Genomic DNA, 56,539 nt, shown 5'->3' with positions numbered 1-56,539 from the left:
AGTATCCACCACAGATAGAGCACTGCTAGACAGAGGCCACAAGGACCCTACTGTTTTACTGTTTGACTGTCTGCTGTGGTGTGTGTGTGTGTGTGTGTGTGTGTGTGTGTGTGTGTGTGTGTGTGTGTGTGTGTGTGTGTGTGTGTGTGTGTGTGTGTGTGTGTGTGTGTGTGTGTGTGTGTGTGTGTGTGTGTGTGTGTGTGTGTGTGTGTGTGTGTGTGTGTGTGTGTGTGTGTGTGTGTGTGTGTGTGCGCGCGCAAGTGCCTGTAAATGAGTGACTGATTGATTACATGCGAAACTCAGCCCTTTCACACAACATACCAAACCCATCTCGTCACCTCCGTTGTTTGAGATGATTGCACTTTCATTTCTGTCCCACCTGCTTTAATACTTTAAGATATCAAAATAAAAAATGACCATTTTGAACCCTCGATACTCAAAAGTAACCAGACCTCATGCGACTTGCTGGGCACCGACATCAAAGACCAATATCACTTGACAGCTGTGTGGATTGCTCTAAATCGAATAACCTCTCAGTTAACTCTGTGAAAAGTAGCAGGTGCAACGGTTACATCTAAGGATTATAGACAGGCAGAAGACACAGATGTGCCAGTGAGCGACAGACAGCCAACAGCAGAGAGCAGCAAGCAGAGAGAAAGCCGTTTTGGGTGGGGGTGCTTTGCTACAGCACAAATGAGTGTGTCAAAACCCTTGAAATAGCATTTGCCAGGTGAAGAAAAGAGACACTGAAACCAAAGAATATTCTCCTCATGAGAAAGCATTTGTCTGATGTTTATCCAGACTTTTTCTTCAATGTGATATTTATGACGTGAGTTTTTTGGGGGGGTCTGAAGCAATCACAGTTGCATGCATTTCATCAACAGTCTAATTTGACATGAAATTCTGTGAAAGCTATCCTTCCTGAAAACTTTTGCAAATCTTATACTAAATTATCTGATATTTACATACAAAGCAAGCAATTTGTTGATGATGCTGTGAACTTCGTCTCACACATTTTGCTGAAACACCAGAAATTCTACAGAGCTATTCCTGGGTTTAGATGACATTTATGGAAGCGGTTGTGGGATTTATTGGGAAACTAGCAGAGGACACCGTCCCCAAAAAAACCATCAGCGAGTTTCCCAACAAAAGCCGTGGATGAATAAAGGCATCTGCGATGCTCTGAAGTCCTGCAACCGTCCGCCTACAACACAGGACTCGTCACCGGAGGCATGGGACCTGGCACCAGTGTTCACAGAAATATTCAACCTGTCCCTGTCTCAGTACATCAACTCCAGGTGCTTTAAACTGTCTGCCATTATTCTTGTCCCCAAGAAATCCAAGTCCATCTGCCTTAATAACTACCAGCCCATTGCTCTTACCTCTGGTGATGAGATGTTTTGAAAGGCTAGTTGAAAAATTCATCACCTCTTCCCTACCTGCCTCCCTGGACCCCCTGCAGTTCACATATTGGCCAAACAGGAGCAAAGACGACACCATCAAAAACCTGCTACACTCAGCCCTGGCCCACCTGGACACTAGTAAGGTGAATTATGTGCAAATGGTGTCCGTGGATTTTAGTTCAACATTCAACACCGTAATCCCCTCTGGACTGGTCACTAGGCTGCAGGACATCAGACTCACTCCCTCCCTGTGCAGGTGGTTCTACAGCTTTCTGACCTGCAGACAACAGGTGATCCCAACACAGCAGTGGTGGGTTTGGTCTCCAATAACTGTGGAGTACCTGATGGAGGTCACCCACCTGTAGGACTGGTGCAGAGACAACTGCCTCCTCCTGAATGTCAGCAAGACCAAGGAGCTGGTTGTGGATGAAATCAAGAAGCAGCAGAGGGCAAACCACCCACTATGGATTAGCAGGATTGAGGTTTTACAGAGTGGAGAATTTCTGAGAGGTTCTGCTATATCAACACCTTATTGAAGAAGCCCAACAATGTATCTACCATCTCAGATACCTGAGGGACTTTAAACTCCCTCTCAAGGTCCTCAGGAAACTTTTACACCTGCACCATTGAGAGGGTTTTGGCTCAGAGTATCATCATCTGGATGGTCAGCAGCGCCCTACAGGACTTCCTGACCCTGAGCAAGGTGGTCTACTTGGTGGCGTGTACCATCAGAACCACCCTCCCCTACCCGCAGGACATTTTCGATAAATGATGCAGGTTAACTGAGAAAAATAGACCTGGCAAATTGCCTTGTATATACTGATTATTTGCATCCAACACTGGTCTACTTATATTTATCTATTTATGTTTTGTTTTTTAATTCTTTTATTAATTGTTATTAATGTCATATAGTGTGATATTTTGTGTGCTATTTTCATTATGTGTTTTCTAGATTTTATTTTGTTTTTCTTCCATCCCATAAAAACGGTTGTTTTGGTGCAGAACATGTACTTAAAACGTTTCACTACACATTATAGCTACTATGTATAATTGTTGTTTGTGACAAATAAAGGACTTGCATTGACTTGGCATTGGTTCCTAACAAATAGCCCCAGCAAGTTTGACTTTACAGATATCAAGATTCTTGGGTTTGAAACCAAAAATATTAGTCCTAAAGTTAAACAACATGGTTGCCTCGCTTATGTACCTTCCTCAGTGTCTGCTCCACTAACTATGCTGCCTCAGAGCAAGTGGTGAAGGTTCTGTGATTTGTAGATGACACCATCTTGGTCGGTCTTAAAGAGAAACATTGAGAATTCTTGCAGTCATAGATCATATCAGGTTGGGAAATACAGTGAAAAAAGTAGCAGGCTTCAGACACAACCCAGCAAACAGATGAAAATCCTTTCAAGACCAGTTGCTCTGTGGTATCAACAGTAACAGAGGCTCCAGGTCACCATGACATCCAGAAATGCAAAGGACGTGGTATTTTCTTATTAAGTTACAGCAGAGGACATTTCATCAGCTTCAGTCCCTGATAATTGAGTACAAAATGATCACTGTGCATAACAATACAGTATCAATAATCGTCTGCGTTGAAAACTCCCATGGCAAGTAAGTAAGGCCATCTCAAGCACTCTTTAAACAGCAGAGCTTTGTAGGTTGCCAGCGCTTCAGGACATTTGCAACAGCAGGGTCACAAAGCACACTGGTGAGATTAGAGTTGAACCTTTTCATGCTAGAAATCACCTCCTGCAACTGCTCTCATCTGGTAGGAGACTTACATTCTATCAAGGCCAGCATAATAAGACAAGTCAAACATGTATGTCTTGTAACTTTAAAGGACAATGCATGTATGCATGCATTGTCCTTTAAAGTCTCTGTAAGAGTACTTGACTCACTCTTTCTCCATTCATAAATAATTTGAAGAAGCAAGAAAATGCTTTTCAAGACCAAGACGGTTCATTTCATATTTCGAGGGAAGTCTCGGTTTAGTAATAGAGTTCTTATTATCCCTATTTTAGGCATTCAGAAAATGTATTGAAGAAAATACAACCACAAGGCTCTTTCTACACCTAAAAAAATATTTAAATCAAGGCATAAGAAAACCCCAAACTGAAATGAGCTGCAGTGACACCAGCCCAGATATTAGTCAGCAACAGCATTAAATCCTAAATGGCTGCCCTCAGGCAACAAAGAACCCAGGCTGTTCTTTTAAGAACAGATACGAGGGAGTTCATTAGTCGAAAACAAAGAGGTTCAGTCAGAAAGAGTGAGAGACTGACGGACTGACTGGCTCAGATGAAGTGAAATGTACTGTGCCCCTTTCCCTTGTTCTTTTCCACCCCCCCCCCCCCACCGCCGCCCCGACGATTTCTCCCGCTGGTAAGGCAGCTCTTCTCACCGCAAAACCCACCGCCTCTCCTCCCAGATGGGGCTCCTATCAGGCCAATGAAACCTGATCCAAGGCCGCTAATGGAGCCGGTGAAGTACCACCGGTTTAAAGATCCATGTGTGATCAATATCCTTGGCTCCCCAGTCTCTTTCCAGACCATCCCATTTAGCCATACATGCGCACAATATATGCACGAGTATCATATTGATGTGCATCATAGATTGTGGCACTCTTACTGCTGATGATGAGGTATTGAAAATGGGTGACAAATATCACCATTTATGTTTTGTTTTTTTCCATTTGTATCCAAGGAATGTAAAAGCATTTGCATTTACTTGATGCCACACTGTGCTTTCAATTTGTATGCATTTTTTTGAAGAAAGAGTAGCATTAAAACCTGTTATTTGTGTTTCTGTTGCCATGGGAGATGGTCACTAATGGTAATGGTTTGCATGGAGTGGAGTCTTTCTCAGGACTAAAAGGCCCAATTTTCTCTTTTCCTTGTTCTTTTTCATGCAGCAGAAAAAAAAATTCTTGATCTGATTTCCAGCAAGGCATGGTCATTGTCCCTGATTATTGTAGATAAGAAAGCACAAAACTCTCCACCACTAACTGAGAGTTAGAAAAGGGAGTTTGCCTCATTCAAGCTGGATTTCCATCGCAATTTTAACAACTCTGGTTTTACTAAATCTTGCTCTAATTATACAAATATTTTTCATATCTGACATGATGCAACTATTTTTCAAAAATGTTGATTGTTGGTTAAAGTAAATGCAGCAATGTGGCAAATATAAACATGGCTCTTTTTAATGGATCACTACAAGATTGGCAGGAAATACTCTGAGGTGTTTATGAGGGTAACTTCCAAGTTATGAGGGAGCCTGGACCTGTTGAATACAGGACAGAGACTATCTAGACTGTCCCTTTTGCTCACTAGTGTGTACATATACTAACAACATTGCTGGGATTAACTTTAGTAATAATTAAAATTTTTACTGATCCAACGTCTCGGGATCTCTGAGCGATGGAATGATTCCTTGTTGATCAGTGAAGTCAGAGGTCATCTTGGACAGGTCCAGTCCATCACAGGACAAGCCTGGAAAGACTCACATTCACACAAATGAGCAAACTTTGGGCATTCATTTACACAACAGTGCTCGGAACCACTAAAAACACAACTTTTTGAAAATGTTTCTGACTCTGTCTCCGTGTAAACAGAGGAAAACACAACATTTTTGAAACACTGTTGTACTTTGGTCTTCTGCGCACGTGCGAGTACATTGACAATAAGAGTGTAAATGGTTTCCGTGTAAATGGACATTGTTTTTAAAAGGTTCCAGTGTAAATGCAAAAATTATGGATTTTCACGTGAAACACTGTCATGTAAAGATTTAGATTCGTCAAGTAGCCTCTAATGTGTGTTTTTGAAAAGTGGGAGGAAACCCATTCACGCACAAGAAGAACATCCAAACGCCCAAGCCGAACCTGGACATGAACCAAGGACGTTTCTTGCTGCTAACACCACTTCTTCTCATTGGGACCCTTCACATTCTATTATTTTTTTACATTCAGAAAATAACTCACTAAATGACATATCAGTGTTCAGACAGTACAGAAAAACATGTGACCGACCTTCTTTTTAATAGTATACCATTAAAATATTGTTAAACGTTAATGGGAGGCTACTCAGCAGGTCTCCCGTCTCCAGAGAGTTTTCTCATCCCTGTAAAAATCCCGTCATTTGCGGGAACATGTGATGACGTGAGGTAGTGTTGGTTCAAGAGAAACAGGGTGGGGGGGGGGGGGGGGGGGGGGGGGGGGGGGGGTAGACCTATTGTGTGAGGAGACTGTCTGTGTGCGTGCACTGTGTGTGTGCGTGTGTGTTGTGGGTGGTGTGTGTGTGTGTGGGGGGGGGGCGCACTGTAATTGAATTGTGAATCAACTGTCAGGTCAGCCTCTAAACTCCGCCCCGTTCGGCTGTCGACGCGCTCCTGCTGCTCGCAGTGCAACGCCCATAAGATAGAGAGGAAGAAGTGAGTGAGTGTGTGAGTGAGTGAGAAAGAACGAGGAAAAGAGGGAGTGTGTCGGAGAGGGAGAGGGAGAGAGAGAGAGAAAGAGAGACACACACACACACAAGTTAGAAGTAAAAGAAGCTCAGTCTCTTTTTTTTTAAAAATATATATATACTATAGATATATTTATAGTTGTGTGAGAGGGAGGAGATCAATACAAGAAGCCGGAGCAGTAGTAGTTGTAGTAGTAACCTGGGGCGCTGAAGAGAAGATATTTTTCCTTATTTTTTTTGGGGGGGGGGAGCTGTTCAAATTTAAAAAAAAAAAAGAGGGACGCGGCGTGTTGAAGTCACACTGATCCGATGATCATGACGGCAGCTGTCGATATGAAACCGACGTTAACCATCATAAAGGCTGAAAAGATGGACGGTGAGTAACACAACTCCTTGTCTGAGGGTTTGACAGTTAACGTTACTCCTCGGCGTTTCCTTGTCACGCGGAACCGGCGAATTTACACCGACGGTAACCACGGCGTTAATTCCCGGTGATTAGGTGCGCTCCGAGGGACAGCGCGTCCTGAACGCGTCAAGACGCGGCGGGTTGCTCAATATCGGACAACATGCAACACTTGAGAAAATGCGGTGACGCCGGAGGCTTCACACTCATGCAATAGGCTGCTACAGAGTGTGTGGTGCGTGTGTGCGTGTGCGCGTATGTCTGTGTGTGCGTCTTACTATTTGATGAATCAGGCTCTGACCCTTTGTACTTTAAATTGTTTTGTGTGCGTAAAAGTTAGTACACCCTACAGTTATGACAAAACAGATAGGATTGTCAAGCTACTTAATTGTTATTAAAAAAAAAAAGAAATATGTTTCGTTCATAAATCAATTCTGATACTCGGTTTTTTTTTATGTTTTCCCATGCATTGCTTCTTTTGTGGTAATTGTTTCAGTTTTCCTTATTTTCTAACAAGTTGTTTTTATTCAGTTTTTCACATGTTGCATTTGTAAATTGACCTGACCACACATATACTCTGGTATACACTGGTAACACAAATGGCAGCACTCCTTCTTTAATCTCGCTCCAGCTCTTCTTCTCACCCACCCCTGACCTGTGTACTCCGCAGCATGTTAAGGAGAGCCAAAGCTCTTTGCCCAGCCGGCGTGTGAGACAGGCAGTGGTGCCTAATCACTCCACCGATCCCACTGTCTCCTCTCTCCTTCTCTTATCCACCCTCCTCCTCCTCCTCCTTAGTGGCTGGAACTGACTTTCCAAAGGGAAGGAGAGGCAGGCTGAGGTGATGAATCTGCACTGCTGAGGCTTGCCTCTGCACACTCTGCCTGGAACACTTGGCTTGCTCCAGGGGTAGTCCGTGACACTGACAGGGAAGGCCGCAAACCCTGAGCCGTATTTATGTCGGGGTTTAAACCTCAGTTTACTTTCACTTCTCATTTTCTCAAATGGAGACAGTATGATGACATGCCAAGATGATTTGCATGTTGCAGTTTTTCATATTCACTTATCCCCTGTGCTTTTGCACCTCAGGTGGCATTGAACTCATTAGATCAACAATGCAAGCACCATTAATGCATCATGGAAATTTGATACTAATAGCTAGTGTTGACCCACTAAGACTGGGCTTGTGCGTCACCATATTAACCACCTTCTCCCTGCTGTCAGTACTTGCAGAGCATACATGCACATCTCACAAACTCGTACAATGTGCTGACAGCTGCACTCATGTTGCTAAAGCATAGAACTTTTTTGCAAAACCATTACACAATACTAGCTCCTACTTACACTGACTTGGGCGCTGTGAGGTCAAGCTGAAGTTGCCAAGCAGCAGTTCACAAGTTCACACAGACACATTTTGTCTCGGCCTTTCTCCTACTTACAAACACACAAACTTCTGAGTACTCTTTGGTATTGCCGTGTTTACACGACACAGTAAATGTATCACCCATGCACAAGGTTGATCCTCAACCAAATAAGACAAAACAGAGTTTCTGGCATGGGAAGCACTCTGCTGGGATTTTTGTTTTCCAACTTAGTGGAAGAGCGCTTCAACTTAGTGGAAGAGCGCTCCATTCAAAACCAGTTGCTGGACTGGGATTAGCAGGATGGCTACTATGAGAAGGAGCGCTTCACATGGATGTGGGTGCTGAGCTTTGCACAAGCAAGGAAAGAGCTGTGGCACTGTGGGAAGGACAGCTGCTTTTTCTTTCTTTCTCCAAACACCTGCAACCACATACTGTACATGCGTGCATACCCCCCCCCCCCCCTCCCCAACAGGCTTAAGTGGTTTCCAGTCTACCATCACTATATTGTTTGTTATTTTTTTGCGACGGAAGTGCAGCTAGTGTCAGCTTACCCAAGGTCTGTCCTCACTCTCCAGCAGAGGTAATTCCTTTAAAAGCGCTCACACTTCGCCAGGGTCAGAGGTGCACCCAAACAAAGCTTCTAATGTTCCGCCAAGCTGCTATTCCTCTGTTGGATGTTACAGTAGTCTGTCCCTGGCACAGCACACTTACTTCATTGTAGCCCAGACTGGTAGCTTATTATTGCAAGCAATATGTAGCCATAACAAAACTTGGCTCAACAGAGCGAGCCACCATTTCAAAGATAGGAACGAAGAACACCATTATAGATTTAATACTCAACAGAGCTGTCAATTATTCACAGATGCAAGGCTGTGTTAGACTTGAGGGAGATGTCCCTCTTTTGCTTTCCTTCTCTGTTTCGTCAGGTCTGGTGGTCGGGGTTCAGTGACTGACAGGAATGTTTGTGAGCATGCCCTGCTGGGTGGCAGGCATGGAAGCAGAGAAAGAGCTGGAGGGGAGGGCAACTTTTATCTGATCAAAACACTGCAGTTTGTTGTAACTGGCAGCTCAGATGCTTCTGCTGAGAGGCCTTATATGGCATCTTGTTCCACTGCTGCCACATACAGACCATGCCACATGAATGACTCCTAAGAGCACTTTACTTACTTTCCCCGTGTTGGTACGGTATGTAGACGGGCAACTTGTGTCAGAACAGGGAGAGGGTTACATACCGGTAAGCTTCAGGTTTTTGCTTTGGTGTGTTCATGTCAGCACTACTTCAGTAGCGCTGTGTAATATATGCCAATGTTTGAGTGTGCGTGGCTGCCTGGCAGCTGAGCAAACACTGTTCGGGTGATCCAGGCTTCTCTTGATGTGGTCTATCAATGGATTGGGCCAAACGGAGCAAACAGGTCAGTTTTTAAACTGATGTGCTCTGTGTCAATCCAAGGCCAATTGGGTGTTTGAGACTTGATTCTCCAGTGTATAGCGCATTAACCATATAACATTAGGCAGCGTTTAGCTATGTCTGTGCCTAGAAGGCAACAGATTCAAGCTTCATCAATAGGCCTCCCTGTGCTGGTTGGACTTGTCAACAGTCTGGGTGTGTACCAATGAAGTGGATGTCTGTGTGTTTTCCACAGTGAGCTTGTCTTTTATCTTTTCTTCCCGCGCAGCTTAGTGATGTCACAGAGTTGCATCAAATGGGTTATCCCCCCCATTCAGTTTCATTCATTACTCCATCATTCAGTTTATCATTTACTATGTTTGCCCATATAAACATGGATGATAAACTGCGTGGGTCCTTTCCCGACACTTCCCTGGTGACTACACGCCTTAATCTGTGCTTATAAAGCTTAGTCATAAAGCAAGGCGTGTATGCGCCAGATACAGCCGTCTGCTAAATAATAAGCACATGGTTACAGAGAGAGTGGTTGGGGGAGGTTATGGACATCCGCAAGGTGTGGTCAATATGATGGCAGTACCATGTTGAAAAAATTACATACAAAATGATTAGAGTGCCTCCCTTATCAACAGGTCTTGTACGATCTATTATTTCACTCACGTTCCACAAAACATTTTACAACCAGACCATGGGAAAACGCATTACTTAGCTTAAAAAAAGGAAAAATAAATGGTACCAAACATTTTATGTAACAAAAGACTTTTCAAATTATTCACTCAACCACTCACACAATTTCTCCTCTGATGCTGCCCCCCCCCCCCCCCCCCCCCCCCCTTCTTTCCATGTCTTTCTGTTGGCCATATGGGTTTCTTTTTAGCACCTTGATGTGGGATATAGTGAGTTTCTGGTGAGTGCACTTTGTCCTGCTGCTACTCATTCCTTGCCTGTAATCCCTGAGTCATGATATTAGACGCCTGTTAAACCACATGTCGTAGGCTTTCCGACTGTCCGTCTGTTTGACTGGCCCACTGGTTTCTACATTACCTGCCCGGCTGTTAAACCCTAACTAACTTGACATTGCCCTGACTTAGCTCTTCAACTGCCCACGCATCTCAAGACAGCATTGCCTCAAGTGCACGGTGACTTTTTTTGGAATCTTGCTCGGTTGCTATTTCTGTTTTTATAGTTACACATTTGTTTCCAGTCAAAAAAAAAAAAAAAGAAGCAACTTAAGCAAAAGGCCTGCTTTGACTATCAGTCCACAGTCCTCTGAGGCCTAAGTTTGTTTCACTATGGATGTTCAGCTGTCTGCAGCCATGCCACTCATTTTGTTCAGTGTATGGTCCAGATTTTCTTCCCCTATTTTCGTTTTGTCTCTGTTTGCTGCACGCCACCTGTTTTTGGAGTCAGCATGCATCGCGTGCTGCTTTTGTAATCAGGTGAACAAATGGGGCACAGCCGCAGACCGTATGTGTATCCGACCTACAGCATCGGAGATATATTGATTGACGGGCCTGTCAAAGCAAAGAATGATAAGGAAGGATGTGTTTGTGTGGGTGGCTTGCTCAGCTAAGCATGTGCAATTTTTGGTGGTGCTCGGGTTTAGCGTGAAATGGGAGGTACATGTGCCAAAGACTGAGTAGTTGAGCTGTTCTAAGTTTCGAGGCCATCACCGGAGCTGCAGAATTCAAAAATTACTCACTAACGTCTGCATTGTTTTTATGTATAGAAATGAGTTGCTTTATTTAATTACTTCTAGTGAACGTTCTCATGGGGAGAAAATGGTGAAAGATTTACTTTGAATCAATACAAATGTGTTAATGGAACATTATTAATTAATTCACACATTTAATCCACGAAAGCATGCACTTTTTTTTTTTGAAATGGTTACTGTGAACTCCTTTGGAGTCATTGCATAGGAGTTTTACAAGATAGGGTCATAGCTTTCATTGTGACCAGTCATATTGTCAAGTGAAGCATCATGATGTCCTTTGAAGTCCAGTCATTCATTGATGGGATGAGTCATGTGTGCGTTTATGCATGCGTACAACTCCAAACTTTTTTCCTCTTCTGGTAATCACTTCCATCTCTTATTACAAACCTCTCACTTGTAACTTTCCAGTTATCCACTCTTCATTTACATCTCAGTATTGAAAGACACACATCTAAATCAGTTAAAAGAACAGAGATCTTGCCAGATGTTTGGTGTTTTATACTCTCATTAACCATGAGCCTCTTTTGAGCCTAAAATAGTATTGCAATTCATCATTTAGAGTTGAAACCCAGTTTGCCACTTAGACCACAAGTCATTTTTGGTCATATTGGAGGAAAACAAGAAAGCTGTGAGAAGTGCATTAGTGATTGTAAAACAGGGGTGGAATGTGAGGCACGCAACATGAAAACACTGCGGTCTAGAGAGAATTTATTTATCAAGCATCCATCTGTCGGCCATAGCTTGCCTTCAAACAAGCAACAATCTCCCATCTACGTATGATGTGTAATTAAACCCAGCGAGTACATGACTTACATGATAGTGTGGCCAACAGTTCCATCAGTTTGTATGAATGTCTAGGTCTTTTGAGTACCATATAATTCACACTTATATCAGGAACCTGTTTGTGGAATGTATCAGTTTGGACTAAAAATGGAGTAGACACCATGTTTTGTGGAAAAAATGCAACACAGAGAGTAAACTGTTTGTCAGATACGGCATGTGTTTGGTTTAACTCCTAAACAGTTCCCCCAGAGCATCCCATGTCTGTTTATAACATGAATGGAGCCTGGGAGGCCAGCTAGCTTCAATGTAGCTCGGCTAACGCCACCTGCACTCTCCAGCACTGCGTTTGTCTTTCAGCTCCTCTTTAGCTCGCGCTGTAAGATGAAACTGAAATGATCAAACTCAAATACTACTGAAATATTACTGAAGGGATGAAATTAAAAAAAAATTATTACTGGAGAGCCAGACAATCTTCAAAAGTTGTGAGATTTGTCAGAAATCTAGTTTTGTTTTTGATTTCTTAGTATTGAACTTTTCCAAATATTTTTTGGAAGCCTCCTCAAATGATTCATGATTTAAAGGTTGTGCAATGAGCTGCTGGAAGAAATACATTGCTGTTGCTCAATCTTTAGTACTTTAGTACTTGCAGACCAAAAACGCCCCCAAACCTGGCCTTTTCATTCTGCAAAGATCACAGAGCAACAAAGTTTGTAAGCAGTTCAAGCAAAAGGGATCAATGTGATTTATTTGTGTTTCTCACATTCATCTGGAAGGTGAATGGTTTCCATCTAGCTTTTAGCAAAAAAAAACAACCAATAAAACAAAACGTATATATGTTTAGCATCTGTTATTGACGATCATTTCAAACTCGATGTCATATGAAGTGCTGAGACTTTGGCATAAACAGTAGAGTTAATGCACTTTCACATCTCACGCTAATATGATTTTCGAGATGGAGAGAGTGGAAGAAAAGAAAGACAGAAGGGGAGCGATGTGCTATTAGTCTGACTTATTGTCTACTTCAGTAGCCAGTGAGTCTGTGGTTGTGATGATCCTGAGTAACTCTACTTTCATGGCTGAAGACAGATGTCAGCAGAAGTCGCTTTGTACCATATAGTCGTCTCACACCACCGCAGGCTTTTGTTTGAGGAGGGCAGCCAGAAGCCAGTGGTAAACATCTAAGAATAAAAGTAATGTTTCAGCACTGTTGCCTCTGATGGTGGCATTATCCCGGTGAGTGAGTTGGATCCCTTTATATCCACTCGCTTTCGACCAGGCTTTGGTCTTGGTCAGGTCTGGCTTCATCACCTTGCCTACAGTTCTCGTCTACCTCCTTGGCGCTAAGATGGAAAGGAAAACAGTGTGGCCGACTGAACAAGCAACCCTCTTAAAAATCCAGACTGCCACCCCGTCCTCCTCCTCTCGCTCTGTTGCAACTCTCAGTCACCACTTTATCACCCCGTAGGGCTGAATGGAACCCCTTCATACTGGGTTTATGACCTTGTGTTCCCAGACCAGTGGTCCAGATATGGATCTCCATCAAAGGCTCCCTCAGATACCACTGTCACCCCCGTACTACTGCGTGTAGGCCGGTCTGTCTTTAAGAGCTGATTAGAAGCGCATTAATACATACCTGTGCAAATGTAGGGTTATTCATGATGAGAATAGAGCCACAGTTGTGGATATGACATTTTTAGCCTATACCTGAACCCACAAGTCAATCACTTCCCTCAGGAAGTGGCAACTTAGCCACATGAAATGGACCCGGGATAAAAATCCCACCATACTCTCAGCTACAGATTGACAGGGAGGTGGAGACATCAATTGACACATTATTTGATGCGATGGACTGCATTGATAACAGAAAGACTTTGAAGTTAGTATTACCATGGTTCCCTCAACTGAAAGTTTCATTATTTTATTTTATTTTTTTAAATTATAATAATAACTTTTTGGATTATTGTTAAAAAAAAAAGAAAATACCAACAAATCTTTATTTTGTTTAACAAGACAACCTCAACAAGTGAATACAAGCTTTATGATTTTGGATGCTTAGATATATACAATGTAAGTAAAAATCTAGTTAGGCTAGTTTTAAGCGGTATTGTGTATATACATGATTTGAAAATCACCTTCACAGGTTGGCTGCATATCATTTGTTGTTGAAAACAATGTAAATAGATAAAAAGGCTATAAAGAAAGACTAGTCCCCATTTGAAGTGATGATGTAACATGACTGACAACAATTTATAAGATGTGAAAAACTTTATTATTTACTGATATGATTTTTTTTTTCTAAATACACCTCCTGTAAATCTGATCTGTATTTCCAGTATTGTAAAAAAAAAGCCCTATTCGTGGCTTAAGCCTGGAGGGACTTGAAATTTTGAAACGTTACCCATTTAGTTTTAACTTATTTAATATTTGTAAAGCTCATTATACTTTTTGTCCCCCTTTTCATCCGAGTCCACTCTATTTCCCTCACAGTAACACGCACCCAACGTGAAAACTGTACAGAACTATTTATAGCTCAATCACATGATAGAAAGCATATTGTCCCTTATTTGTTGGGTCTGGTTGCCTGCTCTGCTTGTATCATTGCATCATTCTGAGTGGAAGCAGCGGTCCAGGCTTTATGAATGGACTGAGTCTCCGCCAGAGGCTGAAAGATGGCACCGATCCCACCGTGATGTCACTCAGAGACGAGGAGAAGAGAGGGAGCTTTATCAGGCCTCCCATTCATTTGTCGGCCTCCTTCACTCTTCCTTTGTGCCCCCCCCCCCCAATCCAGTCTTCTCTTTTACAGTCATAGGCTCATATTACAAGTCAGTGACTCACCCCCACGCCCTCTACTCAGCCACCCCTCACCCACCTAAGATGCTCCCTTCGCTATCTCTCCCCTGCCCTGCCCAGTGGTGCCTTTTCCAGCTCAATAGATTTTGGCCCCAACCGCAGAAATCCCAATTTCACACCCACGCTCTGGCGCGCAGGCAAAGACGGCTTGTAATTTGGTTCACGTGCGTGTGTTTATATGTGTGTCAGTTTAACAGTCGAAGGTAGCAGACAAAACCTCTAAGGTTGAGACTTCTTCACAAGGTGAATAGTGAGAATCCTCCCCCATCAGGGGAAAATACTGTAGTCGCACCCAGGGGTTTATACTCATAACAAAAAGGGAGTGGCTAATCAATATATTTTATTGTACATTCAGTCTAGATCACTATCCATCCATCATTGATTCTTGGAATAGATGAACATCATAATCTGTTTCCCTCATTAGGAACATATTGGTTAAATGTTTTTCTTTGTCTGCAGATAATTTTTTTTTTTTTTAGTCTTGTTAGTGAAATGCGGACGCCATATTGTGGCCTATAAGTTATACACACTCCCACATTTCTTCAGCTTAAGTGGATGGGGCTCATTTTGTGGACAGACCCACACTGTCTAATGTGGAAAGTGATGGCTTGTGGATGTTTCCAACTCTCGGTACATACTGACCATTCTGCGTCTAATGGGACTCGCAGGCATTGAAATCGTATCAGGACTTCATCATTTACTAGAGATTGTCTAGATCGGTGCTCGCCTCTCTCGCTAATGATGCACATTGTACATTAGCACTGCTGCAGATAACTTTCATATGGATCATTCACAAGGGAGACTGCTCTATTATCACTTCACTTTTACATTCAGTGTTGGCTTTCCAGCACCGCTGGTTCCGCTGCTTTGTGTTTCTGAGCTTGTATCTCAATTCACAGAAAAACGAACAGATTTAGATTCGTCTAAAAGCGAACGTCAACATGTAGTTTGCTTCAAGTTGCTGCAAGATGGTGAACAAAGATCCCACTTCAAACTCATTTCAAGCAAAGGAAACAAGTACTTCAAAGTAAAAAAAAACAAAAGCAGTCACACAAATTGCAGTTCACATTTTAATTTGCTATGTAATCACGGTTCACATATTCCCGCTCTCGAGTGCCTAATGTTAGTTCTCATACGCTCTGGTGTCGAGTGTCTTTGCTGGAGGATTTAGTGCTAAAGTGGGTTCAAGTCTGCGTGGGCAAGTACATGTTTGGGCTGGGTTGATAAAAGCAATGGGGAGGGAGGGGCGTAAACGGTTCGAAAGTGCAGGCAAACTAGACTCGATCCAGCTTAAATAAAACTGCCACATTTTGCCTGTGCCTTCACATCAAAGCGCAGACTGTCTGAGCCCCGGTCCCATCTCAGTTTGCAATGCATGTAGGTTTTTTTTTTTTGCACAACCAACAGTACTTGAAAAGAAAATGAGCTCAGTAGAAACCCAGACAACTTTGCTGTCAGAGGCAACTTTATATAAGACCGCTAGCTCGGGTCTTATTTTATTGTGAAAATGCATGGTTGTTTTTGATGAGCGAGCTTTACTTGATAATGACTTTAACGGAAGCATTTAAAACAATGTATATTCTCAGCTCCTCAACCTTTCTTTAGCTTTTGAATACAATAGCTAACTTTATGTTTGTTCACCATTGTTATATGTTATTACAGCCATAATTGAATTGCATGAGAAAGCATAGATAGTCTGTCTTTTTAGCTGGGCCTTTTGAAAAGTTTCGTTCTTTAGAGAGAGAGAAAAAAAAGAGTAGGGAAAAAAAGAACTTGGGAGACCTAATTTTACAAATAGCCAGACAGACATGGGCTACACGGGCAAAGGAGGGACAGCTGCTGTGCATTCCAGACGAGGTCGCGACGTCAGCGAGTGGTGAAAACAAGTATGAACTGTATGCCGCCCCAGTGTACCGCTGGCAGATAAAGCCACCAGCCGGCGGAGATGCCAGAACATCTGGTTTTGGCTGTGCTGCGAAGGGAGTGTCACAACTTGTGTTCCACTAATTTGCCTTCATGCCAAGCCTTTTGTGATCTCATTATCATTTATTTTAATGAATGTATGGCAAAAACGGGTGTGAAAGATCATCTGAAGAGGTACAAATGAAACTGAAATCAAGGCCGAATCGAACCATGGACTTTTAAGTGCATGTTATATGCGATGTTCTAGTTCTAAAGTGATTCCCTGATTTTGATGGGGGGGAAATGATTTTTTTTCTTCTTTTTTTGCACTGCATACTAATAGCTTATGATAGATGTCAGCCTATATTGTGCAAATGAGTCTGGGCACTCACAAATTATGCAATTAAAAACTTGGCAGCTATTTGGGTGTCTATTGGACCCTATTTTTTTTACGTCTATTTACAAGTCATTTATTAGCAGTCTATTCTTGTGTCAGTGGCCCAGGGGTCTTTCCCTTCTCCCAAGCTTTGCCCCCTCTTATCCCACACTTCTGCAGTCTGGTCAATCTAATTAGATGAGTGCGAGTCATCAGGCTCTGTTTAAAGCCATCAAAGGGAGCTCTGTTCCATGCTGGGTGCCCACTGGCAGTGAACAGAGAACAGTAACCCGTGTGTGTGTGTGTGTGTGTGTGTGTGTGTGTGTGTGTGTGTGTGTGTGTGTGTGTGTGTGTGTGTGTGTGTGTGTGTGTGTGTGTGTGTGTGTGTGTGTGTGTGTGTGTGTGTGTGTGTGTGTGTGTGTGTGTGTGTGTGTGTGTGTGTGTGTGTGTGTGTGTGTGTGTGTGTGTGTGTGTGTGTGTGTGTGTGTGTGTGTGTGTGAGCCCACCCCAGCTCCCCTGAACCGCCTGCTTGCAGCGCTGGTGACATCATCACCCCATCCATCGACCCCTGACCTGTCAGAAAGTTTGACCCCTGGCTTGGTCTTGTGACAGTGGGCCCCCTCTGTTAGAGCGACATGGTAGGAGGGCTGGCCGGGGTCATCGTGTCACTGATGGGCACCAGGCGCCGCTCTCCCACCCAGGATCTGCGGGATGTGTGGGAGAGCGGGTGATGTTTGAAGTGTTTGTAAATAAACACGCAGGTTTATTTTCATGCATCAGTGCCAGATGAGCGGGATTTTCCAAAAAGGACCCTATTACTAACAGTAACTGAAAGAAAACATGCAAAGTATACTTTGTGACTTGGATGCAAACATGCATATGCGCTTTGCATTTAAAAGCAATGTGTGTGCAGGTCAAAGCCTTGATGTTTCTGGGTTTAATAGAATGAGGCTGATATGGAAATTGTCTGTCTAGACGGAATGTAATTGCTGAACCATGTTGTTGATCACGTCAGATATAACTCTGTTGATTTTCTTTGTGTTTGCGTGGATAGATCCATGCGTGTATCTGTGTGAACCACATTTACACCCCCCCCCCCCCCCCCCCCCCCCCACTCCTTACTCTTGTCAGTGAAATGTTCCATTCAGTGGAGCTTTAAATTCACAAAATATCATGCATGTTGCTATAGCTCATGTTGTTGAGCATTAATTGAAAATCATAAACGGATTACTCCAGATAATTTTGTAATCAATGTTCTTTTGATTTGATTGGCAGATCCAGAGTGTGGGGATGTCCCCCTGCTTACTCCGTCAAGTAAAGAGATGATGTCCCAGGCCCTGAAGGCCACCTTCAGTGGCTTCACAAAGGAGCAGCAGCGGCTGGGAATTCCCAAAGGTAATGCTGTCTGCTGCTTGGATTCTCATTAGTGGCTGTTAACATTTTTCATTGGGGAAATTAAATCTCATCATGAGTCCTGAAAAGTATCTCAGTGTTGTCACATGTCAGGCACGCGCATACTTAGTCCTTTCACATTACGACCTTTCAGTGAAGGCATCTTGGGACGACAGAGCGAAAACCAGGAGACACCCAGTTATTCCACAAATGGCATTACATTATATACATTTCAGAGCAGGCAGACTGGCTGACTGCAGCATCAAGAGAATGCAGACAGCAAGTCAGACTGTAAAATAATGAGTTAGTGCTTTAAATTGAAGCTACCAGAGAATTGTTTCATGCTGTTTGCAAACAGCAGGACTGTCAGTATCTTTTTATATAATCATAGTATATCTGCAACTATAGTTCTGGCTTTTGATTACCACTGCTGTTTTACAGTGACACATGCTTCCCTCTTTGTTGTTGATTGCAGAGTGACAGTTGGCAAAAAGTGCCGCAGTTTAGCTTAAAAAGTAAAAACTCCTTTAGTGTTTATTTTGAGTAAATGTGCACATACCTCAGCATCAAGAGTCAATATAACAATTCCCAATTATAATTCTCCGCAGATCCCAGACAGTGGACGGAAACCCACGTGGCAGAGTGGCTAACCTGGACGGTGAACGAGTTCAGTCTGAAGAATGTGGACTTTGATAAATTTGGCATGAACGGAGCCAGCTTGTGTGCAATGGGGAAAGAGCGCTTCTTAGACCTGGCACCTGATTTTGTGGGTGACATCCTCTGGGAACATTTAGAAATGCTTCAAAAAGGTAAACCCCCCCCCCCAACGGTTACAGACAATTTCATATGCATTCCCTCATGATTAGTTGGTTGAACATTCCATTCCTTCAATCTCAGTTATGTAATTTAAGAGAGAAAAAAAAACCACTTTCACCCCACATGCTGATATCACTGCTTACTCCAGTTGAGGACTTTGTTGACATTTGCTTGAGTAACAGGAGCCAAACAGGAAGACACAATTTAGCTCAGGTCATTAATTTTTTATAATAGTGGATGCAGTTACGTGATACATGAAATCAATGGCGAGGTCACTGACGCTCCTTCTCTCTATCTATTTTTCATGAAGAGGATACAAAGCATTACCCCATCAATGGATTGACCTCCAACTTCCAGGAATCTCGCTATACCTCAGACTATTTTGTCAGTAAGTACTCAACACAGTCGCTCACTCTCTCTAATTGCAGAAGATACATGTTTAAAATATAGAACAGGGAAGTGAACCAACGTTGAGAGAGGATTTTCAGTTTGTTAGAAAAAGGAATCTTTTGTCCTTCTCGTGTGTGCTTTGGATTATATACAGAACCTAATTGCACAGAAATAACATGGCAGCTCTATAAGGTTTGCTGATTGTCGATAATCTTGCTTAAAATCTGCAAGGTACCAAGAGCTAGGTTTTGTTATTGGCTGTTAATAAACCAAGGATGGAGGATGGCTTGTGTGTCCTGCTCTATTTTACCTTGCTTCCCTTCCCCTGCTTTTCATCTCCACTAATGTTTTTTTTTTTCCTTTGTCTCTCCAGGCTACGGTGTGGAGCACGCTCAGTGCGTCCCTCCATCTGAATACTCAGAGCCTGGCTTTATCACGGAGTCCTATCAGACGCTTCACCCCATCAGCTCGGAGGAATTGCTGACTCTCAAGTATGAGAGCGAGTATCCTGCTGTCATCCTCCGAGACACGGCCCTAAACTCCATGCAGGGCGACTATTTTTCCATCAAGCAAGAGGTTGTCTCCCCTGACAACATGTGTGTGGGACGCCTGAGTAGAGGTGAGGGAACACAAACGACATGAAGGCAAATGTAGAAGGCAGTCGGTTGCATTAATGACTCAATTAACCTCAAACGCATGCTTTTGAAATGGAACCTTGGAGAACATGCAAACTCCCAGCCAGGACTGCATATTGCAAGAAAAACAGCGTGCTGTATTCGCGTTGCTTCTGTTAGATTGCCCGTTTCATGGATATATTCACATGTTCTCTTTGTGTGAAAGCATGTGAGTGTTGGAGGTTTCTGTGTGGGTGTCTACCTGCGTGCAATTGTGCTGAAGCTGCCAGAATCTTGTCATGCTACATCAGTGAGCACCTATTAAAGGAGAAGAAAAGCAGGCCCTCTGGTTGGTTTGTGGTTCAGGCAAACCCGTCTCATACATTTTGACAATGTTGGGGGGGGGGGGGGGGAGAAAACCCTATTGTTTTTGTCACAGCGATACACAAACCAAAGCCACAGCGTGTTCTCTTCTTGACGCCTGTCCTTTATGTAAAACAGTTCAAGTGGTGTAACCTTCAAGGATTTTTTTTTTTTTTTCCTTCATCTTCTTGTTTTTGTTGGCCTCTTTTCCTCGACTCAACTTGACAGTTCCGGTTAAGGAGATAGAGGTGTCATCCTCACTTAGCAAGTGTGGGGTTTTCTCATGAAGCCGTTTGCTTGTCTGTGTGCACCGGCTTGTTTTCTCTCCCAGTGATACTTTAAAGAGGAATTAGCAGCATGGTTTACATTTACAGCCATAAAGCTCGGGTTTTCGTCTCACAAATCCCCAGCTGTATAAATGAAAATGAATAGCATGTGCCCATGTACAAGCCTCCCAACAACCCTGCGCTTTCAGAGTTGGCCTTCAAGGTCTGATCCTAATGCATCACACATACGCAGCTTTAGAGCACTGTGCTCTCCTGACGTGGGAAAGTATTTTGAAGCACAACTGATTTCCACATGTGGCTTCCATTTCACCAGCTGAAGATTTCAGCATCACTAGAGGTACGGCATTATCTGTCATTTGTTAATGATGCACCATTGAAAGACTCCTCTCATCTTTCCCAGGGCCAAAAATAGCAAGACAATTTGTGTGATTGTCTTCCATTTAAAATCGAATCCAAATGGTGGTTGTAAAGGTGAAATGAGGTGTGAAATAGACGGCACCATACAGAACAATATAGCTTCTTGAGAAAGAACGCAGTGGTATAGATGATGAGGGCGACATAGTGGTGTGGAGGTTAGCTCTCCTGCTTCATGGTTTGAATCCAGGTTGGGCCTTCATGTTATGAGTTTGCATGTGTCTCTGGGTACACTTCTTTCCTTCCACAATGCAGAAACATTTATTTGAAGCTATATTGTGTACCTAAATTGACCTTGTGAATACATCTTTTTGAGGGAAATCAAAGCCCCCCCCCAAAAAAAAAAAAACCAAGGGTTCATTCATATCTTATTTTTTTCTCTCTCCACTTATCCTTCTCTCTCAGGTAAGCTCGGCGGACAGGACTCCTTTGAGAGCATCGAGAGCTTCGAGAGCTGTGACCGGCTGACCCAGTCGTGGAGCAGCCAGTCATCATTCAGCAGTCTGCAGCGGGTACCATCATATGACAGCTTTGACTCAGAAGACTACCCCACTGCTCTACACAAGCCCAAGGGCACCTTCAAAGACTATGTGAGGGAGCGTTCAGACCTCAGCAAGGATAAACCCGTCATCCCGGCAGCAGCACTGGCAGGATACACAGGTAAGATGTCTTGGAGCCCACAGGCCTATTCTCATATTGACAGCATCATCTAGGAGTGACACTTTAATGTATAATGTAAAATATATAATTTCATTAATTTAAAGATGAGATATTTCGGTGGGGTTTTTGCTCCAACATATTGAGTTCACATTTGTTATCAAATTGTCCATGACCTGCACAAGATGCAGGATCTGCTTTCAGACTCGAGGAATGATAGAAATGTTTCAATATGAGCAGACAAAGTTAAACACACAACAGCAAGCAAACCAAATTGTGCTCTGGCCTTATTTTTCTTCTCGTTCTGTCTTTCTCTGCCTTTTGTTGCTCTTTCTCTCTTTCTGTCTTCACTTCTCATCTACCTCCTTGTTATCTGCAGCCCGCATCTCAACCCATTTTTTTTTCCAGGTCGTCTTAGCAACGCTAGAGAAACATAGAAATGATGCCTGCTCCTGCACATAACACCAGCGTAAAATTATCTCTTCATCTCATGAGGCATCCTCATACTCATTTGTGCTTGAAAACATTTCATACTATATGATCTAGTTCTTTAAGATGTAGAGGTAAATGCGTACTCTTCTGGTATACGTGCGCTATTTTAGCATCTTTCATAGAACCACAAAAAAAAACTGTGCACATAGTTAAGCGGCTACGTTACTGGGATACTAATGTCAGAATGAAAATTACCTTTATATAATGACTAACTGATGTATAAGCTTCACATTGTGTTTGTTACCTCATCTGGTTTGATTATTACCAACCAAAATATTTGTCACATATCCTAACATTTTACTTTAAGTTTTGCATACAATATGTTGCTGTTTAAAGCTACATTGTTCAGGCAGTAACAGTGTTTGGGACTTTTTCCAGACTTGCTTAAATCATAGTCATAAGGCTGCAAAATTGTCAGCGCTGGAAAAAAAAAAGGGGAAACCCACACACATTTTTCAACGTCCCAAACAAGGCGACCATCAGATCTTCACAGGCTGTGCCAAAGTTGACATGCACAAGGTAATTGGTCATCTGTATGGTAATTAGTTCAAAAGCCACTTATAGAACAATGAGTCATTCACTTGTAATGTTGTTGGAAAGATGTTGTAATGTATTTATAATCAAATAATGAAGAGAAAGACACAGTCTAAAAGCCCCTCCAGGACCATTACAGCTTGCAATGCTCCCTGTTTAACCAAACCAGCCAAGAAGTAGTTCAGTTTCCAAAGCCTTTACCATGATAATGTAAATCTGAGCAATCTAACATGTGTCCCTCCTGCAACATATTAAAATCAAATTACCAAGTCCTGTCTTGGCTGATGACGTGCAGGTATCGGTAGCATAAAGCTCTAAAGAGGTTATGTGAAAGCTCGGCAACCTAATGCATAGTAATGTACTCTAGTCTCACAGAGGAGAAGAACCTTCCTACTTTTATGCAATGAAAACAGGGGAAAGATTGAAAAGAGATACCTTGCTTTTACACCATTTTTCCCCTCACAATGGAAAATATCTTCTCAGCAGTCTGCTGTTGCCCTTAATGACCTAAGAGTAGTGCATTGTTTAAGTACAATAAAGAAAGTGAAGTCCTTTGAACAAATACACATTTTTTTTTATGATTGTGTGTGCCCATTTGTACGTATGCAGATGGCTGGAGAAAAAAAAAATTCAAAGGTGGGAGGGTGAATTGAGAAATCTAAAACAAAAATAATAATTAAAAAAAATGTAAATAAAGTTACAGACGTCGGTTTATGTCTAAAACTGTTTGTGACAGTTTGCTCTGCTTCGGCTTCCTGTCCCAGGCATGAGGTGGCAGGTGACACTTGTAGCGAGGACAGGGAGCCTGATAAGGCTGCGAGGAGATAAGTGACGCTCCAGTTGTCATCTCAGTGGTTTCCTGTTCACTATTTGCACCTCTATATTAACATCAGGCAAACATACAACATGTAAAGAATAAAATCTGTATTAAAGCTCATCTGTGTCCATTATTAATGACTCGGGACAACCGTGACTCAGTTGGAAGAGAGTTATCCTAATATTGGAGGTTCGATCCCCCATCTAGCCATGTACATGTGTCTGTAGGCATGGCACTGAAATTGTTCCACAATAATGTGCAAATTCATGGAATGGGTGCTGATAGCTGGTTAACATGGCTCAAGTGGTAAAATGTGTGATATAAGTGAAGGTTATTTCCATTTTTAGCTTGTTCCACCTTTCCAGAGAAATGAGTGATGAGTCTCGATAGACTTTTAAAACTTTGACTTTGGTTCAGCCAAAGTTTAGCTCCCTGCATGTGGTCTCCACTTCATTGAATTAGAAATGCTTAACGCTTCCATGAATGCATGCCCCGACTCGACCCCACCCTTTTGCCACACTGTATGCCTTTTCAATGAGACCTATTGTACATGAAGATTGTGACATATTTTTGGAAGCTTTTTTTTTTTTTGTTTAGCTGGGATCGCCTACATTCTGGCGTGAGAGCAGAGGGGACTGGTATCGCCCTTATGTGGGGTTCGCTGTTAGCAGTAGCAGACTTCTGGAATGTGATCCAAAGCTTTTTGTCTTGAAAGAGACCCAGTGTTACAGAGCCACTTATTTTCCAAATTCGGAGTGGCTGCTGTCATGCACCTTCTTCACTCCCAGCAGGAGCGAAGCGGCTCTGAAATGACATTTTGCATGTTCAACCCACACGCCCGTCTCCCTGAGAGAATTTGTTTGTGCTGCACGGGGGGTACGTTTGGTTTTCTGAGGCACCAGAGAGAGGTGACTTTTTTTTTTTGTCGCTCCAGTTTTCGCTGATGCGGTGCGCTGCACTGGCAGGTGTGATTTCAACATGCAAGACTCAAAAGTGTTTGCGTTCAAGCATATGCTGAAAAACCACACGATCAAAGTGTACGGCAGAGAATCTAGTTCAGGCACAAAACCAGTCTTTTTTTTGTTTGTTTTTTTCTTTCTGTGTGTTCATTTTGTTTCACCTTTTTCCATGAGCTGCATTAAATGCTTCTAACAATGTTGAGCTTTAACCACATTAATGTATATTTTTGAAAACTGCTTTCTATTTTGAAATGTCTCTATTCATGTACTGAAGATGTGCTGCTGAAGTCCAAAGGCAGCCCGTCTTATTTTGAAATACTGATTTCATCAGTGTGGAATTCATAGAGGCACAGACTGCAGATTCACATCGAGAACGGGGCAACTGGCAGACGAGGGGACGACATGATGAATAGGACTGTTGTATTTCGGAGGACATTTGGTTCCACTGCTGCACTTTAGTTTGACCCAGATTAGAGGGTTTACTTTGTTCTTCAGACAAAACCAAATCATCAACATGAATATTTAAGATGCTTATTTATAGCAGGAGTTAAGACACAGAGCACACTGTGGTCAGAGTGTAAGTCTTTTATTGTGCCAGAGGTTAATTTGTCTTGGATTAGGATTCTGTATGTGCATTAATAAAGTATTATAATCATGATGAAGCAGTTTAGAACCTTCCACTGCAATACAGCTACAGCTAGAGGGGGCACTCAGTAGAGTGCATACCTTTGCCAATGCCACAATTATTTGTGGAAGCATCGCAAGCATGTTGGCCGTAAAGTCATATCGACGCTAACCAGTCTGTCAGATAACGGCATCACTGTGCGAAACACTGAGCGGGGGCACACAGCTCAACCATTACTTAAGTCAATGTGGTCCCATCGGTGCTTCTGGATACTTGCCGAATCTAGATATTAGCTGCGAGCTCCGGAGCAGAGTTAGTAGTGTGCTCGCAGGAGGCTCACTACAGCTTCCTTGCTGCAATCCTGAATGAAGGCTTACAGTGGACCTCTAGGTCCGCAGAGGTAATACCTTACATCTCCAGGAGCTGATTTGATCCGAAAATCTAATCGATTTGTTCTTGGATGATGACAAATCATCCCTGAAAATTTCATGCAATTTTATTCAATCGTTTTTGTGAAATCTTGGTAAAATACATGCATATAAACCAATAACAAAATAAATACACACAACCAAAAAACATAACCTTCACCAGCAACTTTCATTGGCGACAGTAACTCAACTTGCCCTGAAACTAGAACCCAACAATGTGTCCACTCGGTGTAAATGGTTCTTCTTTAAATAAAAACCTTCTCTCTCTTTCTCCCATCTGCTCTGCAGGCAGTGGCCCGATCCAGCTGTGGCAATTTCTCCTGGAGCTGCTGACCGACAAGTCCTGCCAGTCCTTCATCAGCTGGACAGGCGATGGCTGGGAGTTTAAGCTCTCTGACCCTGATGAGGTGAGAGGTTATGACCCCACTGGTCACTGGCACACGTGTTGGGAGGTCCTAAGTAGTTGGCCAGATGAACAAGATATCTTTTTTGTGAGAAGTTACCTCTCGTGTTAGACTCGACACTGTTTTAGGCATGTGGGTGCATTCTGAATACATTATTGGTATTTCTATGAAGTGTTATACCTCAATGGCAAAGTGGCAACAATGAGCACATTTATCATAAATATCAAATGACTGGGGAGATGAGGGACTTGGTAATAATCAAGTCTGACCTCAGAAATGAAATGGCAAAACACTGGTTTCCCTGTTTCTGCCCAGTATATTTAATTCAGAGTACATGTATGTAAAGTTCAAACTTGCTATTATTTCTTATTATCTTATGTTGAAATAAGTCACCACGACAACTATAATGTATTCACTATATATGTGTCTCTTTGTGTCTTTTTTGTTTTACCTTTATTTTCACATGCGCAGTTGTAAAATAACTCAATTGTAAAAAACTACACTCGACCATTGATCCATGGTATATGGATATTGCTATAACATGACCATTAATAGCATTTATGTGATGCTACAATACAACCAATAGGTGTCATACTGTAAGTGAAGTACCAATCAAAAAAGATTGTCCCCTGATTTATTAGTCCTAAGATTACTTGACTTATGGTGTGATAATAGTTATTCCTGGCCTGTATATCTTGTTATATCACAGAGTTCGCCACAAATCACTGTTGTCACTTTGTCACTGAGGTATAGGCTTATAATACATTATATCCACTACTTATATAATCCTCTATGAACCTTGAAGTTGTCATATATTATGAACATGGATGACATGTTTCAAAAATAATTAAATAAATACATGCATTCTGAAACCTAAGGAATGCACTCATATTGCATTATTCAGCAGCCCTTTATGCAAAGCGTTGCTCATTTCTTACGTCACGTTTGCTGCACGTCTCAACATTCTTCTACCCTGTGGTGTTTCAGGTTGCTCGGAGGTGGGGCAAAAGAAAAAACAAGCCCAAGATGAATTATGAGAAGCTGAGCCGTGGCCTACGTTACTACTATGACAAGAACATCATCCACAAGACATCTGGGAAACGCTATGTCTACCGCTTTGTCTGTGACTTAAAAAGCCTGCTGGGGTATACCCCCGAGGAGCTGCACGCAATGCTAGACGTAAAGCTCGACACGGACGAGTGAACAGAAGACGACAAAGGAAGTGAAAGACAAAATATCAGGAGCCACATGGACTGAGGCTCGTAAAGTGGTCTTAACTGTTTGATAGAGTCGGTAAACCATTTTCTTGGGGACCAAAAATGTTTTTAAAGACTTAGCGTGGTCTTTGTTACCTTTGAGCTCCTGTATCTCAGACCATATTTTAGGAAAATAAGGCAGAAGCCAAAAACCTGTATTCCTACCCTGTCGCATTTGAGGCGTGTGCGTGCGTGTGTGTGTATGAGAGAGATGAATAACGGTATTAATTAGCAGCTCAAGGCAGAAAAAGTGCTATCAGGTAGAGTTCAGGTTTTTTTTCTAAATAGCAAGGAAAACCAAGACAAATTAAGACAAATTAAAATGAATCATTTCATTGTGGGGGCTAAATGGAAAGCGGTGGAGAGTTTCCGCTAAAACAACGGTTGCCAAAATGTAAAAGAAAAAAGAAAAAAAAAACTGAACTGAGGAAGTTATATCATATTTACGTACATGCTCACTGTTTTTCTTTGGCAAGAGATGTGTATTCAGCTAGGATCCAAAAAAAAGTGTAATTCCTAAGTTGTTAAAGGAACGTATGCTTGTGCCAGTATTATGTAATTGTGAGAACGTCCTGTGTCAATCTACCAGGCAACTCAATGGAACAAGGATTTTTTTTTCTCCTTATGTTTTCAATGAAGGTATTACAGTGGAATCAATTCTTAAATGTTGAGATTGGCTGTTAAATGCTCTCAAGGAGCATTTTATTCACTGAATTGTGCTGATTTGCTACCAGACAACACTATAGAGGCTGGCCCTGTGCTCTATAGGACCCGGTGAGAGATTACTCATACCAAAAGTGTCTGAGAGACAACTGAAAGAAGCCGTTGCTTTTGAAACTGACACGTTCACCTTCATGTACATGTCTGCCACATATTGTGACTGAAACAAATGCGTTTTTTTTTTTTTTTTTTTGCATATACCACCAGTATTAGCAAACTGTAGACAATCGATGTGGGGGGGAATTCAGGAGTCTTTGGTAAGAGGAGTCCTTTTAAAGTGCAGATTAGATGCATAATTTGTCGATTCACTGTCCATATCTGTGTTGCTTTAGAAGTGCTTGAGTAGTCTTGTATGTCTGCACAATGATATCTCAAATTAATTAGCTGAGGACGTGATTGTACAAAATCCTAAGAACTTCGGCTTTTCTTTCCTTTTGTTACGTAGTACGATTTTCCCAGAAGAAAGCATCCGTAAGGTGAAGGTATAATGCAAGGACGTGGGACCAGCAATAGAAAAAAATCTTGACTTGTAGAAAACTGCAACTGTTGAGGTTTATGGAGGTGACTAAAAGGTATGTGTGGACAGTGTAGGTGATGGTCAATTAGGTCTGATGGAGTATGATGAATAGAAATGATGCAAGTTGGCTAGCTCGGGACTTTTAGGACAAATGGCGGTCAGATTTATTTCCATTTTAGATCGGTGTAGTACTTATCTCAGACAGCCGTAATATTCAGTTCAGAGTGAGTAACTTGTGTAGAATTCCACATAATATGTAAGGGTTATTACTCTGAATACAATTCATTACAATTCACTGGTGACATTTGAGCAAAATGGCAGCAATTTCGTCTTGACAGTGGGAACAGTGGTAGTACACTGGCCTTATGGGAAATGCCAAAGTTGAATATTATGTTAGAATACAATGTTATTGTTTACAGTGGCTGAATGTTACCCATATGGATGAAAATAGCTTTTGAGATGTCTATTTGTACAGATTGTATTTCATAATGCATTATTGAGACCCGAATTACACAAATAAGCAGGAGACAAAGCAGGAATAATAACCAAAACCCATGTGAGGTCTTTGGCCACGGTGCTTCGGGTATCCACAATGTTAGAAGACAGGGACCAGAAATCACTCATGTATTTGGGTGAGGAAAAAAAGTGCTTGTCTTTTATCTTTTATCTTTTGTTGATATGATGGAAAGCACACAGCTTTAGGACAAAGAGAACTGCCTTTGCTGATTCGGGTTTCCCACTGGGTGCCGAGAAGAGATGCTGTATATGCTTATGACCAATTTGTAACAGGACTGTCCTTCACTGCAGAATACTGACGTGTTTCTGATCGGGAAAAAAAGCAGAATTAGATGTACAACTGCTTAATTAGTGTTGAGATTCACCGTGTCTTCATTCATTTCTGTCCACATATATGGATGCCAAACACTGATTTATGTCCTTGTTCAGGTTATATTTTTCTGCTCCGAGAAGGATTCTTAAATCTGTGAGTTTCTTTTGCTGTTTCCCTGTAAACAAAAGTCATGATGTTTGAATGTTGTCATGAGATTAACATGCTAAAAGAAAGCATTGTTTGACCTGAAGTATTCCTCTTTTAAAAATGATTTTGTTGGGAAACTGTTTAATGTTGGTGACTACAATCTACTGCAGGTCATATGTGTTCATGAACCGTAGTCGCGCAAATGTAAACTTACCAATATTTTGTGGCATATGCATATCTCTGAATGGATTTAGAAGGAAAACCTTGTTTCAATGTTGTTTTTTGTATATTTTATAGTGTCTCTGTATTTTTGTTATGAGATCATTTTTTTATTGTATTTAGTTCACAAACATTTGAATATTTTTCAATAATTTATATTTTATAAGAGACGAGAGATGCAGACAGCTGGTGCTTTCATGGGAATTAAAAGGTAGCGCAGGACAAAAAAATGTAGCGTTTTTTTTTGTTTGTTTGTTTATTTTGTTTTTGTTTGTTTTGTTGTTTTGTTTTTGTATTTTTTTTTTTTATATGGCAAATAGACCTGTCTGCTAAAGAAAAAAAGGCTGATGCTGGCCCATCAATGATTTCTGCTGGAAAGGTTTTATAAACTGTAGCTTCTATTTCTAAAATGTACTTAATGTACTTCAAAATGTTATAAAATATATGTGAAGAAAGATTTTATCACTATGTGTTGTGTTTTCATTCACTCAGGCCCATGATGGTTGGTGGTGAGGTGGTTAGCACTGTCATCTCACAGTTTTATTTATTTATATATATATATATAACATGCACTGAAAATGGCTTTAGTGTATGAATGAATACAATTTAAAAATGGTGAAGGTGAAAAATGTAGTAAACCCTTTCTTCTGTATTTTTTTCTTGAATGGCTCAAAGGATGCCCGTGAGCCCAATGCATGGCTTGGTATGTTTCACTTTTTACGAGTGAGTTCCATGTGTGTTGACGAGCTGATGCAAAGAAGAAAAAAAATGGAACCACCACGCTGGGGCCCATTCATACACTCGTAACCCCTCATATAAATTCCGTTGTAGATAGAAAACATGCAGGCCTGTTGCTCCAAACCGAGCAGCTGTTTGGCCCAATTCTTCAGTCAAACAAGAAGATACAGATGCACAAGTTCTGTATTTTCTTGTGATTGTTGTTAAAGAAAATCCCAGGTTGCCTGTGTACTAAGGAAAAAAAAAATGAAAATCATACATTGATTCTATAATTATGTGCTTCAATGCTGGATCAAGTTCAAACTATTAAAAGATCTAATGCTTTGATTATGCATAGGAGAAGCCACTCACCTCAAGTAGGATGCACTTGTCTTATAAACAACAGACAGGGTGTACATACATGTCTGATTTTACATATTTCAGATGTAACCACAGAGCAAACATGATAGAGCTGTCTTCCTTCAAAATCAGACCCATGTTATCCTGTTGGATCTGTCAGTGGTGTTCTTGGCAGAGGGCAGGCTGAGGTTACCCAGGTGTTTCTTCTCCTGTTCCACCTCCCTTGCTCTGACCGAGCCGATGATCCAGACCAGACGCTATCGCTCGGCAGGTTTTAAAATACTTCACCAGACAGTGCATGTTCCAACAGACCTAAAACAAAGTCCAAATCATTGTGATACCACTCATACCTACTATGAACACATCCTAACACAGACACCCTGCCCGTGTTTGCTTCACCTCTGCTTTGTGTCTGATTTGAGAAAAGCTTTCACTGATTTAAGTTCTGTTTAAAAGTGCAAAAGACACATGTGAAGTAAAAGAGGAAGTGTGTGCAGAAAGTGAGAACTGTGACACTTCACAGCCACAGAAACATTTTACGTGATCTCGGCCTCTCCTGACAAAAGACTATGTACGCTTGTAGTCAGCAGCTTATAGCTCTCCTGTTATCGCCGCAGAGCTCGTTCGTCAAATTTTAAACTTTAAATATTTATCTAATAGGTCTTACTGAGCTTCATCTGTCTCCTTCATGTAGTTTTAACATGGCTGCAAAATATAGAGGGAGATATAATAGTAAGCCAGGGAAGCCATGAAGTTTGGAAATGCTTGTCATGTCAGATAAAAATAATGACTAGATTTCCAATGTGAATTAATTAGGTAATAAAGTTTCCTCATGGATTCATCTGATCTGTCAGAGTTGGCTTATGGCAGGTAGATCCAACCTGATAAATCACATTTATGTTGACATATATCATTGTGGGCATGATAATGATGTAACTTAACATTACATTTTAAGTGACAGCATTGTACTGTCACTTATATTTCCTTTTAATAAGCTGACAGAACAATTTAACTCTCAGAGACTGGGGAAAAGAGCCTTCTGCTGCACTCCTTTCCAAACATGCACTCAGTGTGACCTCCTCCCTGGATTGAGTCTTAACTGGCAGCGCAACTTCAAAATGGCAACAGACATGTGCTCGTGCCAAATCACTGAAACACTCCCAACGAATACAAACGGTCTAATTGTGAACATGTGGCAGCTCGCAAGTTCAATTTGTGTGGTCCTTATAAGAGTTTGTGATATATTTAGTTAATCTGCTTTTATATTTCAGAATCCAGTGAATTTTATCTGGAGTAAAATACATTGTGGTGAAAAGATCTCAATGAGATGTAGAGAATAAAAACATAGCGTCTTTGTTTATATTTAAAAAAGAAAACTAAATAGAGTTGAATGGGGATATCAAAGATATGTAAATGAGTAACATTTGAGGTCAACATGTAATTAGTCTGACAGACTTTTACTGAGATTTAATAGACCTCCTGCTATAGATAGAACATAGCTACTTATCTATCTTCATCACGTTAAATTAATGGCCTGTTCATGGAGAGAGAATCCCTGTGACGCACGAGAGATCAACTCAGTGGTTCCATTACGCAGAGAAGTTGTGAAATATGACCGACATATCCCCGAGGGCCCCGATAGCCCAACTTAAGGCCTTTTCTGTGGGGGAATATATCCATGTCCTATTGTCCTTCATGCTTGGGCTGACTTGGACCAGTATGGACTCCACGGGTCTCTGGGGACTATAAACAGAGTTAGATCTACCGTGACTTCTCAATTATGACCCCTCTCACGGATTTTAAAGAGAAAGACAGAAAGAGTGCATCTTGACTTTTGTTTATTTTTATCTCCTCGGAGGTTAAATAATGAAAAACAAAGGGCCTGATCGAGTAAACTTTTGTTTGTATGCTCAGTTGGCTTGTCACGACCTTTGTTTGAGATCTTTTCTGTGTTGTATGTGAAATGTTGTCATTGTGATTATAGCGTACATTGCATTTTTTTGTTGTTTTTTTGCTTTTCCAAAGTCAGATGTATTTGCTGAAATACATATGTGTGATAACTTCTACCATTACCATGTTAAACACCGCATTGTGCACATTTTTTATTAGGGGCTCAGATGTACTCAATCATTTCATGGCACACACAAGCAGATGGTGGTGTTTCCAGCAGATCATTCTGAGAAAACGTGCCAATTGCTAAAATGCCACACCACCCTGACTGCTAAATATTTTCAGCTAAATAGTTCATGATAAAATGATTCATTAATATGATGAAATTTTTATCAACATGAGAGATTGTAGAAAATGTTGGACTCACCAACAAATTCATTTAATCCTAATTAAACCAGGAGTATCAACCCTTTTCCGCACAGTACTGCCAACTGACTGTGGACCTGGAAGGATGGTGGTGATGTTGTGTCCGACAAGGGTTCAAAGGGCAAGGACCAGCAAACGCAAGACAAAAATTAGTGTACACTTACGACAGGACGCCACAGGGACCAAGTAACATCCCACACCTTCATACCTCAGCCACTTTAGAGCAAGCCAGCTAACCAGCAGGTCATTAGACTGTAGGAGGGTGCTAGGATACCTGCAGACAACTGCCAACCCCGCATTACAAAATCACATAGTGTGAATTTATTTTCATCTGTTCCACTGCAAAGCCTAACCTTTAGAGGAGACAAATCAGAAGTAAGCAGCATACAATGTGCATTTTCTGACTCATAATGTATCGCAGCACTCATCCTCCATCTTAAATAGGCTAAGAAAGGAAAAGGAATCTTTACAAAGTGTAAAGCGGAAAGGGAATGATTAAATGGTGAGTGTCATCGAGTTCTATTCACTGGCATATATCAGTCTTGTTAAACCCAATGCAAAGTGAACAAAATGGAGACTATTTTACAAATCAACAATGATTGTGAAAGGCCTAAAGGCATTGTGGGGAGCCACAGCTGCGATACTTTCAAGGCTGGACACACACGCGCACATACACACACACACACACACACACACACACACACACACACACACACACACACACACACACACACACACACACACACACACACACACACACACACACACACACACACACACACACACACACACACAGTTGTACGGCTCTTGTCCCTCCCTTCCTTCCGTTCATTGTATTGTTGTGTCTGAGATGTGTTGAACCACACGTCTCGGCAGGTGTGGTGACTGTATTATCCAGGCTTATGAAGGGCAGATCCAGGCCATCCCCTGCTTTGGCTGGTAATTTGCATTTTTATTGCCATTGTCACATCCTCAGTTAATACACCATTGACTCCCAGAGCCACCCCTGGACCTAACGGCGTCACCTTGCTATCCCACCTGAAATGAAAGAGCTTTCTGGTCCCCGGATCTACATTGGCTGAAGCTCAGGTACCAGTCGACCTGGCATTCTGGGACGGAAATGGAGTGTCCTCTCATGTTAATGTGGACTTTCCATTAAGGAAGATGATTGATTTGTGCTTTGCTGTTGCAGTGAATAGGCAATAGACTGGTACAATGAAAGAGTGTGATGGGGCTTTGTGTGCAGGTGAGGCCATATGTGAACTAGAGTGTGACTGAATCAAGGCGCTGATAATGGGGGGAAAGGAGAGGGGGGATTTGGCGAGAGATGAGAGATGGAATAGAAAGTTGAATGCGGGAGGGTGAAGGTTAGGAGGTGAAAATGAGCAAAGAAGCATTGGAGGGTTTTAGAGGTGTGGAGGCATGGGGAGATGAGTGGTGGGCGATGGCAAAAGTGGAGAAGCTCCCAAATGCTTTCTTCACAGACATTGTCCCCAAACTAGATAATAGAAGACAGCTGGAAAAAGAAAGAGGTTTTGAAGTCAAAGTTCAACGAAATTGTTATTCCTGTGTTCTTTTTGCGTAAAGTGATGGACTGAGTTTATGAAAAAAACATTTATTTTACTTTTTTATGATATGCAGAACTTTATCAATCAGAAACATCTTCTTGTACAAGTACTAAGAAGGTAGAGAAAGTTCAGCTGGATTCAAACAGGCTTTGGTCACTGTCCAGTTGAACAAGCAAATGTTTTCGCTTTTCTTTTACTGTGAGTTGAGTGGGATTCAGAAACTTTCCCAGGACATCTGCTCCTGACGCCCACGTTCATTTCTCTGTCCAATAGGAGTACGTCTTTCAGCCTGAAACCCGGAGGGTACCTCGTTGTGATTGGCTACACGAGCCAGGGCCCAGAAATGGAAGGCTGAGCCCTGAGAATTTTCCGAAACATTTTCTTCTCTGCCTTGGCTTTCGCCAACATCTGCTTCCAATCAAAGTTAGTGAAAAAGGCCGCTTTTCTTTCTCCAGTGTCTACACACACACACACACACACACACACACACACACACACACACACACACACACACACACACACCTATTTACATGCCTTCCAGGGCCATTGCATTGACTTTCATAAATTTCCTGAAGACTTCATTTAAACTCAACCAGAACAACTGCTTACTGTACCCCACTTAGTCATTGTCTCACTTAAATATGAAGATAATTTACATTATGTGGCCTTTATTTTTGCCCTCACAAAAATGACAAGTGACTATAATATGAAGATACAAACAATTTTGGTCCTCACACACATGCCCGCACATTGTTCTTGTAATATAATATAATAAAGCAATTTTGTAACCAGTGAGCATTGCATGTAAATCAATCTACACAATAAACTGTATTCAAACATATTTAATTATACTTATATTTGTCTGAACAAGATGATTTCATGAATGGGTGTATGAGATGATCATTTGAATTTTTGAACAGTTACGTATCTATTAGTTCAAGACAACAATATCTTAATTTTGGACTAGAATTAAAGCCTGAAGTGCAGAAATTGGTTAAATCAGAAGCATTTTTGAGCTGGCACAAACTCAAACACACATCAGGTGCCCTTGTAAATGTCTGTCCATAGCACTTCAGCTCACTCTTCTCATGAGAAACTAGGAGTAAAGGTTAATTTCCTTCACCACAAGTGCGAGTTCTTGGTCCTTCTTGCTGCCTTTCATTCACAGCTCAACCCTCCTGTGTGGTCATCCCTGTTGCCCCTATTGCGTGACTTTCAACCACAACAAGTCAACAAACTGCACAAAACCCTGCTTATTATGGCAGGTACTTTCCACACATATTCAGAAATAAGCACAGTGATTCACTGTAGTCTAAGGGAAACACACAATGTAAGCAGCAGTTACTCCAGTGCTTTCCAGCAGCTTGCTATTAGTAAGGCTGCCTGTGTTGTTTCTGCCAGCAAACTGCTTAATAGGCTTTGGCCCCCACGGCTAAACAATCATGGGAGAAATAACTCGGAGGTTATGAGGCTGGTCAAGTGAAGTTTAAGAGGTATTACAAACAGTTCTGTGCAACAGCACAATCAAACCATAGAGGCCAACCCTCAAAAGCATAAATATTTACTACAGGGAAAACCAGCAGTTGCCTATATTACAATATCTTAGGGTGCCATCCTGAAGATAGAGGTTATTTTGAGTACCTGAAAATGCTTCTCCGACTACAAACCTTCTGTTAGTATAGGAACTGTGGCCTCCAGAACACATAAAAATAACACTGGTGGCTTCCTCCCATTGATCTTTGACCCTGAACAACACTGATCTTGTGGTCCTGCCCTGCTGGACAGAACCTAATTTACAGCTCAAACGTGCTGCCTCTTTTTTTTTTTTAAGTAATCATTGTCAGACCGAAGTAATATATCTATTCTGAAAGGGTTCTTTTTCATTATATTATTTTTCCTTCTGTTTTTTTCTAATTACATTTACCCAAATTTAGGTTTTTACTGACCCCCAAGTGCATCTCAAAACATTTAATTCCAAGGAGAAATGATTTTCCTCTTGTAATCAAACTTACATGCATTTGTGTCTAAATTGTCACCAATTGCAGCTCCTCACAACAAAAAATCCAGTTCTATAATACAAGACTATTTACAAAATGTTGATAATACATAAGCACTTTTTAAAGTTATTATTTGTGCAAATGATGCTTTCACATGCCTCCTCTTGCAGGTACAAATGCGTCAGTGTGGCATGGTGTGCTGGAGACCACCCTGTCGAGGTTAAGCCTGTTGTGTTATCGAAGCCTTCAGCTCATCTGTATTGAGGATCTGGTGTTTTTCCATCTTCCTCTTGACAACAACCCGCAGGTTCTCTCAGAGTTCAAACCAGGCAAGTGGCACAGTCATAGCCAGACCAGCAAATCAACTCCGAGCTGTTTTGGTAAAGTGGCCAGCCGAAAAGGATTCAAATGTTTCAATTCATCAGTTGGACTTTGGGAGAGATGCACAACATTAAATGCAGCATGGACTCTTGTCTGAGATGAAAACAAGCATTCGCTCCATTTTTCTTCTTTTTAGCTCGAGTGAACCTTTCTGATAACTCTAAAAAAAGCTTTTTCGGCAGGATTGTTCATACTCTTATAAGACGCTGTCGAACTCGCAGTGAAGCAGCGTTTTAACTTTTCAACTCCACAGCTTATTTCTCCCCTCCAATGTGTTCAGAAATACATTTCTCTGAACTGTTTCAGTAATAAAAGAGAACGTTTTTGTCCAGCTGTGATATTGGTCCGGTTTTCACTGCAGGAGCTGACAGCTTTGAGTGATGCTTTCATGTGAATCACGTAAGTCCACTTCCGACATGTTTAACAAGCTGCGGGACTCACAGAGTAGTGAGATTACAAGCTAAATAGGATTAAAATGTGACTGATTGTCATTAGCAAGCTGGAACACACATGCACAGCAGTGCCAGTGTTTCGTCAGTGCGGTACCCACGTAGTTCGGCCAGGACGGTTGGTACACCCGAACCAAATTTCTTGGGCCAGAGGGAGCTAACCGATAAAAATTATGTCATTTTGTTTGGCAGGACACTTGCGTGATGAAGTTACTTCTTGTTCTTATTGAATATGAGTTGCATGGCATGTTAATGTGATTAACGATGTAAAGCGCCTTGGGAGTGCTAAGCAGTTGAAAAGCACTATATAAGTGCAATCCATTTACCATTTTGATCTGGAATCATCCTTTGAAAAACACATTAAACACAGTGTACATTTTTTGTGTTGTCTGTGTCCTGTTAAATTTTGAAGTCTCAGGCCATGTTTACAAAAATGGATATTTAGCCCTTTATGTTTAAAAAAAAAAAAAAATCTTTATTTACAGGGACAGCATAGACATCTGTTTCAGAGCTACTATGACTATGCTAAACCTGTAGTGGGCAGTGTAAAGAGGAGCATGAAGTCATGATAGCCAATCAGAATCCTGGGAAAAAACACCTTGTGACGATATACTCTGAACCAGGTGTATATGCATCCATGTAAATTAAGATTTTTTTTTTTTTTAAAGGCAGAGTATGTAATGTCCGTTTTTGTTAAAACCCAGGTATGTGTAAACGTGGCCCCAAACTCCTTTACTCCTCCTCCTTGTATCTGATTGCTCTTCCCAGCTGCCCTGATGTCTTTCACATGTGCTTGAGTGTGTGATTGTCCTCACCTGTTGACGACACTATATATCAAGCCTGGGTTCTTTGTCATGTGATCAGTTTGTCTGTGTCTCTCAGGGATGTTTTCCCCATGCTCTCTGCGATCCTGTGTTGCTAGTTTTTGTTGGGGTACTACATGTGTTCCCTGTCCGGCTTTGCTTCCAGACAGGATGATTGCAATTTCTCTCTATTGGGGTCTATTTTTGCTTGCAGTGCGACTACTGTCAAGAAACCAGTAGATGAGATATCATCTCTCCAATTTTAATTTTTAACAATTGGATTTCAGTGAAATCTAACTAAGTAGACGCCATCATATCTTGAAGAGCTATAGCAGAACATTTTGTTCTCGGGCTGTTGCTCGCTGAGTTAAATTGAGCTACGAAATGTAGAATGAGAAGCAGAGCTTTCAGCTATCAAGGTCCTCTCATGTGGAACCAACTCCCACTTTCAGTGATATTAGGACTTTTCTATTTAATAAAGCTTACAGATAAGGCTGGTTCAACCTCTCTGGCCACCCTGGATCATTTTCTAGTTAAGCTGCTATAGGTTCACATTGCTGGGGGACCATGTCACAATTACCCGACAGTGATATCATCTCCCTCCTGTTGTCTGTGTTCTCGCTCTTTCTCTCTCTCCTCTCTAACTTCCTAAGGATCTTTGACAATGGAACTTGATGTATGGATCATGATAGATTTGCTTGTTGGCCTCTGTCTCAGTCTCTGTCCTATCCCTTTCTGTGTCCCCTAACCATAACTGCAACAGATGAAAGCCTTCACTTCTTCTCACTCCTGGTTCTGCAGCATATTTCCTGTTTAAAGAGTTTTTCTTTTCCACTGTCAACTCTGCTTGCTCAAGGGGAATAATTGAGTTTGTCTCTATAAGATTAAAAGTAAAATGACATTTCAGCATTTACAAAAGCAAAATTTAGCTTTAAATCAATCAAGATATATATTTTTTTGTTTTGTTTTGTTTTGTTTTGCACAGTGTATCTCTCAAAGACCCTGTTTGGATATTTGAATAGTATTGGTCCCAGTGTTTGAGATGAACTTGTGTTGTGTTGTTTACAAAACCTACCACAGATATATAACTGTTTTCTGGGGATATTTCATTGTGTCATTAAATGTTTCCATCATCTATGCATGTATACACCAGACAAGTGTGCTTAAATGAGACCTTTTCTTAACAATATGTCAGTGATACGAGAATAAAATGTGCCATCTCAATCAATACACCCATTTACATTATTGACGCAGAGAAGAAATGCCAATCAAACATAATAACAGTGTTGGAAGACGAGATTGAATATCTCAAATGCCGTCTTACGCTATAGAAATCAGACCAATTACAAATTGCTTTTTATTCATCCTTTATATGGCTGTCAGTGTCTCCTCAGTCAACAGAACAAAACTCACAAATGAAATACCTGGCTTTGCCCATACCACATATTTTAAATGTTATTTCCGTAAAAAAAAAAAAAAGATTGTTGAACAGTAGATTCAGGATAATCTGAGGAGAGTGAGAGTGTGCTTTGTTTAGGTTGAGTCCTGAGAATCCACCATTTTCTTTAATAGCTTCTATTCATCTCGTAAAGATTTATAATTCACAAGCTTCCCACTTCACTTATCTTCACCAGTCACACACTTAATTTTCACTTTTCAGCGTGGTAATATAAAATGTCTCTTTTGAAGTGTGACCTTCTTGATAAATCACAAGAGCAAATTGCTGCTATTTTGTGGTTACTTTCAAGGATCACAGCTGAATCCAAAGCAGACTCATCCACAGGTGTAAAAATTCAAAGAGTTTTATCATACATTTCAGGTCTTTTCACAAACCAGGCAAAGATTATCAGAAGGTAATCTAAAGGGGTAATCCAAAACCGAGAGCAAGAGTCCAAATACACAAGAAGGCAACTGGGAAATGGGAAGAAATGCTGGATGTCTAGATATAAAAGATACTGAGACGACCTGGCAACAGATGGGAAGAGGGTTTAAAAACACTGGGGAGAGGAAGACACAGGTGATTCACATTAAACCCAGTCTCACTCCAAATTGTGTATTACTTATGTTTGGCCATGGCTGAAAAAGGATAGTCATTTTACAAAATTGCACAAAATGGCTCTGAAAACAGAGCACATTTCATGTGCCTATTTTTTTTTTTTCTGTGGGCAGATTTCAGGTCACGTGACTGCCGAGTTACTCCCAACATAGCGAGGGCAGACAGGAAGGACAAGTGCGCAGCAACGGAGAAAAGACACGTGACTCTTTTGGCCTTTATTTCCCTTCAACTAGTATGTGCTAACTTCTGCAGTCTGGCTTTTCACATACAGGTGTCACACTTTACTTTTAGGTTACAAAACATATATTTACATTGGAAAAAGAAAAGGTCAATGTAGGTGTAGCTTCGTAGAAATAATTATATATTAAAGAAAAAAGAAGGATTTCAGCACCTGTTGTCCCAGTAATTGCAGTGAGTCATGAGAACAGGCTGATGATGTGCTTCATGACATGTTGCATGTTCTGTATTGGCTTATCATTTGGACAAGAGGGGGATGAATGATTGCCTCACACAGATGAGCTCAGACTATGATTCTTACAGGATAAACCAGGAACATATCCACACAGATTTCTTCAAAAGTGGGTTGTCTCAGCTCTTGGCAGGCTAAACCTTTGTTGGAAAGCACAGACAAATATTCTGGATATGTGTGCAGGCACACACAGGCTACAAGAGGAGTGCAAAAATGGTGGTGTCCCTGCTTGCATTGTCTTGAGTATAAGTAAAGTTAAGAGGTATCTTTCACTGAGGCATTTGAAGTGTCAACAGAGATGTAGACTGAATAAGATGTAAATCTGACTGTTGATGATCCCAGATGGCTACACACACACACACACACACACACACACACACACACACACACACACACACACACACACACACACACACACACACACACACACACACACACACACACACACACACACACACACACACACACACACACACACACACACACACACACACACACATTCAGGGTCACCAATTAACCTATTAGACATTTTGGATTGTTTGAGAAAACCAGAGTACTCAGAGAAAAACCACACACCCACACTAAAAATGCATTTCCCATAAAGAAAGGCCCATAACGCCAAATTGGAACCGAGAGGCAAAAGAGAACTATACCACTGCCTGCGCCAAAGTAACACAATCATTAGAGTTTTAAATGCCCAGCAAATATCATGGAAACCAACAGAGCAAAAGCTATCTGACTTTTATTTGCAAAAACTGGCTGAGATTTCACTATGCTTTGTAGTCATGTGTTGACAGTGACTCTTCAACAGAGAAATGTTTCTATAATAAAACAGTCGGTTTTCTTCTTCTTTCCCCCAGTCTTTCATGGGTCGATACTAAAATTGTGACAAAGTGCCAGTAACATCTTGCTCACTTAAACACAAACCAATCCCCTCTGACCCACACATACAAATATGTGGGTCATACTATGATTGTGCATGCGCAATCCTTGTTTGCGCTTATTATTTTTTTTCTTCTGGCTATTTTCCCAGCACCCCTCTCTTCATTGGTATAAACATTGCTGTCCTGGTGATTCAGAGCTAATTTGCAGCAGACACTGGTCACTCTTCCACTGAGACAATAAAACCTAAAGATGACAAGAGAGAAGTATAAACTCAAGCTCAGCTGCAGAGGGTGTGGAAAAGGGAGCGTGGGGAAACAGAGGGAGTATCGTGGCTGTTCACACGCTGTGGAGAAAATGAGCGCTCCTCAGGTCACAGAGTTTCCCATACAAAGATGTGCTCCTTCACATATGGACTCTGGATCAGTGCGGGAGGTTGGCTCTTGAGTGAAAGACTCTATCGCTAAAAGAAGGGTGAGCATGTGAATGTATGACAGTGATAATTTACGTTTCTTGGGGTATTCTGTGTAAAAAAAACAAAAATGTAGCTGCTCTGCTCTGCTTGATCTCCTCATCTCACATAAACAGTGTGACAGAGGAGGCGTAAGCTGAGGAACAAGCTCTCTATTCCCATGGTCAGAAATCCAGGAAACATTCAAGAATCCTAAAATGATAATGTCCTTTAAGCCCAGATGGGCATCAGGAATATTATTCTTATTTCTCCTTTTACTCATATATTGGCCCGACTGAACTCTTGCTCTTGTGTAAAGTTGTGTTATCTGAGCAAGTGTGTGCATGTGTTTGGTTTGTTTTAGGATTTGACACTACCCAGACCCCACTGCTTTTTATCAACGATACAGGCGAACAAGTCCGGAATTACTCAACGAGCCACCACGTAGTCTCGGGTGCTCCCTGTGGATGTTGTGCAATTCTCAAATCTTAGCTGCAGGGGAATCATGACTCTTCACGTGATTATGTTCTTTGGGAAAGGATTGAAAAAAGAAACAGGAGTGATACGTCACTAAAGAGGCGATTTGATTCAAGATTTGTGTCATGATGGTTAGGGTGAAGCCAGACAGGTGTTTGCTCAAATTTTATCAAGCACTAACAAAAAGTCACTGATTGGTGCAGCTGAATGATTTTCACCTCAATGTGTGCAACTCTTTCCATTTGGTCTGAGGTAAGGTGACAGAAAATGGCAGAGAGAACACTCGCGAAGCCGACAACTATCTTTAATGAGCTGATGCCTGGCTGCTGCTGTGATGGAGAGGAGAGCAGCGATAGGTTTAGAGCCTGGGACGAGTGCCTCGGCACACTCAGTTGGGACACCCTCCCAGGCTTTTCCCACATCACTGGGGGCCGCTGGGAGGGAGAGACGGGGGTGCAAAGGGGGCCGAGGCGAGAGGTGGGCTCCTTGCTCCACAGCAATCTTCTGGGCTGTGGCTGGGAAACACTCCGGCCCACTGTTCTCACCATCTCCCCCTGTAGTCGCTGACCCAACAGAGAGAGCGAGAGAGAGAGAAAGAGAGCGAGAGGAGAGATGGACATGGAAGTGACACTGCTCACGATTTTTGGATGATGTTGACTGTTAACGCGCAGAGATAGGGGCACAAAAACTTGATGATCATCAATGTCTCTTCCCAGATCTAGAGCTAAACTGGAGCCATCCTTTGCAAGTGACTCATCAGACAACTGAATAATATTAACAACTCAACATGCCCACGCAACATGTGGACCCCGTGCTTACATTTTAGCATGCATTCTGTGTCCCAAGAAAGTGTTGTTTAATCAACTCATTTTGTTTGACATGATTCCAGTTGCTGTCAGTGGATGTAGTCTCTGTTTTGGTTTGTGAGGCATAGAAGAACTAATATTAGTGCTACCATTGAGGGCTGTATACATTTTAATGAGACAAACCGTATAATGCAGCAGGTTAACAAACAGATGTACAAATGGGTCAACAACACATCACCTATGTTTGACACGTCGTACTTCAATCCACTATTTACCTCTCACTCATAGATCCGTCATCGCTTTTTTAACTGTAAAAAACCAAAAACCAAAAATCAAAGCTATGGTCACAATTTGCACCTTATTAAGGTTATTTGTTTATATTTCCCTCATTTGTTATGCTGTGCTCAGTCAGACAGCAGACGTGCTTTCAGCTCATCTGGAACGAGAAAAAAAAAAAAGGATTTATTGGCATTCTTCCTGTCCCATTGGGATGTCTAAAGCAAGTCCCAATGCTGTTCCAAAAATAGAGAAACGCTTAAACAAATACTTGAGAAAACCGACTGAGACTTCAGTTCTACCCTCGAAGCCCGAGCTTGAGCAAAAATCAGCGCGTGTGCAATGTAACTTAAAGCAGCTGCAGCACTTTCAGTTTATGCATACTCAGTCAAACCCTCCCTGTCAGCGGATGAGAACGAGTGGGCGGCAGTGGCAGAACAGATAAGGCCTGGTGAGTAGGGGTGGTGGAGGGGAGGGGGAGGAGGAGGTGGAGGAGAAGGCGTGGAGGGGTCTAGAGGGAGGTGGCTGTGGGGGGGTTTTGAGGGTCATTGACCAGGCAACCATTAGCAACTCACTCTATAGTTGTAAACACAACGCATTAGAGGTGGAGTGGTCACACATGCATATCAGCATGCACATGTTCCTCTAGTCATTGACACATGCATGGGCGCACACACACACACACACACACACACACACACACACACACACACACACACACACACACACACACACACACACACACACACACACACACACACACTGGAATGACCAAGGATATGCTCTGCTGACTTGACAATCTCCACTTTTCGACAACTGCTCCTCTCTCTCTCTCTCTCTCTCTCTCTCTCTCTCTCTCTCTCTCTCTCTCTCTCTCTCTCTCTCTCTCTCTCTCTCTCTCTCTCTCTCTCTCTCTCTCTCTCTCTCTCTCTCTCTCTCTCTCTCTCTCTCTCTCGCTCTCTCTCTCTCTGTCACCACACACATAGATAGACTCATACATATACACACACTCTTGCTAAAAGAAACAAATACAGGAAACCACCTTTATCAGAAACTCCACCCAAGAAGTAAGGTTTTTTTTTTCCTTTTTGCTGCGCCCGCAATACTGAACACATTCAACCAGCTCAAACGAAAATATCAGCACTGTGACGGCTGTGCACCACAACCCTCTTCAAAACAAGTGTTCTGCAGAACAGGGGGAAAAAACAGAACTTACATGACTCGCATAAACTGACTTTTGTTAAATGTGAACCCTTAAATGAAGCAATATTCTTCTCACTATTTCAAGTTGTAATAATATTGATGTATGGAAATATGGTATGTATGTAATAATAGTCAGAATGATACTCAAGTAACATAGTTGAATACTAATCAAGTTTTATAGTATGGTAAATGGTTCACACAGTGTAATCTCATAACAATTTACTCCTCTCAAATTATATTACATCCAGATCAAGCATCTCACCAGCTGAATGAAACTCCATTTATTAAGTAATATCATTTCCTCATGATATGGATTATGGTTTTGTCCAACTTCTGTATTTAAGTGACCTTAAATATAGTCTTACAAGTTCATATGCAATACATATATCACTTTTGATGCCTTAAACAAAAAGGCTTTAAAACATATTCAAAGTTCTTATGCTGATATTTTGCATTTTAGGGATATATCAACTTAATTTTCCATCCAAAATGTTGAGTAAACGTGGAAAATATAAAGCAAAAAAAAGGATTGTTTGTTCATTATAGGGTGTTGACCTGTGACATGAAAAAAGTACAATTAAAGGCCCTGGTTCAAAATAAGTTAATATGTTCAATCAAATATTTGACTTTCAATAGCTGATATCTTCTATATTTGATATTTCACGAGATTGTGCAGGCTTTGATTAGTTGAATTACCCAGGCTTTGTGGAACTGTTTTCATAGAATCAATGTTCATAAATAAAAATGCCGTTTATTTAATAAGAGTTTGGCAAATTTGCTTTTCAGTAGAAAGGAGTACTCAAGAAATTATTTTCACTAAAAGCAGTGTGTTATGTTATGTTCTACGCTGAGGTTAGATGAGGTCAGGTGGTGGGGGCAAAAAGTTTTGACAAGACAGAGAGATTTTCCACTTCTAGGCCCTGTTGGTTTTTGCTACTGCAACACTTTGGTTGAGGTTGGGGAAACATTTTGCTTCCAGGGAAGTATTGAAACAATAAACAAATATCAGAATGTTAACATTCTACAATTACATGTATTTGAGACAATAAATTAATGATCTTGCAAGGAATATATTTGGATTGTGGAGTTTTAGCAGGAGGAATTTTAATATTTAGGGTTAGTTTATGTCAATATTCTGTACTACAATATTGCTTTTTTAAATTGTTAGGGTGGGTTCAATTAAGGAGACTACTGAAGCTAGTGCACAAGCTTCTTTTCTGGGTAACTACTACTTTTTGTCACATGCAAATGTGTATACACTTTCCACAACTTTCCCAAAACTGCATGTTAATAGTTTACAAGGAATCTGTGAAATTGCTTGAATGTTTGAGTAAACAGAGCTACTATCTCACTGCCCTCCACTTACTTTTGAGAGTTTATATTCAGGGTTTGTGCAGTATTTTCTTGCATTTTCAGAAAGCAGGAGATTTTGCTCAGTATTTTGACACAATTCTTCTTCGAACTTCACTGGTGTTTAGCATCTGGGCAGCTAACTCTCTAGACAACTTAAGAGTAATCAAAATAACACATTTCTCTTTTTTGGCAGAGGTTATATCCTCCCCCACGTCCAGCTCATTGAAGGCAACGCATCCAGACCAGACTCTCCGCAGAGCTCACATATATAATTTATATAAACCTCCCACCCAACTCCTGGTCAGGCAGCAAACGAGCCAAGATCACAAAATGTCAGAGGAGCTGCAGAATTTGAAATTGTAATCATTGGAATTGCTCGTTACCAGTTAAAGATGATTAAACACAAAAACCAATAAGGTAAATAGTTCATAAAATCAGTGCGCAGTGTTTGTGTGCAACTAGTGAGCGAGGAAATGTGTAAAGGAAACTTTGAAATGTGTTGGGTAGGTGGGGGGGGGGGGGGGGGGTTCCAGTGATGGGTCATAACTCAATTCTCACATTGCTGCATATTTCATACCTTGTTAAATAAAATGAAAACAACATTTGCGATCTGCGATCTGCATGAAATACTTTCATTACAGCCGCAAGTTAATGTTTACAAAAAGTGTGCTGAATTCTAATCAAGGCGTTGATGGCAGCTCTCAGAAGATTTAGTTGGTCAGGTGTTGGACAGGTTGTGGAGATTTTGCAGCTGGATCTGGAACCGTGTGAGAAATCGTAAGCACTCGAAAAGAGTTTATTGTTAATCATGATTAGATGTCATCGGCTGGAGCTCATCACAAACTGATGTCAGTGCAATTGATGATGCAGCATTTTGTTACATAGGAAGGATGGTGATAAAAGACAAAAATGTTTTACATTAATGTATTGCTTCTACTAACCGAGGAAGGTTTAACCCTATCCTCCTGACTACCGGGAGGAAAAAAGTGCAATCACAATTCTTGTTAAATTCCCTAATATTTGCAAGGTAATTAGAATACTGAAAACATTCTTGGTATCATTGAAAAGCCTTAAATGTCCTCTGTGGATACTAATATGAGTTCTTTTAGTAAGATGCAATGGGTGGGAGATAGCCAGGTTTACAAATGTCCACCACAGACGACAAACTTGAACTACCGGTAGTCATGAGGATATATGAAAAAAACAAAAAACTTCTGTTTGTATCACAGTGGCAATACACAAAATTATTTATGCCCTTTACAAATGTGCTTTTGAATGAAATTATACTCGACACAGCTTTGGAACTGCCTGACACACAGATCCAACTGCAGAAAAGATAAGAGCCATCCCCAGGGTTTGCATGTAGAAGCACTTTATAAATTATTATGTTACACTCCAGCCAGGAAGACATTAATGCACAGCATCTGTGGGTGTCAAGGTTTAGATCTATGTATTCCTGAGCAAAGCCATGTTTTTTTATTTACCTATGGATGAATAAAGAGATGATTTATCAATTCACCTCTTGCGTTCCCCACTCTCTCATTCCTCTCCCCTGATCCGGAGAATTAATCATTTGTCTGACACATGCACCGTGGCAGACAGGGAGGCAGACAGAGTGAGCGAGATAGGAAGAAAGATGATGGAAGGAGGAGGAGGAGGTTGAGGGGGATAAGGGTGGCACGAGTCAAATTGGAAACATATCTTTTCAACATGTCCTATCTGAGCATTTTATCTGTGAAAAGAGGCACAAGGGGGATGACCCTAGTGGTTCAAAGGCCTAACTCAATTCAGTGATGAAACCACGACGGACTCCTCGCCACCCGAACCAAATGCGGCAGCTGCTGAATGATGTGAGTGTGAAGCGGGAACCTTTTTCTCAACACCTGCAACCCATTCAACAATGAAAATATATTGTATTAAAATTAAGAGAATGGTGTGAAGCAGGATAAATGACATCTCTCCTCCTACTATAAAGAAGAGCCTATCACCCAGCCTCTATTTTTATCTGAGCCCAGGTGGGATTGGATCCAGATGGGACATCTGATCACCCCTCTCTCTCTCTCTCTCTCTCTCTCTCTCTCTCTCTCTCTCTCTCTCTCTCTCTCTCTCTCTCTCTCTCTCTCTCTCTCTCTCTCTCTCTCTCTCTCTCTCCCCACCATTTCAATTCTTCTTCCCTTTCTGAGAATTAGATTAAGCAGTAACAAATGTTTGAAAATGAGCATGTACGAACAAGTGGGACTCCGATAATTATATGGAAATTCAATAACTGCACAATCACCTGGTCATTTTTATCAAGCAAACAAGACATTAACTTGTTTGGAAAGACATCCTCCTTTCAGAGATCACCTGCTGTTTATGGCTGACCACAGATGTAGCCATAGTATTAAAGCACAAGACTGTCCAAGAGTCGGGATGGTGACTTGAACATAAATAGAAACAGTTAGTGAGAAAACCTTTAAATCATGTAATTAATTCCCATGTGACATGATTGGGTTTAAAAAGTATCATGGTGAGGCTGTGGTGGCTGAATCAGATTTAAAGAGTTTCCTTTGTCTGTGAAACAGGCAAAAAGTGCAATGAACAATAGAATGCACAAAACTTGAAGAAATCAACATAACATCACTGAAACATTCAGAGGATCTGGAGTTATCTCTGCTAGTCACGAACAAGGTCAACAAAAAAGATCTTGCAAGGTCTTCCAACTCTGCATTAAATAAACAATGATTCTGAGTTGGACATAATCACATCTGCCCATCTTGCTGCTGAAAACTATTTAAAAAAATAGAATTTATTGCTACAAAGGTTCAAACGTGAAAATGCAAAAAAAAAAGCAACAATTTGATGTTTTGTATCTTTGCATCTTCTTCAAGCCCACACTCATTTATATATTGAAGCGTAGCACAACACATTCCTATGGTCCTATTAATCCCAAAACACTCTCGTTGAACATTGTGCATGTTGTTTGCCAGGTTAAAGGACAACCCAGCTTGTGTTTAGCACACATTTATAAAATCAGCATCTGTGATGTTAGGGGTGCATCAGTACACATAGGATAGAATAAAATACTTTATCTTAAATACAATTTTTTGCAAATACAATTGGCACACACATTGTAAGTTTCCACTGTCATAGGTTTGAATAAATAACACACATTGTCAAAACAATTTTAAATCTATTCACTAACATCAGTATGAATTTTCGAAAATATTCCTGAAATCCAGTCAAATTAATTGATTTTGCATACAATATGTCTCTGCACTACTTTTGATTTAACTACTTTTAAAGGAAATAGACTTGTACATTATATTGTGGGTTTTTTAAAGAAAACAGTGCAGTGACGATCATACAGCTTGACTGCATTATGGCCCCATTCATCTTGAGTGTTGGGGCAACAGGAGGTCATGTCTTATGATCCGCTAGCAGGGCAGAATACCCCAGACCCAATGGGTTAACCTAACAGGAAACCTGGAGGATACACCCTATTAGGCCTCTACTTCCTGCTACTTTGAGGCATGTACAATTTATGAGCCAAGAGGTACGGTGCACCACTGCAGATCTGATGGATTTCCTCTTTCGTTCTCCAAAAAAGACTGAGCCAGAGCATTTTATTAAATAAAATTGAGGGGGAAAAAAAAGAAAGAAATCCAGATAAGGTGAATAAAAGAACCATCTGCAGGGCACTCGGCAAAGCTTTGTGCCAAGCGGTCTGGAAAGAATCACACATCTTGGCAGTACCTGCTATAAATAAGCTCTGATCCTGATAATTCAAATGAAATGTAGGAGGATATTAAATAGATCCTATTGCCTGAAAGCCAGTGTATATCAGTGCCAGTGAGATGAGTACAGTAACACATGAGGGATGTGTGCTTTCTAGAAATATCTCAAAATTGATAACAGATTTACATAAAGGATATCAGGCAGCTTTGCACATACAAATATTCTCTCACATCGTTGCCACTGTGAGCTTTCAGATGCTCATAAACATGCAGGATATGATTCTAAATCGCTTCAGATGAACAAACAGGAAAAATGACATAACCTTAGCATCATTGTAGTACAAGAAGAAAAAAAACAACCACCATTTGAAACCAATCTGTGCCTCTAAAATTTAAATGTTTTGTTCTTGCGAAATGTTTTTCATGGAAAACCTATTTGTTATTTGAAAATTTAAACAAAAAGTAAGTTGCCAAATCTACATATCATTAATTTCATAAAATCCTGATTTATTTCCCAGAATAACAGATTCTGCTGGTTTGTCAAACCACATTATATCAGATGGGAGCTGGCCAGGATAAGCATTAAAAATGTGTGGTTAGATGATTTTAAAAGAATTATTTTTGGGGGGTTTGCTAAGCATCCACAATACTTTGAGAATGATTCACAGGTTTATGAAAATACTATGATATAGATCTAAAGAGAATGCTTTACAGGCCTTCATATGACTTCAGACTTTCAATGAATGAGCTGTCATTTTTTTAATTGAAGGCAGTTCAGTTGGAACAACTTCTCAGGATGAAAGTTCACAAGCACAGAACTGAAAAGAAGACACGAAGCATGCAAAAACAAAATCTAAATACGCAACTTGTTGCTTTATTAAACCAAATAGCATCAGTAGCTTCTGCAGCCCGCAGCGCTTGTTGCCCAACTGCTCAACATACTGTGTTTAAATCATATAAAACAAGAGTGGAATAGAAGGGTAAGACAACAGATAGACGGCAGTCTCCACAGCTTTCAGGAATGATACAGTAACTCACCATTGGGCAAGAGTCGGTCTCCAAACATTATAAACAAAACACAAACATTGATCCCAGCATTGTTGTATAGAAACTGTGTGGATTTCCTACACTCATTCCACTGAAGATAAAGATCTAAACATTGGTCTTCTCATCAAGAGAGGTAAAACAGCATTAAAGTCCCTTGATTACAAATGTAAGCCATTATTTGCAATGAGTGTAAAAATTAAATACCGAACAAAGCATGAATGGACTCAGAAATCCAGATTTACTGCACTGAATAAACTCAAGACCAGGTAACGCATTCAATGTGCATTTATGTGTTTTTGAATTATGTTGATACAATCTCTCCCCATACAGGTTAAGTAAACTTATATACCTGTACCTGACAGGGGTATAATCAAGATAATTGAATAGAATTGTGAGTATTTTTGATTTTGTGTTAGTTGTTGGAGAAGTCAGATAATTGTCGTCGTGCATCTGTTTTGACATATAATTCCATAAATATCCATGAGAACTAGAGCCCAAAATAGTGACAATTTTCATGTACGTACAAATAAACTAAAATTCTCGTAAACATGCTCTCTCTATCTTTCTTTCTTTCTTTCTTTCTTTCTTTCTTTCTTTCTTTCTTTCTTTCTTTCTTTCTTTCTTTCTTTTTCTCCCAGCTCTCATCTAACATGTGACTAATGAAGAGGCTGATGGGCTATTTTACTGACTTCTGTCTGGATTTGTTGTTTATACAGAGGTGGTTTGGCTGATGTTCACTCCATTACTCAAACAAGACAAAGGGCATTATTATATGCTAAACAAAGCAGTGAATGGAGTCACGTAGTCCTGGAAGATAAACGCAATTAGCTGATTTGATCGGCTATTTTAGCTGCCCCTTGGCTCTGCAGATGTATATGTAGAACGGATACATCATGTACTTTGGATAAGAGAGTCCGTAGTGAAAAATCGTCCCATTTGCACCTTTCGAAGGCCAAAGTACTTGCCCCGGATCAAAAATAACTTGCCTCTCCCACTAACAGATGATGACATTTAGAGTGTGATTTCGCCTTGTCGCCAAGTTACTATCAGCGTGGGGCCTTAGGTAAACACATTTGATGGGACCCAAAGGTCTAGCACCAGCAATGGCTGGGAGGACAGACAAGTGCGCGGGCCCTTGGCCCTGCTCAAAATCAGCAGAAGCCAAGCAGGAAACATCTGGAAGACCTAGTGCAAACAGATGTCGGAATGAGATAAGAGCTTATGAGTTAGAGTTCAGCCTCCCATCTCTGTATGATGAGGCTTTGTAATATCCAGGTGGGCCGTAGTCGTGGTTACAGCCGCTCAAAGGTCCAAATAATCAAACTGCATGGATTTTTTTTCTTCTTTTTTTTTCCTCACACCAGCATCTGGTCGAGGCTGTGAATGTTGTCAGTAAACTTGTGCTCTATTGTTCTTCATCTGATTTTGATCCATTGTCAGCCAGACTCTCATGAGACTCCCTTCATACAATGTTTTGCCTCTCCAGGTCACCATTTACATCATTTCCTGCCATAGTTTGAACATCGGCTGGACAACAAAGTGAAGTATGTATGAATGGTCAGCCATTCACTCGCAATGCCTGCACTTCAACTCCTTGTTGTGTTTGAGATTGTTTGATACTGCGCTGCTGTGTCAACTGTATTGTCTATTTTCAATTACTCATCTAAACACTTGAGGCCATAGTTTGTGGAAACCAAAAAAAAAAAAAAAATGGCACCCGACGGGTAGTTTCATACGCAAGTGGTTGTAAATAAGAGTTCTACTATTGTTGTGTTCCAGTTTTTAACCCCTTTCACCTTGCCTTGCCACAAAAATACACCCCGTCCTCTCTCACAAGCACTGATTACTCTGCGTGAGGAACATAAAACAGAAAGGGGAAAATAACAGAGATAAAATATGAAGAAAACTATGTCATCCGCACAGATGAGTAGAAGCCACAGGGGAGGGTTGGTTCCTGTTAAACTATAAAAAGGTCCCTCCTGGGACATAAGATCTGAAGTGGAACTCACAGATTGTACGGCAATCAGATGTGACTGAACACCACCAGGCTCGATCTTCATAAACTGATAAATAATGGGTCCTTGGTGGCAGGAAAAAGTTCGAGAAAAGTTACTCAGAGAAAAAAAAAAAAAAAAAAGGAAATCAGTCATTTTACCTTGATAGTGCTTAAAAGTTACCACCAGTTTACCCAACCAACACCAATAAAGCGAGTTGAGGGGCCATAACAGAGAAATCCACATTTCAAATGCTGCAGAGACATTTTAACAAACATTTCCCTCAGAAATGTATATATGAGATAAAACCAAAGCAACTTTGATTCAATGGTTGACACTCTTCACCGTGTCAGCCATTCCCATTTATCAAGAGTAATTGCAAGGATTTACCAAATTACCCCCAGGATGACCACTGGCCCGCCGCACAAACAGGAAGTAGAGAAGAGGTCATGAATGAAAAGAGGAAGTACTGGCAAATAGCAACAATACAAGAAGAGGAACACCCCTCCTCCCATTATAAATAGGAACAGACCCCCACAGTGTGGTCTGTGGGGTCATGACTAGTGGGACGGGAGACAATAGGGGAACAAGGCCACTGGCTGACCAGTGTGAAAGCGATGTGTCTGCATGGAAGAGATAGTAGAACTTCAAGGGTAATAGGAGACGCAGGCAAGCAGTGACAAAACAAGACAAAGCAATTAAACAGGGGACAGAGTATTCGGCAATAGTCAGTAAGAATATCGAGTATGAAACATCCCACACAGTTCAGAATGAGGAAGGGCTTCAGCAGTTTGTGAAAGAACGTGTGAAATAATAATGCAACAATATTTTCTTTGACTGAAAGTTTGAAAAAAGATAATCTGAAAGAAATCTTGACAAAGAAAAACAAAACCCTGGATAACATTTGGCCAACAATGCAATTGGAAGAGATTGCCTTGGAGGCCATTGTGAAAATAATAGCAAGGATGTTGACACATCCACAAATGTATGAGCAAACAGCTCCATAAGACGAACAATGTGTATCTATAGCGACTATTGAGAGATACTCCTGTCCTCTTTGAGAGCGAACTGTTCAAAGCCAGGTCCCATCTGCATGCCCTGCATCGTAGTGAGAGCTGGCCTTGCATTCTGCACATATTACAACAGTGTGCCATTGTTGTTTGACCTTTCACAGTGAAAGCATTAAAAATATTATAAACCAAAAACAGACGTGAGAAAATCCTGAATTGCCCACATACTTCAGGGTTTGTGTTCTTAGGAGTAGCTGAACAGGAGCTAAGTCGGAGTGAGTGAGAATTTTCAAACTCCATCTCATTTCCCACTCGGTCGTGTTTTAGCATTTAATGAAATACAGAATTTTTAATTTTTTAAAGATAACTGTATTTCATATTGGAAAGTCCCCAGACAGAGTTTGACAATTTAGCAATTTTAAGAAAGACACATTTTATATATATATGTGTGTGTGTGTGTGTGTGTGTGTGTGTGTGTGTGTGTGTGTGTGTGTGTGTGTGTGTGTGTGTGTGTGTGTCCACTTGTACATATGTGTTTCAGAGAGAAGAAGAGGGTCATCCTGCTCTTCACCTTAAGCAGCCTGTTAAGCTGTTAAGCAGTGGCCCTCCACCCAGTTTCAATGAAGCATCATCACAACTGCAGCCAGACGCTTCCCAGAGGAAATCCTGTGCCAGGCCAGACACAACAGTTTGGTTCCTATCGCAGAGAACCATCTGCCCAGACCTTTCTGCAGTGGTTGAGGCAGAGTGAATGGATGAATAGAAAAAAGATGACAAAATAGAAAAAAAATTTGTCCATTCAACTATTAACTTTACAACCTGAATGCCCTGTCAGCCGCTTCCTTATAGTCACAATAGCATAAAAGTGGATGTAATTATGCTTGTTTCTTAACTTTCTATCGAGCTAAACACACTTTTATATCAGTTTATCGTCTCAACCATGTTTTTTTCTTTGTATAATTTTAGATGATGTGATTAGTTGCAGGTCCACTCTATAGCTTGATCCAGTTTGCAGCAATTATTGATTGATGACTCTTTCATTGAAACAATATGAAGGCAGTTATGCACTGCAGTTTTCGGCCATCCCAAATGAAAGATAGCAATCATGGGAGATCCGTGGCAATATCTTTTGTCTTGGCTTTAAATCGGTGGTTCTCTCCAAACACATAAACCCCACAACAACAAAGGCCCCGTTCTCGTTTATGTTTAGGATATGTTTTATTCTGGCACAATCACAATTTACACTGGAAATAATGCATAGCTCTGTATATACTGCTGTTATGCCACCATTTTTCATGAAACACACAAGTAACTGATTACCATTATAACATTAGTAAAACACTTGCACATACTGAAGTTTGTGAGTTGGGTACTTTTTTCATATTCATATAAACATCAGTGCGGTGGCTGTCTGTCTCTCTCCCCCTCACTGAGTCAGCTGTAAGCATTAGTGCCACCAGAGCTTCTGTCTTAACATGAACATCGGCCTGCATTGACTCTAGGCGTGACAAAGTTGTGAGCCTACTTTTGTGAAAGGACTCTGTTGCCGTCTGTGTGCGTTGGTCATTTATTTGAATTGTTTGATGGCTGCTTATTGTCATAATTACTTGAAAAATCTATTTCTTTTTTGAATTCTGAAATTTGCATGGCTGCAGGAAAGGTATTCCCGCCCCAGGCAAAGGTATACTCTGAAGACTCGCAATTGCAAGAATTAAAGTGTAAACTGAAATTAGGTGATAGTAATAATGATTATGACTCTGACAGACCAAAAAGTACTTTCTGTGCATAACCGTTTGTCTCCCAAGTTAATGAGTTAATCAGTCAGAGGAACAACTGCTAATTCCGACAAACTCACAGAGCTCAATGAACTAAGAAGTGAAATGAAACTGACAAAGAAGACAAATCACACCTGTGGGAGAAGAACAACTGTTATCTCAAGAGGCAAGTCCTCAGATAGAAAATGACAAGTGTAATTTTGACAAAAAGACCAGAGGGTCCAGAGGCCTCCGATGGATCACACATCAATTACTGCATTTAGATGGCTTTTGACAGGTTTAAATGTGGTACATAAGCAGATAATGGTTTGGGAGATAATGGAAATTTCTCCGAGCTGAACGCTGCCACACTGTCAAAAAGATAAATTGTCAGGTCAGGGAAAGGGCTCAAACAAAAGCTGCATATTTAGTTGACAAGTATGCATATATTTGAATTAATAAAATCTCAATTTCTCAACTGCAATCCATCATTTTTTAGGGGGCAATGGTTAAACTAGTTGAGCAATTTGGCACCTGACAAACAAGTAAACACCGCTCATGCATCTCCACAGATTGACAGGTCAGAGTTAATTAACGGTAACATGTAAGATCCTACCGTCTTTGCATTTAGAATACATATTTAAATACCACGTGTTTAATTACATGTTGACACAAATGTGGAAAAGGTTAGTTTTACAGTGTGCACAAGCAGTAATCCAATCCTGAGAATATTTGGAGCGGGACCCTGAGCTTGCATGCCAACAAGACAGCGAGGGCAGAGGATGAAGTCTCCAAGGAGCTGGCTCAGCCAAGGGAATATGTAACATGGAGGGCTTAGGGCAACGTCCGAGGCCTTTCACCTTCGAGCTGTTAACAGTCAAGCCTGTGATCCCAAGGCCCCAGTTAAAGAC

At 41.1% G+C, this 56,539-nt stretch overlaps 1 protein-coding gene across 1 annotated transcript; it reads left to right on the top strand.

The window, feature by feature from the left end:
- The first annotated feature begins 6,116 nt into the window (after positions 1 to 6,116).
- On the top strand, positions 6,117 to 29,978 carry ets1 (v-ets avian erythroblastosis virus E26 oncogene homolog 1). The gene is made up of 8 exons (XM_080513546.1): positions 6,117 to 6,239; positions 17,939 to 18,058; positions 18,664 to 18,864; positions 19,182 to 19,259; positions 19,635 to 19,880; positions 21,345 to 21,599; positions 25,740 to 25,858; positions 26,843 to 29,978. Exons 1-8 carry the CDS (start codon positions 6,173 to 6,175, stop codon positions 27,056 to 27,058), a joined length of 1,302 nt encoding a protein of 433 aa, XP_080369672.1. The 5' UTR covers positions 6,117 to 6,172; the 3' UTR covers positions 27,059 to 29,978.
- The last annotated feature ends 26,561 nt before the right edge of the window (positions 29,979 to 56,539 follow it).

The sequence above is a fragment of the Blennius ocellaris genome (assembly GCF_963422515.1).
Source record: "Blennius ocellaris genome assembly, chromosome: 2".
NCBI classification, from domain to species: Eukaryota; Metazoa; Chordata; class Actinopteri; order Blenniiformes; family Blenniidae; genus Blennius; species Blennius ocellaris.
The sequence above is the reverse complement of the archived record's forward strand: the minus strand, read 5'-3'. Positions and strand labels throughout refer to the sequence as shown.

Coding starts and splice junctions, on each gene's coding strand:
- ets1 (XM_080513546.1), top strand. CDS start 6,173: ATGATCATGACGGCAGCTGTCGATATGAAACCGACGTTAACCATCATA. Junction 19,881..21,344: donor TGTGGGACGCCTGAGTAGAG/GTGAGGGAACAC, acceptor CTTCTCTCTCAG/GTAAGCTCGGCGGACAGGAC. Junction 25,859..26,842: donor AGCTCTCTGACCCTGATGAG/GTGAGAGGTTAT, acceptor GTGGTGTTTCAG/GTTGCTCGGAGGTGGGGCAA.